Source organism: Ursus americanus, chromosome 18, assembly GCF_024610735.1.
Source record: "Ursus americanus isolate L20-20 chromosome 18, mUrsAme1.1.p, whole genome shotgun sequence".
NCBI lineage: Eukaryota > Metazoa > Chordata > Mammalia > Carnivora > Ursidae > Ursus > Ursus americanus.
Window position 1 is genome coordinate 46,003,174 of NC_142144.1, and position 55,428 is coordinate 46,058,601.

At 45.0% G+C, this 55,428-nt stretch overlaps 7 protein-coding genes across 7 annotated transcripts; all 7 read right to left on the bottom strand.

Moving 5' to 3' along the window:
• Nucleotides 1-13,870: 13,870 nt before the first annotated feature.
• LOC148108603 (interferon alpha-1/2-like) lies at nt 13,871-14,553 on the bottom strand. The gene has a single exon (XM_087869693.1). It carries the CDS (start codon nt 14,432-14,434, stop codon nt 13,871-13,873), a length of 564 nt encoding a protein of 187 aa, XP_087725819.1. The 5' UTR covers nt 14,435-14,553.
• Nucleotides 14,554-19,747: 5,194 nt separating this feature from the next.
• Nucleotides 19,748-20,440, bottom strand: LOC148108604 (interferon alpha-1/2-like). Its single transcript, XM_087869694.1, has one exon. It carries the CDS (start codon nt 20,309-20,311, stop codon nt 19,748-19,750), a length of 564 nt encoding a protein of 187 aa, XP_087725820.1. The 5' UTR covers nt 20,312-20,440.
• Nucleotides 20,441-25,624: 5,184 nt separating this feature from the next.
• Nucleotides 25,625-26,237, bottom strand: LOC123781241 (interferon alpha-1/2-like). The gene has a single exon (XM_045780636.2). It carries the CDS (start codon nt 26,186-26,188, stop codon nt 25,625-25,627), a length of 564 nt encoding a protein of 187 aa, XP_045636592.2. The 5' UTR covers nt 26,189-26,237.
• A 5,265-nt stretch (nt 26,238-31,502) lies between these two features.
• On the bottom strand, nt 31,503-32,195 carry LOC123781283 (interferon alpha-1/2-like). The gene has a single exon (XM_045780698.2). It carries the CDS (start codon nt 32,064-32,066, stop codon nt 31,503-31,505), a length of 564 nt encoding a protein of 187 aa, XP_045636654.2. The 5' UTR covers nt 32,067-32,195.
• A 5,184-nt stretch (nt 32,196-37,379) lies between these two features.
• Nucleotides 37,380-37,992, bottom strand: LOC123781256 (interferon alpha-1/2-like). Its single transcript, XM_045780656.2, has one exon. The coding sequence runs from the start codon at nt 37,941-37,943 to the stop codon at nt 37,380-37,382; it is 564 nt and encodes a 187-aa protein (XP_045636612.2). The 5' UTR covers nt 37,944-37,992.
• A 5,264-nt stretch (nt 37,993-43,256) lies between these two features.
• On the bottom strand, nt 43,257-43,835 carry LOC123781255 (interferon alpha-1/2-like). Its single transcript, XM_045780655.2, has one exon. It carries the CDS (start codon nt 43,818-43,820, stop codon nt 43,257-43,259), a length of 564 nt encoding a protein of 187 aa, XP_045636611.2. The 5' UTR covers nt 43,821-43,835.
• A 9,632-nt stretch (nt 43,836-53,467) lies between these two features.
• Nucleotides 53,468-54,160, bottom strand: LOC123781252 (interferon alpha-1/2-like). Its single transcript, XM_045780651.2, has one exon. The coding sequence runs from the start codon at nt 54,029-54,031 to the stop codon at nt 53,468-53,470; it is 564 nt and encodes a 187-aa protein (XP_045636607.2). The 5' UTR covers nt 54,032-54,160.
• Between the last annotated feature and the right edge of the window lie 1,268 nt (nt 54,161-55,428).

A 55,428-nucleotide genomic window follows, 5' to 3' on the forward strand; every position in this document is an offset into this window, starting at 1 on the left:
AAGGAGTCTTGCTGGCAAAAGGAAGTGTTAGATGAAGATTAGAAGAAACAGGACTGTACCAGCCTTCCCTTGGCGGGGAGGGGAGTGGCCAGGAGGAAGAGAGCTGGACAGAAGGGCACCCATGGCAACCAAGGGAGAGGGTTTCCACTCGTCAGAACTGTGGGTGATGAAGGGACTCCAGCTCTTCCAGCCAGGAGCTCTCAGAAATCATCGTGGAACACATGTGGGGCCAGAGAAACTAGACGTTCACTGAGACTTGGTGGCTTTCCCACAGTCACAGTGACTTTCGCCCCATGTAAGAAGCAGAGCCACGGCCCAAAAGTCTGGGGCTAGTTCTACTACTTGACGTCATGTTCTGCTTTCGAGTCATCGCATCGAGATGAACTTGATCACTGAATGTGAAAACTCGCTGAAGAGCAAAACATATTTCGTCCCAGTTTAATCAGTGTAAGTGTTTTAGCTGTTGGTCCATACTTTCAGATTTGGCTTCAAAGGGAGGAGGACCAGCTGAATTGGCTCCTGGGTTGGAGGCAGGATCAGCTGCCCTAGAGGAAAGGGACAGAGAAGCAGAGGCTGGGCAGTCAGGAGGAAGTCTGTCACATTTCAGCCCAGGCACTGACCTGTTCACCTTCAAGTTTACCCAGAGACAGGGAAGTGGAGAGAGGAGAGGTATTTGCCACACTTGACTGCAAATACAGGTCATGCGCTTCACATGATCAGTAGAATTTGTGTTTTCTTTAAACCAGGAAGTTTTCAGAACAAAATCCTTCGTTTAACACATTATTCAATTCTCTCATTAACCTAGCAAAGTAGATTCTGTTATTACACGCTTTTCTCAGGTGAGAATGACAAGACTCTTACAGTGAAATAACTTGGTCAAAGTAATGTAACAAGCCATGGAGCCGGCCAACGCCAGCACAAAGATTCTCAACCCATCTGCTGACTTGGGAGCCTGCGCCGTGTTCCAGACCCCACCAACCCCAACGGCACTATGCAACATCGCTGCGAAATAATAATGGTAACAAGAGGGATGATAATTTGCTCTGGCGTTCCTTATTCAAGTTCACACCCTGTCTGCAGCCTTGAATTAAAGGAAGAACATTTTCTCCTCCCTGGACATTTCTTTCCTGAGAATTGAGGAAAACAGAATGGAGGAAGTGCCAAGTAGAAATTCATAGCAGATAATATGTACTCACATTTAGAAGCTAAAACCAATACTTTATATGCTAATGTGTCCCCAACCATTTAGCTTTATTAAGTTGACATCCTGCTTGTACAACTGTTGTCACTGCCTAATACAAAATAAAAATTGCTTGCTTTTAAATATATGTGCTGTCTTAAAACTTTAAAACCAGAGTTCTAAATTTGGAGATATTGAGGAAGATAAATACTTTAAAGAGACTAGATGAAAAAATAAATAAATAAATAAACAAACAAATAAATAAATAAATAAAGAGACTAGCTGCCCTGCTGGTAGTGTGATTCTGGGCTCAGAGTAAAGGTCAGGTCATTTGTACTCACAGGCTCGGTCATCTGAGTTATCCTTGTTACATCTACATGTACTGAGCTAAATAGATTATTAAATGAAAAAGCAGGTTACATGGGGTGCCTGGGTGGTGCAGTCGTTAAGCGTCTGCCTTCGGCTCAGGGCGTGATCCTGGCGTTCTGGGATCGAGCCCCACGTCAGGCTCCTCTGCTGGGAGCCTGCTTCTCCCTCACCCACTCCCCCTGCTTGTGTTCCCCCTCTCACTGGCTGTCTCTCTCTGTCAAATAAATAAATAAAATCTTTAAAAAAAAAAAAAGAAAAGAAAAAGCAGGTTACAAAATAACAAGTATAGTATCATCATATTTTCTACAAATAAAAATGCATGTGAAATGTCTGAAACGAAATGCACTAAAATGTTCAAAGTAGTGCTACTGGGTGATAGAATTTTCATTCTCTTATACTTTTTGAATTTTAAATATTTCTCCCATCAATATAAATTTATTTTAGAATCAGGAAAAAAATTAAATTATTTTATTTTTGAAATTTTAAAAAAAAGAACAATAAATATGGCTCCTTGTAGAGAGTTGGCTTAGGATACTTAACCACCTGCAGTAAATTAAGCCCCACCTCCAGTATGTATCAGAATCATCTAGAGGGCTTGTTAAAACACAGATAGCATGGCTTCACCCCCAATGTTTCTGATCCAATAAGTCTGTAGTGGGGCCCAAGTATTTGCATTTCTAACAATTTCTAGATGATGCTGATGCTGTTGGTCCTAAGACTCCACATTACAAACCATGCCTCTATTTCTTGATAGCCTTGGTGGACTTTTCACAGTTAAAGGCCTGGTCTCCTTGAGGTTACTGATCTCATATTTTCCCACAATACCATCCTAGGTGGGAGATAGCTGATAAGGAGAGTTTTGTCTTTTTCTATCACTGCCTTTTCACAGCAGCAGTTTTGATGGTCTTTCTCCTTCTTAAAGAAGCTGGATATAGAGACTATAATACCCCAGGTGCACCCCATGACAGTAACTGTCTTCTCAGGAAAATGACCCGAACCAAGTTTTTGTCTGGGTTTCTGTTCCTCATGCCTGTTGTGGTGTCACATCCAACCTGGAACCATAACATGACTGGATGAGGAATATGATGTGAACACAAAAGAAATCAAAGGATTCCAAGGTAAAAGATGGCAAACTGGTTCAGTAATCGAGAATTATAGATGTTTGGGAAATACAGAGGTTTGGGGGCATTCTTGGAATTGCCTTCGACTGGAATGAGTCATTTAGCCCAAGTTTTCTCCCCGTATCCAGTGATTGGATGTCATTGGGGGATAAAGGCTCAGATCCCTCACTCCACCTCTGAAGGGTCATTGCCGCTTCAGAGCCCTCCCCCCACACCCAGCTTTTGACTGAAGCCACGTTGTGACTGGCCTGCAACTCAGCTTTTCCTCTCTTCCACGTCCTGCCTTCTCTTCTCACACGTGTTGAGCCCATAGCCCTCCCTAATCAACTCTTTGCATGGCAATTTTGTCTCAGAGCCTGCTTTCTCAGCACCTGACTTCCAAAAGCATAACCCACAGACCTTCCATTTGGGGCCATAGAAAACCCAAATTCACATATTGTCTTGGTCAAGTACATATTAGCTTCCTAATATGTGTTATTATCTCATTCTTGCTATTTATGACTCCTTAAAATTTTTCACTTCACAGAAAACCCTTAGAGTCTGATTTGTCAAAATCTGTTTGCCCCTCCAGAGCAGAACTCCTATCAGGTCACAAACCACGCTGTACGAGGATGGACTACTTCTCTCTCAACAAAAGTATGACCTACTTCAGGGTGGGGAAATGACTTCTTACCTTTTTGCCTAGCACATTCTTGAACACATAATGGGACAATCTAAATACTGAATGAATAAAGACATTTAAAAGGCAGTGTCAACAGAAAGAAGAGATATATAGGGGCACCTGGGTGGCTCAGTAGGTTAAGCATCTGCCTTCGGCTCAGGTCATGATCTCAGGGTCCTGGGATTGAGCCCTGAGTCAGACTCCTTGCTCAGCAGGGAGTCTGCTTCTCCCTCTACCCCTCTCTTCTGCTCATGCTCTCTCTCATGCTCTCCTCTCTCTCAAATAAATAAATGAAATCTTAAGAAAAAAAAAGGAATGAACTTTTATAGAGAAAAGTGGTGGAGGGCATCGGGGTGTAGAGCTATTATAAACAAAAAGTCCTTTGGAAAAAACTAGGAGCTCAAAGTATAGTGGCTTCTCATTGGCTGAATTGTGATTTATCTCTCATTGGCTGGGCTTTTGCCAGGGGAGGTCCTCCTACTGGAATAGTAAAGTAGTATTCGCTTGCAAGGTCCATCTTTTCCTGTTGATTTGCAATTGTCTTTGAGTAGTAGCGATGGTAAGGCATGAGAGTTCCCCGTGTCCAACCTCTCAACTCCACTTTATTAAGTTTCACATGTTGTATAGAAAATCCATGGGGAGGGGGGTGGGGGAATGGGATAGGCTGATGATGGGTAGTAAGGAGGGCATGTATTGCATGGTGCACTGGGTGTTATACACAACTAATGAAAACTAATGAATCATCGAACTTTATATCAAAAACCAGGGATGTACTGTATGGTGACTAACATAATAAAAAAATATTATTATAAAAAAAAGAAAGAAAATCCATGTTACTGATCACATTATTGATTGTGATTACTGGCTTAGAAACAATATGTACAAAAATGTTCTGTCTTTTTATTTAAACAGCAAACATATTTATGGGAATCTAGAAAAAGTACATAATGCAAAATAAAGGGGAAAGGCAGGCTTTAAAATGGTGATGTCAGTCTAATACCAGTTCTGTGTTGTTATTTACTATCTAATCTGACCACATCACACCATCCAATATAATTGGTTTTTAAGGGAATTTGGGGAGATTTTTGTTTCCATCCCAACTTTAATAACTTTGTTCTCTGGTGTGTCTTTGCTGAGAAGCAGATTGGAATGGCTTAGTGCTGGTTAAAAAGGGGGGGGGAGGCTTTGGCTGTCTTCATTAAGGATGAACAGAACATGGTGCTATGTTAATTAACCAGATGCAATAAGGCATAGGAATACCTGGAGTTACTTTATTTCTAGAGGTTGACACACTGAGCAAACCATTCTAGTGACTGATGTTATTCTGCCCTCTAGTGGTTCAAATTAAAAATCCCTGTTTGACTACATTCCAGGAAAAGCTTTAAGGCAGGATTTTTATGAAATTTTCCCCTTAAAAGGACAACAAGCCAAAAATGAAAAACAGCATGGAAAACTTGATGTATATACATCATCAAATAATCGGAGCAGAAATATTTTGATCTCATCGAATTTCAGGTTTGCAGTTTTGCCCATTACGTCATTCAAAAGTTTTCAAAAACTGCAACATTTCAACTCGATTTAAGCATTCACAACAAACAGTGGAGTACTACAGACGCTTCCCCATGCCATTTTCTGAACAGAGTACCATATCTTCAAGCCTTAAGAGTGTAAGATTTTTCAAAGGCAGAAAAAAGGGACCATGCAATATATCCAAACACAAAGCTGACCAAGTCTTAGTATTCTAAGTGCTTTTTATACACTATTTCCTTGAAGGCACTAGGATCTTTGCTACTTTAGTTCAATAGCTTTCATCCAGTTCAGGCAAACACACACACACACGTATGAATGACACAGAATGGCTTCTGGACCAGCTAACCCAGACTCTCCCGGTGCTCACACATGTTTCAACCAAGGTGATTTATTGAACTTCTCATAGTCAAGTGGCACTGACTATGTCCCCCATTCTCCAGCCCATTCTCTCAAGATTATGTTCTCCTCTACTGAGCATTGCCTCACTCAGGACGGATGTGCTATTTCATGGTGCTTCCTAAACCTCAGCTTGCCTGGACATATTGCCATCTTTCTTTTGTAGATATGATGGAAAGAATAGTTTAAGAAGCAGTATTAGAATGAGATTGATATACAACAGTTGAGAGCTCCCCAGACCTGTGAGTCAAGCTGTGCAGTTTTATTATGCACAGTCTCCTTCTAATTCTTGTCTATAAAAGCATGTCCAGCTCTTTCCTGGTCCATGTTCCCAAACTGTTACAATAAAAATGGGGGCTTATCATTCTTTGACTTACTTCAGCCAAGGGCCAGTCAACGGCTTTGGGGATAAGGACGAGGAGGCTGGGGGAGGGAGATTATACTTACTATTGACTCATCTACTTATCTTAGTAAGTGGGGAAAGCATAATACTCAGAAATCAAAATATTCCTTAAGTCAAAATTTAGCCATCAATAGGAAATTTTCTCTCAGTGTGAATTTTAATTAAAAAAAATCAGTATCAACTCATAATACACAATCCTTATAAATCTTGCTTCTTCCACCAGGCTTAACGTTTGCTCCATTTTTTTCTGCCATCCCCTCTGCCCACATACATACATACACCTTCCTCAAGACAATAATTACAAACTTTACTTTAAGAAATATCCCATATTTTGTATATATCAACACAAACCTGGGGAGGTCACCTTGTTTTGGTTCCAAGAAAAAGACAGACATAGGGTTCTTCACCTGTGGGGGCTGGGTCTCCTGCCCAGGGCACAGGTGAGCACACCCAGCATACCCTTGCTCTTTTGGATCCATTCTTCCTACCTCTTCGGCCAAAATATTCCCTCCTGTCCAACATAAAAATCCCACTGGCTTGTTTTAGCTTCTTTCCAGTTCTGCTTTTCTTTCTAGGCAATGCATAATCCTGAACACACAGGATAAAGAATCAATCAGACAAATTCAGGATTTTCTTTAGAGAAAGTCCCTAAGATAAGAGAGTGAATGCATTTCCCCATGTTAGTAATTTCTGTGTCTGTTGCTACCTAATAAGCTTTTTTCCCTTTTGTATTTTTATGTACGACACATAACGATTATGTGTTGTTTGAATGAATGAATGAATGAATGAATGAATGAATGAATGAATGAATACAAATAAATGAGGAGTATCAGGATCTTGGCAGGAGTGGTGGTGATTAAGCACTGCACATGAACTGACATACCTTTGAAGATGCTGAAGATACTCGGGGGAGATTTTTCTTGTTCTCAGGCCATGTTCTCCAAGATTTCAGGGTGTCAGGGGAGGCCAGTCTGTGCTACAGCAGCTCTGGTATGGGGGAAGCCTCTCGGTGCTGGTACCATTCTTGGAGTCGTCAAAATAAACCATCTATTTTTGCCTTTAAGTGAGTTCAATCTTCATCTTCAAATAGACTTAGAGCTCCCTTAAAGCTAGAATATTTTGTTACAGCGTTTACGTCAAGTGTCTAGAGGCTCTCCCTCATCCTAAGGACTTAATGTGTCCATTGGTCCTGAACAAAAATGCTTCACTGAGATTCCACGCCGTAATCAGTCTGGGAAATACAGGTATTCCCGGTTTCTCATGTAGGTCTCTCCTGAAAAAGACATCACCTTTCTTGCACTTTATCTTTGCATTGACTTAGATGTTAAAAATTGAACACATGAACACATAACTTTTGAGAAATTGCATGCATTGTTACAAAATAAAGTTGTTATACATTGTAGTGAAAACATTGTTCTATGAAATATAAATACCATGTGCAAAATAAAATACAAAATTAAACCCGTCAGATAATTCATATGTCTCTGCTTCTAAGGTCACTATTGTTGATTCGAGGCTTTAGTTTTCGGTTGGTAGAGCACCTTCCAAAATGCGTGACCGCCTGGACTTTATGTGAATCATTTGTCACTGTTTTGTGAGAGACTAGTTCTCTTCCGTTTCTCTTCGGTTTTCTTTTTTCTTTTTTTTCCAAATAAAGGACAGTTTTTGTTTTTGTTTTTTTTTTTGAAGATCCTATTTATCCATCTGAGAGAGAGACAGCACAAGTGGGGGTGGGGGAGCAGACTCTCCTCGGAGCAGGGGGCCCACTGTGGAGCTCGATCCCAGGACCTGAGATCATGACCCAAGCCGAAGGCAGACACCCAACCAACTGAACCACCCAGGTGCCCTTTCCTTTCTTTACAGCTTTGTTAATAAGAGAAAGCACCTGCTGATTTTCACTGTGACAGTTGCTTAAACACAGAGATGTTAACCCACGTTTTCCTGGAAGTAACACCTTATTCTCTCTTCCACTTCACAAACAAGCTTACAGAGATAATCTCCTACACACAGTATCCCTAATTCTCATTCTTGTGTTTCCTCTTCAACCTACACCCATCTGGTTTCTGCCCCATTAATTCCACTAAACCAGAACCATGCCAAAGTCACCAGCGGCATCTGCTTGCAGGCCTACTGGGACAGTTCATCCACACCTGTCCTGCAAGCACCACTCTGAGACATATTCCCTTCGAGAGTCTAGTCCCCATGTGACCTTCCAACTGCACTGGCCCCTCCACCTCAGTGCCCTTGCAGGTTCTCCTCTGTCTGACCGTTAAATGTTGCGGGTCTGCAGGACTACCTTTGGGTCTCTTCTCATTGTCCACTCTACTTAGAAAATGACCACACCCACTGCCCTGCCCTCATTCCCAGATACTCAATAAAGAATCCCAAATTGACACCTTCCTCATGGCATTTTTGTAAATTCTAGACACACATTCCCAACTGCCCGTAAGACTTCTGCATTTATAGGTCTCCCAGGCACCTTAGAAAGGACATCTAATATTATTTTTCCTTTCCAGCATCATTTGTATCTAAAGCTTCTTGTGTAGGGGCTTCTGGGGTGGGGGGCACAGTCAGTTAGGCATCTGACTCTTGATTTCTGCTCAGGTCATGATCTCAGGATTGTGAGATGGAGCCCTGGGTCAGGCTCTGCACCAGGCCTGGAGCCTGCTTGAGATTCTCTCTCTCCCTCTCCCTCTGCCTCTACCCTTGTCTGCCTCTCTAAAAAGATAAACAAATAAATAAAAATAAATAAAGTTGCTTGTGTAAGAACATCATTTTCCTTTGCTTCTCTTTGTAGTTTTTAAGAGAATTGAAATAGGGATGCCTGGGTGGCTCAGTTGGTTAAGCGTCTGCCTTTGGCTCAGGTCATCATCCCAGGGTCCTGGGATCCAGTCCCACATCCTGCTCCTTGCTCAGCAGGGAGCCTGCTTCTCCCTCTGCCGGCAGCTCTCCCTGCTTGTGCTCTCTCTCTAACAAATAAGTAAATAAATAAAATCTTTTAAAAAATAACATAATTGAAGTAAAATAAACATTAGTAGCATTTTCATGTTTCCTTCCCTAGGAGACTAAGTTTCAACGCAGCAGGAACTACATGTGCTTTATTTACCTCTAGGTTGGTTTTCTTTTTTTTTCCCATTAAAAAAAAAAAGATTTATTAATTCATTCATGCATTCATTCATTTGAGGGGGGTGCACAGGGAGAGGGAGGAATCTCAAGCAGACTCTCTGCTGAGCATGGAGCTTGACCTGGGGCTTGATCTCAGGACCCTGAGATCATGACCTGAGCCAAAATGAAGAGTCTGACGCTTACTGACCAAGCCACCCAGATGCCCCTTTTTTCCTTTTTTTTTTAAGATTTTATTTTTAAGTAATCTCCACACCCACCGTGGGGATTGAACTCACAACCCTGAGATCAAGAGTTGCCATTCTACTGACTGAACCAGCCAGGTGCCTCAGTTCACCTGTAGTTCTTGACCACAATTACACATTTGTCATTTAGATACTCTATTTTGACATATACTTTGAATGGAATGAAAGAGTAAATAAAATTCTACTATCTGTTCTTCAATAACATTTACAAAACAATTTGGATTTTGATTTTGGAGTAAACAATCCAAGAAGATTCCTCTGACAAGTATTTAATATATAAATCAAAGTGCAAATTTAATAATATGAAAAGGTAAACACGTTTTGTAAATTTTAATGCAGCGAAAAGATAAACAATTTGTTATATATAATTTCTGAATTCTATAAATATCATAAGTGCAAGAAGAAATGAATAAATAAATTAAATAAGTAAATAAATACATAAGCAGGAAAGCATCAGGGCAGTCATCTCTTAGGCATTAATGATCCTGAAGCTGGATTTTTTAATATTCTTGTGTCATACTATTCACGAAATATTTGCTGAGTTAAATTCCATAAGTTCTCTACTAAAGCAGGAATGAGAGAGCCCCTTGCAGTGACCAGACATAGGTGCGTGGGTGATAGGGCACATTCGTCCCTGAGAAGCATTTCGAGGTGACCCCAGGTCTGCATCCCTAATCCCTAACCTATCTGCACGTGGGCGGAGGAAGACAACGATCCCCTGATTGCCGCTCTGACAACTTCCCAGGCGCAGTCGCTGTACTTCTTCTCTTCCAGGTGCGGACGGATTTCCCGGAAGTCCCTCTTCAGGGCGGGTGTCGGGCGGTCGGTTCCAGAGCGGATTCCTCCCGTCCCACCGCCCGCAGCTCCCAGGGGTCCGGGTCTGGCAGCGGCCGACGGAGGCCAGAGCGCAGCTGGTCCGGCAGGGGGCGCTCCAGGCAGCCGAGGAGCGCCGTGTGCGGCGGGGGCTGAAGGTCCGCGGGAGCCGCTCGCGGAGGACGGACGCGGCCTGAGGCTTGTGCAGCCGCCCGCCCTCCGCCATCTCCCGCGGGGATCCGAAGGCTCTTCCGTCCTGCAGACAGAAGAGAGCGGACAGTCGGCTCCCTTGCCCCGCAGCACGAAGTGCTCCCTGCTCACCCGCGCGTGGCTCTGAGGCCGGGCACAGCCCGAGAGCCCCCGGGCCGCAGGGGAGCACCCCGAGGGCGCGGAGCAGAGGGCGCAGGACGGCCGCGGGGAAGACGAGGCTGCTGCAGGCCTGGCCGGGCTGGGCGCCCGGAGAACCCCGAGCCGCGGTTCTCTGAAGACAGGCTTGGCCAGCAGGGCTCTTCAGTGGGCAACGCCGAAATGTTCCTTTTCTGAGCAGTCCTCTCTGCTTTTACTGCCTAGTTTTAGTTTTCACTGAGGTCTTGCCCGCATTATCTAGGAAGCTGGCACCAACCTAGACCATGACTTGCACAACAGAAGCTCATTCTCCCAGTGAACTTCCGATGGGTCCATCCACGTGGGTTCTTAGCAGTCAAACGAGAGCCATCTTTACCCTGAAACGGAAGTGGTGTAGGAACGTGAGGCCTCACACACACACCTACACACGCACCAGTTTTACTCTAGAAACGTTGCTCCTCTTTGTGTGAGGAACAAAATGGGGCCTTGATTCTGGACTAGGTTTTTACCCTCCTTTCCTCACGCGGGGAGACGGGCTCCTTCGTCTCGACGGATTTGTATCTTGTTGGGTACTGACCAGACCAGCTATGGTAAGACGCTCTCTAGAACCAGGACTGGGCTTTATTCAGTGTTATAGTCACAACAGAGGCTTATGGTTATGAGTGCAGGAGTTCTCCGATGTTCCTCTTCATTCTAGAAGTAACTGATGCAGGTCCCTGCAGTGATGGGTCCCTTGGGACTCAGGGTCAGGACTAGTACAGACGCTGTCCTTTCTCTGGGTCATTTTGTAACCGGTCTACACTGCTCCTCAGGCTGTGCCCCTGCCCCCAGCAGGTGTCCTGGTTCTCGTCTGGGACGTGGACGGGTGAAGATTGTGTTCTGCCAGGCACACCTCACTCACAAGGTAGTTACCACCTCTAGGAACATTTTCCTCTGGAGTGACTGAGTGTCTTCCACCCGGGCTCTCTGGGACTCACTCCCTGAGGGCGGGCTCACCATGTCCTGAGGACTTTAGGTTCCCCAACTGTGCAGGGGCTGGTTTCCTTGTGAGCAAAGCCATTACTGCCGCTAGATCCTTGCCCTCGCCCCTGGAGTGTTTGTGCGGGGATGCGAGCTCTCAGTGCTGACCTCCTCCTCCTCTCCTGACCAGGCATCAAAAGTGTCAGCAGCCCTCAGATGCTGAGGTGAACGTTTGTGTTGTCGACCTAGAGGAAAGACCCAATTGTAATCATTTCACCTTGAGTTGTGAATATATTTATTTTGCCACCACAGCTTTTACTTTTCAATTTTTTCATTTTTTAAGTAGGCTCCACACACAGGGTGGAGCCCAACGTGGGGCTTGAACTCACAGTCTGAGATCAAGACCTGAGCTGAGATCAAGAGTCGGATGCTCAACCAATTGGCCACACAGGTGTCCCTATTGTTCAGTTTCTTCTTAAACTCCTGAACAATTGTTAGTCTCCCCTTTGGAATTCAGTTACTGAAGCGTAGGACACAGAGTTCTGCATAATTTTGTAGAAAGAGACAAACAATATTCTCATATATAGCTGTAGAAGCAAAATAAGATGATACCTACCACAATTTAAGTCATTCCTCTATGGAACCTGTGATGCTAGGTGCCTTAAAGGGCATGAGTTCACTGAATATTCACGATATTTAACAAATATGTTAAATCTGTTTTTACTCCTGAAGAACACACAACACACTCTTGCTCTATGGATTTCCATGATTCATGTTATATTTTCAGCTGATTTTGACCAATGTTTTTCTTTGTTCTGAATATTAAGAAAGGGAATGCCTGACCCAGTTTCCCCCGGTCATTTTTTAAGAAAATCTCTCAGTCTTTATGTGCATGAGAATTTTGTTATCTGGGGATCCCCCAAAGATTGTGATATTCATAAACTTAGGTAACATTACCAGTGAGTAACAGAAAAGAATTCTTATCATAGCAAACTTCCTAGGAAACGAAATGTGGCATAAAGCTTCTGTAGTAAATTATGGTCGCAATGACAGGAGGTAACCAAATTAATAAATCCAGACATTCCAGGAACATTTTTAATCAGTAGTAATAGAAAATTTCATGAAGGTTGAATGAGTTATCTATTCCTGCCCAGTGAATTCTTAAAGCTGAACAGCTCGCTGATGCAGAAGGTAGTAAGAACCAAGGCAGGATACACCATCGTAAGTAGTTAAGTCACAATTCAGTCTGAATATAATATTAAAAACATTAACGTGATTTGCCAGAACATCAATTCCATGGGTCACCCAGGAAGAGAGAAATGACATAAAAGGGCAAATTATGCGCAGCAAAACTGACCCACATTATTCCCAGATCCCATGCTGTATTCTTCTCCACTTCAGAGGCACTGATTTCCCTTATTTCTGCTCCCACCTGCTCCAGTGTGGTCTCTGCTTATGCATTCCACCAAACCAACCCTCATGAAGGGCAGCAAAGGCATCTATTCTTCTGACATAGCAGGCAGTTTCAATCCACATCTTCCAGGAATCCACTGATGGTCACCAAACACACTTATTTCCTTAAATACACTAATCAGCATCCTCTCTCCTTACCCCTGTACTGTATGGCCACGAGTCCAGTGTCTCCTCTGTGGCTCTTCTGTCCCGTCCATTTAATGGTCGGAAGCACTCAGAATCAATTTTTTCAAAAGATTTTCTTTATTCATTTGAAAGAGAGAGAGACAACCAGCGAGAGAAGGAACACAGGCAAGGGGAGTGGGAGAGGAAGAAGCAAGCTCCCAGAGGAGAGGCCTGATGTGGGGCTCAATCCCAGGAATCCAGGATCACACGCTGAGCCACAGACAGAGGCTTAACGACTGAGGCACCCAGGCGCCCCTCAGAATCAAGTTTATATGTTTCTCACGCTGCACGATTTCACGGCATGACCACCTCTGTTTCTGGATTTCCCTGCTAGATATGGACCTCAGCCATGGCCTTTCTTGTCAAATGCCGGCTCACCTCTCCCCTGACACTGGACATTTGTGCCTCCACGACTACCAGTCACCTGTCGAGGGTTCCACAGCTTTCATGTGTACTTGCTGACCTTCTCCATTCTAGCTGCAGGTGAGAGAATTCACTTCCTTCCCTTCTTCGCAATAACACTAAGTATGGTGATTGTTTATAAATTCCTATGCCTACAACAACCAAAGATATAGATACCTGGAACTGTATTTCTTACGTCCTAGAGCCTAAGGACAACAAGCAAGTTGTCTTAGAGGAAGTCCGTCGTTATTTCCGATGTTAATGTAGTATGATAGGTGAATGTATTCTGCCGTCCGATTTCCAATGGAGTTGCACAATTGGACTTGCTGTTACCCTATCAAAACACATTCTGAAGTAAAAATTCATTAAGAAAAGAATAGTAAACTCATAAATATAAAAAATATACTTTATTCTGCAATGTAAAGACGCACATAATATTGTATGAAAAAATCTAATCTTATAAGTATTTACATACATAAATATTTAAATAGATAAATAAACATGAGCATGGTCATCCGGACGCGACTACTGCTTGTGGGGTTGACATGTTCTAGAAACACTGGAAAAATCGACTCTGTTCATGTCACCAGGACAGCAGAAATGAGAGTCTTTGACACGGCCCACTCCGTCGGGAAAGGGTGATATTCTCAGTCAGAGAGATTCATTTCCGTGTTGAAAAGGGTCTCATTTCTTGCGCCTTAGTCCTTCTTGCAAGATCGTTGATGAAAACAAGGAGCTCGTGATTTCTGCTCTGACAGTCTCCCAGGCACAAGGGCTGTATTGCTTCTCTTGCAGGTAGAGGGAGATTCTTTGGAAGTAGTTCCTCAGGATGGAGTCCACATTCATGCCGGGAGTCTCTCCCACTCCCGCCGCCTGCATGGGACAGGCTTCCAGGGCGCTCAGCTGCTCAGAAAGTCCCGAGCAGAATTCCTCTAGGAGGGTCGTGTTCCAAGCAGCAGATGAGGCCTCTGTGCAGAAGACGTGGAAGATCTTCTGGTTCATCACATGCACGACCGAGAGGGCTTGAGCCTTCTGCAACTGCTTACCATCAACCACCTCCTTGGGGAAGGCAAAGTCACGTGTGTACCCGTCACAAGAGCTAGCAGACATTCTCTTCATTTGTCCCAGGAGCGTCAAGGCCCTCCAGGCAAACAGGCCATGGTTCTGAGGCAGGTCACAGCCCAGAGAGCAGAGGGAGTTGCCGCTGAGCACCACCAGGGCCACCAAGAAGGAGAAGGGCAGGGCCATTGGGGATCCTGCAGAGGCTGCTGGCCTGGCTGGGGTGGGCAAGTCTGGGAACCGTGGCTCTAGGTTCTCTGAGCATCTTGCCTTGTGCGTGTGCCTTAAGTAGGGGACTTAGGAGTTTTCAATTTCTGAACGTTTCCCTTACTTTCTACTTCTCTTTTTGCTTTCCTTAGGCACTTTCTACTTGGGTTTAGAGCATGGGTTTCTCAACCATGTATTATTTTTTTCGTCATTGTGTCTTGTCTCCAGAGTCTTTCTGGATGCTTTTAATTCAACCTTCCAAGAAAACTTAAGAGCATGGATACACAATTTATAGAGAGAGAGAGTTGTGTATTGTATTTCTATCTGTGCTTTATAGATTCAAGGAAAGTGTCAAGTTTATCCAATTCAGGGTTAAGATTGACTAAACACTTTAAGCTAAAAGTTCAATTTTAAAGCTATTGATGCTGAAGTAATAAGGAAATTTGATAAGTGACTTATAACTTCTTTACAGATATAAGTTATAACATAGAAAGTACATATGCAAAGTAACAACTTCTGAAAAGACAGAACGATTTCAGTGGACTTAAACATTTAAAATCATTCCAGATCACTAGAATCACGTGAAAACTTAAATGATTTACTTAACATCTGGTTTTAGTGTACTGAATTTCAGTGTTGCCTCATAGGACAAAATCATTTTTCACTTCACCTGCTACTAGACACTCTTGAAGGTATTGTCAAAATATTTTTTCTGTGTACCACTAGACAATTACTGATGTGTTGGACAAGTTTTGTAGAACTAAAGAGTAAAATATAATTGGTATTTTGTTGCCAAAGCCCACATCACATCAAAGCTCTGACAAGCAACCACCACAAGACAGCCAATGGCAGCTCAAAAGTAAGCAAGGATCACCTCTCCAGGTAAGACATTGAGATCCAGGAAATGATGGAGAGAAACTCTTTCAATCCTCAGTGATTGGTCTTATTCCTGGTTTGTTGCAAGGATCTTGCAGACAGTTTGTGTGTCATCCAAGCATTCTATGTCATTGTTTCTTGTATAAGACCCAAGAAAACCCAATGAGAGACGATAAATACTAAGGTTGTGTTAGACCGCTCCAAGGCTGTGCCACGGCCCCTAGCAGGTGGCCTGGTTCTCGTCTGGGACGTGGACGGGTGAAGATTGTGTTTTGCCAGGCACACCTCACTCACAAGGTAGTTACCACCTCTAGGAACATTTTTCCTCCGGAGTGGCTGAGTGTCTTCCACCCGGGCTCTCCGGGACTCACTCCCTGAGGGCGGGATCACCGTGTCCTGAGGACTTTCCGTTCCCCAACTGTGCAGGGGCTGGTTTCCTTGTGAGCAAAGCCATTACTGCCGCTAGATCCTTGCCCTCGCCCCTGGAGTGTTTGTGCGGGGACGCGAGCTCTCGGTGCTGACCTCCTCCTCCTCTCCTGACCAGGCATCAAAAGTGTCAGCAGCCCTCAGATGCTGAGGGTGAACGATTGTGTTGTCGACCTAGAGGAAAGACCCAATAGGATACGTTTCACCTTGAGTTTGGGAATGTGTTTATTTTGTCACGACAGCTCTTACTTTTCCATTTTTTCATTTTTTTTAGTAGGCTCCACACACAGGGTGGAGCCCAACGTGGGGCTTGAACTCACAGTCTGAGATCAAGGCCTGAGGTGAGAGTAAGAATCAGATCCTTAAGGGACTGAGCCCCCCAGGCGCCCCTATTGTTCCAATTTTACTGAAACTACTGAACACTCGTTAGGCTCGTAATTGCTGAGCGGGGCACGGGGAACCCGCTGATTCTGTCTCTCTGGTGAAACTTCCAACAAAAAAACAATGACTTGGAGTAGTTCCTTCAGTCTGCGTCCTTCTGTGAGGCATCTCAGTGTGGTCATCTGCCTGGTGTTCAGAATGCAGGGGCCGAGGCCCAGGCTGTGACGTCAGGGAGAAACAGCCTTCTTGCCTCTCCTTAGTCATGCTATTGCATTTTCAATTTCAGTAACCACACCGAGAAGATCTGCATGACTTAATCTGTCCACAGTGCTTTACTGGACACACCCCGACTTGCTGCGCCTGCCTCCTCTTCTACGTCATCGCGAGGATCATACGAAAGGAAGTGAAAGAAAGGCCAAGGGGCTGCACCGGTTTTCTCTATCACTTTCAAGACATCCGTTTCTCTGTTTCTCATTTCAACTTTCCTAGAGAGCCAAACATGACAGTGGTGTGTGGGGGAGGGGGCAAGACAGATGTTCCGTCTGAACGTCACAGAAGTGAAAAGAGTGGCCTCTCTGCTGAGGAAATGCCAGAGTGTGCGTTAGCAAAATTGGATGCGGCAACACTGGGGAGGGTCAGCTCTGGCAGAGGGGGAGCATGAAGGCTGCACCGAGTTACCCCAAGTCAGGAAAGTGGCTGCCTCGACCAGAGGCTCACACGAGACCAGCTCCTGGGGCCCCGGGCAGCCCTCAGCTTGGCAAGACCAGCCACCTGAGTTTTCTTTCATTCAATCCACATGTGCTCAGCAGTGAGGAGAGATGAGAGGAGTCACACCAACCAGCTCACAAGAGGCTGGCGACCAGCACCCCAGCTGCTCACCCTCCGTGGAAGGAGAGAGGATACTCGCCCTGCCTGAGCGCTCGACCTACTTGAGAAATCCACTCAGGCCAGGAAGCTTGCCTTGATACACCTAATATTAAGGCCAAGGGAACGGAATGATCCTGAATGATCTGCTCTTCCTCTGGATAAGAACAGTGATGATGACGTTTTATGATGATAACACTAAAGCTGATTGCAGGCTAACTCTTCTGAGATCCTTGAAATCCGTAACTCTATCTTCTCAACATCTCCGTTTGGATCCGGCGTATTTATACAGCTGTTTGGAGAGAAGTTGAAACCCAGAGGAGTGAATTATTCTGAAGGTAACGAGGTCGAACGTTAAGGAGTTGTGAGATAATGGCTTGTCTGGAAGCACCTGTTAGAAAGTGCGATGGATGGAAATGGACAGAGGATTGAAGAGCCAGGAGAGGAAATGGCATGAAATCGGTCGGGAGGGGAGTGTGAGGGATCAAGGATTCCAGATTCCACTTCAGAGGCCAGAGGGTTGTCGTCTCTTGTTGTGTGTGGTCCCAGGGGGTGTGGTGTGAGTCAACTGAACGACTGACTTGAAGTTCTAAGGAAAAGTTGACAGAATCCCTTCTAAATACTCATAAGGCACTAGACTTTTCTGCCAGTTGAAACAGAAGTTTGCAGCTGGCACTGGAGTAACCTTACTTCCTTCCGCTACCCCGCCGGCTGGTGTCGTGTCGGTGTCACCCCTGCTGGGGACACTGCTATGGGCCACGTCCGCATAGGAGACCTCTGTGCTCCCAGCGTCCACTTGAATTGTCTCAGTCTCGGGAAGAAAAATAAGACTTACGGACCATATATAAATCATTCCTTGGTGAAAGACGCAATGCTAGGTGTCTTTAAAGTGCACGAGGTCAGGTAATATTCACAATATTCTGCCATAATCGTTCAATCTGTTTTTACTCCTGAATTTTACTCAACTCACTCTTACTCTATGGATTCCCATGATCCATGTATTTTCATCTGATTTTGACCAATGTGTTTTCTTTGCTCTGGATATTAAGAAAGAGAATGCCTGACCCAGTTTCCCACGCTCATTGTTGAAGAACATCTGTCAGTCTTTATGTGCATGAGAATTTTGTTATTTGGGGATCCACCAAAGATTATGGTATTCCTAAATGTGGAAACATTGCCAGTGAGTAGCAGAAAAGAATTCTTATCGTATCCGACTCTTTAGAAAACGAAATGTGGCGTAGAGCTGCTGTAGTAAACAGGGTCCCGATGAGGAGTTAAGGAACCTATTTAATAAAGCCAATAATCAAAGGAACCGTTATTTTATCAATAGGAATAGATAATTTGATGAAGGATTGAATGAGTTATCTATTCCTGCCCAGTGAGTTCTTAAAGCTGAACAGTTCACCGATAATGCAAGGTAGTAAGAATCAGGACAGGATACACCGTTGAATGTAGTTAAGTCACGATTCGGTCTGAATACAATATTAAAGACATTAACATGATTTGCCAGAACATCAATTCCATGGATGACCCAGGAAGAAGGCAATGACATGAAAGGGCAAATTACGCACACAAAAACCGACCCACATTATTCCCAGATCCCATGCTGTATTCTTCTCCACTTCAGAGGTGCTGACTTCTCTTATTCTTGCTCCCACCTGCTCCATGGCGGTCTCTGCTTCTGCGTTCCACCAGACCGACTCTCAGGAAAGGCAGCAAAGGCACCTATTCTGACTTAGCAGGCAGTTGCAATCCACATCTTCCAGGAATCCACTGATGCTCCCCAAAGCACATTTATTTCCTTAGATACGCTCATCAGCATCCTCTCTTGTGACCCGTGTACTGTATGGCCAGAAGTCCACTGTCTCCCCTGTGGCTCTTCTGTCCCCTCCCTTTCACGGTTGGAGAGCCTCAGAATCAAGTTTATGTCTGTTTCTCACACTACACGGTCTCCCCGCAGGACCACCTCTGTTTCTGGCTTTCCCTGCTAGATATGGACCTCAGCCGTGGTGTTTCTTGTCAAATGCCGGCTCACCTCTCCCCTGACACTGGACATTTGTGCCTCCACGTCTACCAGTCCCCTGTCAAGGGATCCACCGCTTTCATGTGTACTGGCTGACCTTCTCCGTTCTAGCTGCAGGTGAGAGAATTTACTTCCTTCCCTTCTTCATTATAACACTAAGTATGCTGATTGTTTATAAATTCCTATGCCTACAACCACCAACGATATAGATACCTGGAACTGTATTTATTTTGTCCTAAAGCCTAAGGGCTATGAGGAAGTTGCCTTAGCGGACGTCCGTTGGTATTTCCGATGTTAATGTAGTATGATAGGTAAATGCATTCTGCCGTCCGATTTCCAATGGAGTTGCACAATTGGACTTGGTGTTACCCTTTCAAAAAACTCCCATAAAAAGTTCAATAAGAAAAAATTGATGAGCTGGTTAAATATCAAAAATAGATTTTATTATATTCTGCAACGTAAAGGTGCACATAATATCTGAATAAAATAATCTGAATCTTAAAAGTATTTACATACATAAATATTTAAATAGATAAATAAACATGAGCATGGTCATCCGGAAGCAACTACTGCTTGTGGGGTTGACATGTTCTAGAAACACTGGAAAAATCGACTCTGTTCATGTCACCAGGACAGCAGAAATGAGAGTCTTTGACACGGCCCACTCCGTCGGGAAAGTGTGATATTCTCAGTCAGAGAGATTCATTCCCGTGTTGAAATGGGTCTCATTTCTTGCGCCTTAGTCCTTCTTGCAAGATCGTTGAAGAAAACAAGGAGCTCGTGATTTCTGCTCTGACAGTCTCCCAGGCACAAGGGCTGTATTGCTTCTCTTGCAGGTAGAGGGAGATTCTTTGGAAGTAGTTCCTCAGGATGGAGTCCACATTCATGGCGGGAGTCTCTCCCACTCCCGCCGCCTGCATGGGACAGGCTTCCAGGACGCTCAGCTGCTCAGAAAGTCCCGAGCAGAATTCCTCTAGGAGGGTCGTGTTCCAAGCAGCAGATGAGGCCTCTGTGCAGAAGACGTGGAAGATCTTCTGGTTCATCACATGCACGACCGAGAGGGCTTGAGCCTTCTGCAACTGCTTACCATCAACCACCTCCTTGGGGAAGGCAAAGTCACGTGTGTACCCGTCACAAGAGCTAGCAGACATTCTCTTCATTTGTCCCAGGAGCGTCAAGGCCCTCCAGGCAAACAGGCCATGGTTCTGAGGCAGGTCACAGCCCAGAGAGCAGAGGGAGTTGCCGCTGAGCACCACCAGGGCCACCAAGAAGGAGAAGGGCAGGGCCATTGGGGATCCTGCAGAGGCTGCTGGCCTGGCTGGGGTGGGCAAGTCTGGGAACCGTGGCTCTAGGTTCTCTGAGCATCTTGCCTTGTGCGTGTGCCTTAAGTAGGGGACTTAGGAGTTTTCAATTTCTGAACGTTTCCCTTACTTTCTACTTCTCTTTTTGCTTTCCTTAGGCACTTTCTACTTGGGTTTAGAGCATGGGTTTCTCAACCATGTATTATTTTTTTCATCATTGTGTCTTGTCCCCAGAGTCTTTCTGGATGCTTTTAATTCAACCTTCCAAGAAAACTTAAGAGCATGGATACACAATTTATAGAGAGAGAGAGTTGTGTATTGTATTTCTATCTGTGCTTTATAGATTCAAGGAAAGTGTCAAGTTTATCCAATTCAGGGTTAAGATTGACTAAACACTTTAAGCTAAAAGTTCAATTTTAAAGCTATTGATGCCGAAGTGATAAGGAAATTTGATAAGTGACTCATAACTTCTTTACAGATATAAGTTATAACATAGGAAGTACATATGCAAAGTAACAACTTCTGAAAAGACAGAACGATTTCTGTGGACGTAAACATTTAAAATCATTCCAAATCACTAGAATCACGTGAAAACTTAAATGATTTACTTAACATCTGGTTTTAGTGTACTGAATTTCAGTGTTGCCTCATAGGACAAAATCATTTTTCACTTCACCTGCTACTAGACACTCTTGAAGGTATTGTCAAAATATTTTTTCTGTGTAGCACTAGACAATTACTGATGTGTTGGACAAGTTTTGTAGAACTAAAGAGTAAAATATAATTGGTATTTTATTGCCAAAGCCCACATCACATCAAAGCTCTGACAAGCAACCACCACAAGACAGCCAATGGCAGCTCAAAAGTAAGCAAGGATCACCTCTCCAGGTAAGACATTGAGATCCAGGAAATGATGGAGAGAAACTCTTTCAATCCTAAGTGATTGGTCTGATTCCTGGTTTGTCGGAAGGATCTTGCAGACAGTTTGTGTGTCATCCAAGCATTCTATGTCATTGTTTCTTGTATAAGACCCAAGAAAACCCAATGCGAGACGATAAATACTAAGGTTGTGTTAGACCGCTCCAAGGCTGTGCCACGGCCCCTAGCAGGTGGCCTGGTTCTCGTCTGCGACGTGGACGGGTGAAGATTGTGTTCTGCCAGGCACACCTCACTCACAAGGTAGTTACCACCTCTCGGAACATCTTTCCTCTGGAGTGGCTGAGTGTCTTCCACCCGGGCTCTCCGGGACTCACTCCCTGAGGGCGGGCTCACCATGTCCTGAGGACTTTAGGTTCCCCAACTGTGCAGGGGCTGGTTTCCTTGTGAGCAAAGCCATTACTGCCGCTAGGTCCTTGCCCTCACCCCTGGAGTGTTTGTGCGGGGACGCGAGCTCTCGGTGCTGACCTCCTCCTCCTCTCCTGACCAGGCATCAAAAGTGTCAGCAGCCCTCAGATGCTGAGGGTGAACGATTGTGTTGTCGACCTAGAGGAAAGACCCAATTGGAATCGTTTCACCTTGAGTTTGGGAATGTGTTTATTTTGTCACGACAGCTCTTACTTTTCCATTTTTTCATTTTTTTTAGTAGGCTCCACACACAGGGTGGAGCCCAACGTGGGGCTTGAACTCACAGTCTGAGATCAAGGCCTGAGGTGAGAGTAAGAATCAGATCCTTAAGGGACTGAGCCCCCCAGGCGCCCCTATTGTTCCAATTTTACTGAAACTACTGAACACTCGTTAGGCTCGTAATTGCTGAGCGGGGCACGGGGAACCCGCTGATTCTGTCTCTCTGGTGAAACTTCCAACAAAAAAACAATGACTTGGAGTAGTTCCTTCAGTCTGCGTCCTTCTGTGAGGCATCTCAGTGTGGTCATCTGCCTGGTGTTCAGAATGCAGGGGCCGAGGCCCAGGCTGTGACGTCAGGGAGAAACAGCCTTCTTGCCTCTCCTTAGTCATGCTATTGCATTTTCAATTTCAGTAACCACACCGAGAAGATCTGCATGACTTAATCTGTCCACAGTGCTTTACTGGACACACCCCGACTTGCTGCGCCTGCCTCCTCTTCTACGTCATCGCGAGGATCATACGAAAGGAAGTGAAAGAAAGGCCAAGGGGCTGCACCGGTTTTCTCTATCACTTTCAAGACATCCGTTTCTCTGTTTCTCATTTCAACTTTCCTAGAGAGCCAAACATGACAGTGGTGTGTGGGGGAGGGGGCAAGACAGATGTTCCGTCTGAACGTCACAGAAGTGAAAAGAGTGGCCTCTCTGCTGAGGAAATGCCAGAGTGTGCGTTAGCAAAATTGGATGCGGCAACACTGGGGAGGGTCAGCTCTGGCAGAGGGGGAGCATGAAGGCTGCACCGAGTTACCCCAAGTCAGGAAAGTGGCTGCCTCGGCCAGAGGCTCACACGAGACCAGCTCCTGGGGCCCCGGGCAGCCCTCAGCTTGGCAAGACCAGCCACCTGAGTTTTCTTTCATTCAATCCACATGTGCTCAGCAGTGAGGAGAGATGAGAGGAGTCACACCAACCAGCTCACAAGAGGCTGGCGACCAGCACCCCAGCTGCTCACCCTCCGTGGAAGGAGAGAGGATACTCGCCCTGCCTGAGCGCTCGACCTACTTGAGAAATCCACTCAGGCCAGGAAGCTTGCCTTGATACACCTAATATTAAGGCCAAGGGAACGGAATGATCCTGAATGATCTGCTCTTCCTCTGGATAAGAACAGTGATGATGACGTTTTATGATGATAACACTAAAGCTGATTGCAGGCTAACTCTTCTGAGATCCTTGAAATCCGTAACTCTATCTTCTCAACATCTCCGTTTGGATCCGGCGTATTTATACAGCTGTTTGGAGAGAAGTCGAAACCCAGAGGAGTGAATTATTCTGAAGGTACCGAGGTCGAACGTTAAGGAGTTGTGAGATAATGGCTTGTCTGGAAGCACCTGTTAGAAAGTGCGATGGATAGAAATGGACAGAGGATTGAAGAGCCAGGAGAGGAAATGGCATGAAATCGGTCGGGAGGGGAGTGTGAGGGATCAAGGATTCCAGATTCCACTTCAGAGGCCAGAGGGTTGTCGTCTCTTGTTGTGTGTGGTCCCAGGGGGTGTGGTGTGAGTCAACTGAACGACTGACTTGAAGTTCTAAGGAAAAGTTGACAGAATCCCTTCTAAATACTCATAAGGCACTAGACTTTTCTGCCAGTTGAAACAGAAGTTTGCAGCTGGCACTGGAGTAACCTTACTTCCTTCCGCTACCCCGCCGGCTGGTGTCGTGTCGGTGTCACCCCTGCTGGGGACACTGCTATGGGCCACGTCCGCATAGGAGACCTCTGTGCTCCCAGCGTCCACTTGAATTGTCTCAGTCTCGGGAAGAAAAATAAGACTTACGGACCATATATAAATCATTCCTTGGTGAAAGACGCAATGCTAGGTGTCTTTAAAGTGCACGAGGTCAGGTAATATTCACAGTATTCTGCCATAATCGTTCAATCTGTTTTTACTCCTGAATTTTACTCAACTCACTCTTACTCTATGGATTCCCATGATCCATGTATTTTCATCTGATTTTGACCAATGTGTTTTCTTTGCTCTGGATATTAAGAAAGAGAATGCCTGACCCAGTTTCCCACGCTCATTGTTGAAGAACATCTGTCAGTCTTTATGTGCATGAGAATTTTGTTATTTGGGGATCCACCAAAGATTATGGTATTCCTAAATGTGGAAACATTGCCAGTGAGTAGCAGAAAAGAATTCTTATCGTATCCAACTCTTTAGAAAACGAAATGTGGCGTAGAGCTGCTGTAGTAAACAGGGTCCCGATGAGGAGTTAAGGAACCTATTTAATAAAGCCAATAATCAAAGGAACCGTTATTTTATCAATAGGAATAGATAATTTGATGAAGGATTGAATGAGTTATCTATTCCTGCCCAGTGAGTTCTTAAAGCTGAACAGTTCACCGATAATGCAAGGTAGTAAGAATCAGGACAGGATACACCGTTGAACGTAGTTAAGTCACGATTCGGTCTGAATACAATATTAAAGACATTAACATGATTTGCCAGAACATCAATTCCATGGATGACCCAGGAAGAAGGCAATGACATGAAAGGGCAAATTATGCACACAAAAACCGACCCACATTATTCCCAGATCCCATGCTGTATTCTTCTCCACTTCAGAGGTGCTGACTTCTCTTATTCTTGCTCCCACCTGCTCCATGGCGGTCTCTGCTTCTGCGTTCCACCAGACCGACTCTCAGGAAAGGCAGCAAAGGCACCTATTCTGACTTAGCAGGCAGTTGCAATCCACATCTTCCAGGAATCCACTGATGCTCCCCAAAGCACATTTATTTCCTTAGATACGCTCATCAGCATCCTCTCTTGTGACCCGTGTACTGTATGGCCAGAAGTCCACTGTCTCCCCTGTGGCTCTTCTGTCCCCTCCCTTTCACGGTTGGAGAGCCTCAGAATCAAGTTTATGTCTGTTTCTCACACTACACGGTCTCCCCGCAGGACCACCTCTGTTTCTGGCTTTCCCTGCTAGATATGGACCTCAGCCGTGGTGTTTCTTGTCAAATGCCGGCTCACCTCTCCCCTGACACTGGACATTTGTGCCTCCACGTCTACCAGTCCCCTGTCAAGGGATCCACCGCTTTCATGTGTACTGGCTGACCTTCTCCGTTCTAGCTGCAGGTGAGAGAATTTACTTCCTTCCCTTCTTCATTATAACACTAAGTATGCTGATTGTTTATAAATTCCTATGCCTACAACCACCAACGATATAGATACCTGGAACTGTATTTATTTTGTCCTAAAGCCTAAGGGCTATGAGGAAGTTGCCTTAGCGGACGTCCGTTGGTATTTCCGATGTTAATGTAGTATGATAGGTAAATGCATTCTGCCGTCCGATTTCCAATGGAGTTGCACAATTGGACTTGGTGTTACCCTTTCAAAAAACTCCCATAAAAAGTTCAATAAGAAAAAATTGATGAGCTGGTTAAATATCAAAAATAGATTTTATTATATTCTGCAACGTAAAGGTGCACATAATATCTGAATAAAATAATCTGAATCTTAAAAGTATTTACATACATAAATATTTAAATAGATAAATAAACATGAGCATGGTCATCCGGAAGCAACTACTGCTTGTGGGGTTGACATGTTCTAGAAACACTGGAAAAATCGACTCTGTTCATGTCACCAGGACAGCAGAAATGAGAGTCTTTGACACGGCCCACTCCGTCGGGAAAGTGTGATATTCTCAGTCAGAGAGATTCATTCCCGTGTTGAAATGGGTCTCATTTCTTGCGCCTTAGTCCTTCTTGCAAGATCGTTGAAGAAAACAAGGAGCTCGTGATTTCTGCTCTGACAGTCTCCCAGGCACAAGGGCTGTATTGCTTCTCTTGCAGGTAGAGGGAGATTCTTTGGAAGTAGTTCCTCAGGATGGAGTCCACATTCATGGCGGGAGTCTCTCCCACTCCCGCCGCCTGCATGGGACAGGCTTCCAGGACGCTCAGCTGCTCAGAAAGTCCCGAGCAGAATTCCTCTAGGAGGGTCGTGTTCCAAGCAGCAGATGAGGCCTCTGTGCAGAAGACGTGGAAGATCTTCTGGTTCATCACATGCACGACCGAGAGGGCTTGAGCCTTCTGCAACTGCTTACCATCAACCACCTCCTTGGGGAAGGCAAAGTCACGTGTGTACCCGTCACAAGAGCTAGCAGACATTCTCTTCATTTGTCCCAGGAGCGTCAAGGCCCTCCAGGCAAACAGGCCATGGTTCTGAGGCAGGTCACAGCCCAGAGAGCAGAGGGAGTTGCCGCTGAGCACCACCAGGGCCACCAAGAAGGAGAAGGGCAGGGCCATTGGGGATCCTGCAGAGGCTGCTGGCCTGGCTGGGGTGGGCAAGTCTGGGAACCGTGGCTCTAGGTTCTCTGAGCATCTTGCCTTGTGCGTGTGCCTTAAGTAAGGGACTTAGGAGTTTTCAATTTCTGAACGTTTCCCTTACTTTCTACTTCTCTTTTTGCTTTCCTTAGGCACTTTCTACTTGGGTTTAGAGCATGGGTTTCTCAACCATGTATTATTTTTTTCATCATTGTGTCTTGTCCCCAGAGTCTTTCTGGATGCTTTTAATTCAACCTTCCAAGAAAACTTAAGAGCATGGATACACAATTTATATAGAGAGAGAGTTGTGTATTGTATTTCTATCTGTGCTTTATAGATTCAAGGAAAGTGTCAAGTTTATCCAATTCAGGGTTAAGATTGACTAAACACTTTAAGCTAAAAGTTCAATTTTAAAGCTATTGATGCTGAAGTAATAAGGAAATTTGATAAGTGACTCATAACTTCTTTACAGATATAAGTTATAACATAGGAAGTACATATGCAAAGTAACAACTTCTGAAAAGACAGAACGATTTCTGTGGACGTAAACATTTAAAATCATTCCAAATCACTAGAATCACGTGAAAACTTAAATGATTTACTTAACATCTGGTTTTAGTGTGCTGAATTTCAGTGTTGCCTCATAGGACAAAATCATTTTTCACTTCACCTGCTACTAGACACTCTTGAAGGTATTGTCAAAATATTTTTTCTGTGTAGCACTAGACAATTACTGATGTGTTGGACAAGTTTTGTAGAACTAAAGAGTAAAATATAATTGGTATTTTATTGCCAAAGCCCACATCACATCAAAGCTCTGACAAGCAACCACCACAAGACAGCCAATGGCAGCTCAAAAGTAAGCAAGGATCACCTCTCCAGGTAAGACATTGAGATCCAGGAAATGATGGAGAGAAACTCTTTCAATCCTAAGTGATTGGTCTGATTCCTGGTTTGTCGGAAGGATCTTGCAGACAGTTTGTGTGTCATCCAAGCATTCTATGTCATTGTTTCTTGTATAAGACCCAAGAAAACCCAATGCGAGACGATAAATACTAAGGTTGTGTTAGACCGCTCCAAGGCTGTGCCACGGCCCCTAGCAGGTGGCCTGGTTCTCGTCTGCGACGTGGACGGGTGAAGATTGTGTTCTGCCAGGCACACCTCACTCACAAGGTAGTTACCACCTCTCGGAACATCTTTCCTCTGGAGTGGCTGAGTGTCTTCCACCCGGGCTCTCCGGGACTCACTCCCTGAGGGCGGGCTCACCATGTCCTGAGGACTTTAGGTTCCCCAACTGTGCAGGGGCTGGTTTCCTTGTGAGCAAAGCCATTACTGCCGCTAGGTCCTTGCCCTCACCCCTGGAGTGTTTGTGCGGGGACGCGAGCTCTCGGTGCTGACCTCCTCCTCCTCTCCTGACCAGGCATCAAAAGTGTCAGCAGCCCTCAGATGCTGAGGGTGAACGATTGTGTTGTCGACCTAGAGGAAAGACCCAATTGGAATCGTTTCACCTTGAGTTTGGGAATGTGTTTATTTTGTCACGACAGCTCTTACTTTTCCATTTTTTCATTTTTTTTAGTAGGCTCCACACACAGGGTGGAGCCCAACGTGGGGCTTGAACTCACAGTCTGAGATCAAGGCCTGAGGTGAGAGTAAGAATCAGATCCTTAAGGGACTGAGCCCCCCAGGCGCCCCTATTGTTCCAATTTTACTGAAACTACTGAACACTCGTTAGGCTCGTAATTGCTGAGCGGGGCACGGGGAACCCGCTGATTCTGTCTCTCTGGTGAAACTTCCAACAAAAAAACAATGACTTGGAGTAGTTCCTTCAGTCTGCGTCCTTCTGTGAGGCATCTCAGTGTGGTCATCTGCCTGGTGTTCAGAATGCAGGGGCCGAGGCCCAGGCTGTGACGTCAGGGAGAAACAGCCTTCTTGCCTCTCCTTAGTCATGCTATTGCATTTTCAATTTCAGTAACCACACCGAGAAGATCTGCATGACTTAATCTGTCCACAGTGCTTTACTGGACACACCCCGACTTGCTGCGCCTGCCTCCTCTTCTACGTCATCGCGAGGATCATACGAAAGGAAGTGAAAGAAAGGCCAAGGGGCTGCACCGGTTTTCTCTATCACTTTCAAGACATCCGTTTCTCTGTTTCTCATTTCAACTTTCCTAGAGAGCCAAACATGACAGTGGTGTGTGGGGGAGGGGGCAAGACAGATGTTCCGTCTGAACGTCACAGAAGTGAAAAGAGTGGCCTCTCTGCTGAGGAAATGCCAGAGTGTGCGTTAGCAAAATTGGATGCGGCAACACTGGGGAGGGTCAGCTCTGGCAGAGGGGGAGCATGAAGGCTGCACCGAGTTACCCCAAGTCAGGAAAGTGGCTGCCTCGGCCAGAGGCTCACACGAGACCAGCTCCTGGGGCCCCGGGCAGCCCTCAGCTTGGCAAGACCAGCCACCTGAGTTTTCTTTCATTCAATCCACATGTGCTCAGCAGTGAGGAGAGATGAGAGGAGTCACACCAACCAGCTCACAAGAGGCTGGCGACCAGCACCCCAGCTGCTCACCCTCCGTGGAAGGAGAGAGGATACTCGCCCTGCCTGAGCGCTCGACCTACTTGAGAAATCCACTCAGGCCAGGAAGCTTGCCTTGATACACCTAATATTAAGGCCAAGGGAACGGAATGATCCTGAATGATCTGCTCTTCCTCTGGATAAGAACAGTGATGATGACGTTTTATGATGATAACACTAAAGCTGATTGCAGGCTAACTCTTCTGAGATCCTTGAAATCCGTAACTCTATCTTCTCAACATCTCCGTTTGGATCCGGCGTATTTATACAGCTGTTTGGAGAGAAGTCGAAACCCAGAGGAGTGAATTATTCTGAAGGTACCGAGGTCGAACGTTAAGGAGTTGTGAGATAATGGCTTGTCTGGAAGCACCTGTTAGAAAGTGCGATGGATAGAAATGGACAGAGGATTGAAGAGCCAGGAGAGGAAATGGCATGAAATCGGTCGGGAGGGGAGTGTGAGGGATCAAGGATTCCAGATTCCACTTCAGAGGCCAGAGGGTTGTCGTCTCTTGTTGTGTGTGGTCCCAGGGGGTGTGGTGTGAGTCAACTGAACGACTGACTTGAAGTTCTAAGGAAAAGTTGACAGAATCCCTTCTAAATACTCATAAGGCACTAGACTTTTCTGCCAGTTGAAACAGAAGTTTGCAGCTGGCACTGGAGTAACCTTACTTCCTTCCGCTACCCCCGCCGGCTGGTGTCGTGTCGGTGTCACCCCTGCTGGGGACACTGCTATGGGCCACGTCCGCATAGGAGACCTCTGTGCTCCCAGCGTCCACTTGAATTGTCTCAGTCTCGGGAAGAAAAATAAGACTTACGGACCATATATAAATCATTCCTTGGTGAAAGACGCAATGCTAGGTGTCTTTAAAGTGCACGAGGTCAGGTAATATTCACAGTATTCTGCCATAATCGTTCAATCTGTTTTTACTCCTGAATTTTACTCAACTCACTCTTACTCTATGGATTCCCATGATCCATGTATTTTCATCTGATTTTGACCAATGTGTTTTCTTTGCTCTGGATATTAAGAAAGAGAATGCCTGACCCAGTTTCCCACGCTCATTGTTGAAGAACATCTGTCAGTCTTTATGTGCATGAGAATTTTGTTATTTGGGGATCCACCAAAGATTATGGTATTCCTAAATGTGGAAACATTGCCAGTGAGTAGCAGAAAAGAATTCTTATCGTATCCAACTCTTTAGAAAACGAAATGTGGCGTAGAGCTGCTGTAGTAAACAGGGTCCCGATGAGGAGTTAAGGAACCTATTTAATAAAGCCAATAATCAAAGGAACCGTTATTTTATCAATAGGAATAGATAATTTGATGAAGGATTGAATGAGTTATCTATTCCTGCCCAGTGAGTTCTTAAAGCTGAACAGTTCACCGATAATGCAAGGTAGTAAGAATCAGGACAGGATACACCGTTGAACGTAGTTAAGTCACGATTCGGTCTGAATACAATATTAAAGACATTAACATGATTTGCCAGAACATCAATTCCATGGATGACCCAGGAAGAAGGCAATGACATGAAAGGGCAAATTATGCACACAAAAACCGACCCACATTATTCCCAGATCCCATGCTGTATTCTTCTCCACTTCAGAGGTGCTGACTTCTCTTATTCTTGCTCCCACCTGCTCCATGGCGGTCTCTGCTTCTGCGTTCCACCAGACCGACTCTCAGGAAAGGCAGCAAAGGCACCTATTCTGACTTAGCAGGCAGTTGCAATCCACATCTTCCAGGAATCCACTGATGCTCCCCAAAGCACATTTATTTCCTTAGATACGCTCATCAGCATCCTCTCTTGTGACCCGTGTACTGTATGGCCAGAAGTCCACTGTCTCCCCTGTGGCTCTTCTGTCCCCTCCCTTTCACGGTTGGAGAGCCTCAGAATCAAGTTTATGTCTGTTTCTCACACTACACGGTCTCCCCGCAGGACCACCTCTGTTTCTGGCTTTCCCTGCTAGATATGGACCTCAGCCGTGGTGTTTCTTGTCAAATGCCGGCTCACCTCTCCCCTGACACTGGACATTTGTGCCTCCACGTCTACCAGTCCCCTGTCAAGGGATCCACCGCTTTCATGTGTACTGGCTGACCTTCTCCGTTCTAGCTGCAGGTGAGAGAATTTACTTCCTTCCCTTCTTCATTATAACACTAAGTATGCTGATTGTTTATAAATTCCTATGCCTACAACCACCAACGATATAGATACCTGGAACTGTATTTATTTTGTCCTAAAGCCTAAGGGCTATGAGGAAGTTGCCTTAGCGGACGTCCGTTGGTATTTCCGATGTTAATGTAGTATGATAGGTAAATGCATTCTGCCGTCCGATTTCCAATGGAGTTGCACAATTGGACTTGGTGTTACCCTTTCAAAAAACTCCCATAAAAAGTTCAATAAGAAAAAATTGATGAGCTGGTTAAATATCAAAAATAGATTTTATTATATTCTGCAACGTAAAGGTGCACATAATATCTGAATAAAATAATCTGAATCTTAAAAGTATTTACATACATAAATATTTAAATAGATAAATAAACATGAGCATGGTCATCCGGAAGCAACTACTGCTTGTGGGGTTGACATGTTCTAGAAACACTGGAAAAATCGACTCTGTTCATGTCACCAGGACAGCAGAAATGAGAGTCTTTGACACGGCCCACTCCGTCGGGAAAGTGTGATATTCTCAGTCAGAGAGATTCATTCCCGTGTTGAAATGGGTCTCATTTCTTGCGCCTTAGTCCTTCTTGCAAGATCGTTGAAGAAAACAAGGAGCTCGTGATTTCTGCTCTGACAGTCTCCCAGGCACAAGGGCTGTATTGCTTCTCTTGCAGGTAGAGGGAGATTCTTTGGAAGTAGTTCCTCAGGATGGAGTCCACATTCATGGCGGGAGTCTCTCCCACTCCCGCCGCCTGCATGGGACAGGCTTCCAGGACGCTCAGCTGCTCAGAAAGTCCCGAGCAGAATTCCTCTAGGAGGGTCGTGTTCCAAGCAGCAGATGAGGCCTCTGTGCAGAAGACGTGGAAGATCTTCTGGTTCATCACATGCACGACCGAGAGGGCTTGAGCCTTCTGCAACTGCTTACCATCAACCACCTCCTTGGGGAAGGCAAAGTCACGTGTGTACCCGTCACAAGAGCTAGCAGACATTCTCTTCATTTGTCCCAGGAGCGTCAAGGCCCTCCAGGCAAACAGGCCATGGTTCTGAGGCAGGTCACAGCCCAGAGAGCAGAGGGAGTTGCCGCTGAGCACCACCAGGGCCACCAAGAAGGAGAAGGGCAGGGCCATTGGGGATCCTGCAGAGGCTGCTGGCCTGGCTGGGGTGGGCAAGTCTGGGAACCGTGGCTCTAGGTTCTCTGAGCATCTTGCCTTGTGCGTGTGCCTTAAGTAGGGGACTTAGGAGTTTTCAATTTCTGAACGTTTCCCTTACTTTCTACTTCTCTTTTTGCTTTCCTTAGGCACTTTCTACTTGGGTTTAGAGCATGGGTTTCTCAACCATGTATTATTTTTTTCATCATTGTGTCTTGTCCCCAGAGTCTTTCTGGATGCTTTTAATTCAACCTTCCAAGAAAACTTAAGAGCATGGATACACAATTTATATAGAGAGAGAGTTGTGTATTGTATTTCTATCTGTGCTTTATAGATTCAAGGAAAGTGTCAAGTTTATCCAATTCAGGGTTAAGATTGACTAAACACTTTAAGCTAAAAGTTCAATTTTAAAGCTATTGATGCTGAAGTAATAAGGAAATTTGATAAGTGACTCATAACTTCTTTACAGATATAAGTTATAACATAGGAAGTACATATGCAAAGTAACAACTTCTGAAAAGACAGAACGATTTCTGTGGACGTAAACATTTAAAATCATTCCAAATCACTAGAATCACGTGAAAACTTAAATGATTTACTTAACATCTGGTTTTAGTGTACTGAATTTCAGTGTTGCCTCATAGGACAAAATCATTTTTCACTTCACCTGCTACTAGACACTCTTGAAGGTATTGTCAAAATATTTTTTCTGTGTAGCACTAGACAATTACTGATGTGTTGGACAAGTTTTGTAGAACTAAAGAGTAAAATATAATTGGTATTTTATTGCCAAAGCCCACATCACATCAAAGCTCTGACAAGCAACCACCACAAGACAGCCAATGGCAGCTCAAAAGTAAGCAAGGATCACCTCTCCAGGTAAGACATTGAGATCCAGGAAATGATGGAGAGAAACTCTTTCAATCCTAAGTGATTGGTCTGATTCCTGGTTTGTCGGAAGGATCTTGCAGACAGTTTGTGTGTCATCCAAGCATTCTATGTCATTGTTTCTTGTATAAGACCCAAGAAAACCCAATGCGAGACGATAAATACTAAGGTTGTGTTAGACCGCTCCAAGGCTGTGCCACGGCCCCTAGCAGGTGGCCTGGTTCTCGTCTGCGACGTGGACGGGTGAAGATTGTGTTCTGCCAGGCACACCTCACTCACAAGGTAGTTACCACCTCTCGGAACATCTTTCCTCTGGAGTGGCTGAGTGTCTTCCACCCGGGCTCTCCGGGACTCACTCCCTGAGGGCGGGCTCACCATGTCCTGAGGACTTTAGGTTCCCCAACTGTGCAGGGGCTGGTTTCCTTGTGAGCAAAGCCATTACTGCCGCTAGGTCCTTGCCCTCACCCCTGGAGTGTTTGTGCGGGGACGCGAGCTCTCGGTGCTGACCTCCTCCTCCTCTCCTGACCAGGCATCAAAAGTGTCAGCAGCCCTCAGATGCTGAGGGTGAACGATTGTGTTGTCGACCTAGAGGAAAGACCCAATTGGAATCGTTTCACCTTGAGTTTGGGAATGTGTTTATTTTGTCACGACAGCTCTTACTTTTCCATTTTTTCATTTTTTTTAGTAGGCTCCACACACAGGGTGGAGCCCAACGTGGGGCTTGAACTCACAGTCTGAGATCAAGGCCTGAGGTGAGAGTAAGAATCAGATCCTTAAGGGACTGAGCCCCCCAGGCGCCCCTATTGTTCCAATTTTACTGAAACTACTGAACACTCGTTAGGCTCGTAATTGCTGAGCGGGGCACGGGGAACCCGCTGATTCTGTCTCTCTGGTGAAACTTCCAACAAAAAAACAATGACTTGGAGTAGTTCCTTCAGTCTGCGTCCTTCTGTGAGGCATCTCAGTGTGGTCATCTGCCTGGTGTTCAGAATGCAGGGGCCGAGGCCCAGGCTGTGACGTCAGGGAGAAACAGCCTTCTTGCCTCTCCTTAGTCATGCTATTGCATTTTCAATTTCAGTAACCACACCGAGAAGATCTGCATGACTTAATCTGTCCACAGTGCTTTACTGGACACACCCCGACTTGCTGCGCCTGCCTCCTCTTCTACGTCATCGCGAGGATCATACGAAAGGAAGTGAAAGAAAGGCCAAGGGGCTGCACCGGTTTTCTCTATCACTTTCAAGACATCCGTTTCTCTGTTTCTCATTTCAACTTTCCTAGAGAGCCAAACATGACAGTGGTGTGTGGGGGAGGGGGCAAGACAGATGTTCCGTCTGAACGTCACAGAAGTGAAAAGAGTGGCCTCTCTGCTGAGGAAATGCCAGAGTGTGCGTTAGCAAAATTGGATGCGGCAACACTGGGGAGGGTCAGCTCTGGCAGAGGGGGAGCATGAAGGCTGCACCGAGTTACCCCAAGTCAGGAAAGTGGCTGCCTCGACCAGAGGCTCACACGAGACCAGCTCCTGGGGCCCCGGGCAGCCCTCAGCTTGGCAAGACCAGCCACCTGAGTTTTCTTTCATTCAATCCACATGTGCTCAGCAGTGAGGAGAGATGAGAGGAGTCACACCAACCAGCTCACAAGAGGCTGGCGACCAGCACCCCAGCTGCTCACCCTCCGTGGAAGGAGAGAGGATACTCGCCCTGCCTGAGCGCTCGACCTACTTGAGAAATCCACTCAGGCCAGGAAGCTTGCCTTGATACACCTAATATTAAGGCCAAGGGAACGGAATGATCCTGAATGATCTGCTCTTCCTCTGGATAAGAACAGTGATGATGACGTTTTATGATGATAACACTAAAGCTGATTGCAGGCTAACTCTTCTGAGATCCTTGAAATCCGTAACTCTATCTTCTCAACATCTCCGTTTGGATCCGGCGTATTTATACAGCTGTTTGGAGAGAAGTCGAAACCCAGAGGAGTGAATTATTCTGAAGGTACCGAGGTCGAACGTTAAGGAGTTGTGAGATAATGGCTTGTCTGGAAGCACCTGTTAGAAAGTGCGATGGATAGAAATGGACAGAGGATTGAAGAGCCAGGAGAGGAAATGGCATGAAATCGGTCGGGAGGGGAGTGTGAGGGATCAAGGATTCCAGATTCCACTTCAGAGGCCAGAGGGTTGTCGTCTCTTGTTGTGTGTGGTCCCAGGGGGTGTGGTGTGAGTCAACTGAACGACTGACTTGAAGTTCTAAGGAAAAGTTGACAGAATCCCTTCTAAATACTCATAAGGCACTAGACTTTTCTGCCAGTTGAAACAGAAGTTTGCAGCTGGCACTGGAGTAACCTTACTTCCTTCCGCTACCCCACCGGCTGGTGTCGTGTCGGTGTCACCCCTGCTGGGGACACTGCTATGGGCCACGTCCGCATAGGAGACCTCTGTGCTCCCAGCGTCCACTTGAATTGTCTCAGTCTCGGGAAGAAAAATAAGACTTACGGACCATATATAAATCATTCCTTGGTGAAAGACGCAATGCTAGGTGTCTTTAAAGTGCACGAGGTCAGGTAATATTCACAATATTCTGCCATAATCGTTCAATCTGTTTTTACTCCTGAATTTTACTCAACTCACTCTTACTCTATGGATTCCCATGATCCATGTATTTTCATCTGATTTTGACCAATGTGTTTTCTTTGCTCTGGATATTAAGAAAGAGAATGCCTGACCCAGTTTCCCACGCTCATTGTTGAAGAACATCTGTCAGTCTTTATGTGCATGAGAATTTTGTTATTTGGGGATCCACCAAAGATTATGGTATTCCTAAATGTGGAAACATTGCCAGTGAGTAGCAGAAAAGAATTCTTATCGTATCCAACTCTTTAGAAAACGAAATGTGGCGTAGAGCTGCTGTAGTAAACAGGGTCCCGATGAGGAGTTAAGGAACCTATTTAATAAAGCCAATAATCAAAGGAACCGTTATTTTATCAATAGGAATAGATAATTTGATGAAGGATTGAATGAGTTATCTATTCCTGCCCAGTGAGTTCTTAAAGCTGAACAGTTCACCGATAATGCAAGGTAGTAAGAATCAGGACAGGATACACCGTTGAACGTAGTTAAGTCACGATTCGGTCTGAATACAATATTAAAGACATTAACATGATTTGCCAGAACATCAATTCCATGGATGACCCAGGAAGAAGGCAATGACATGAAAGGGCAAATTATGCACACAAAAACCGACCCACATTATTCCCAGATCCCATGCTGTATTCTTCTCCACTTCAGAGGTGCTGACTTCTCTTATTCTTGCTCCCACCTGCTCCATGGCGGTCTCTGCTTCTGCGTTCCACCAGACCGACTCTCAGGAAAGGCAGCAAAGGCACCTATTCTGACTTAGCAGGCAGTTGCAATCCACATCTTCCAGGAATCCACTGATGCTCCCCAAAGCACATTTATTTCCTTAGATACGCTCATCAGCATCCTCTCTTGTGACCCGTGTACTGTATGGCCAGAAGTCCACTGTCTCCCCTGTGGCTCTTCTGTCCCCTCCCTTTCACGGTTGGAGAGCCTCAGAATCAAGTTTATGTCTGTTTCTCACACTACACGGTCTCCCCGCAGGACCACCTCTGTTTCTGGCTTTCCCTGCTAGATATGGACCTCAGCCGTGGTGTTTCTTGTCAAATGCCGGCTCACCTCTCCCCTGACACTGGACATTTGTGCCTCCACGTCTACCAGTCCCCTGTCAAGGGATCCACCGCTTTCATGTGTACTGGCTGACCTTCTCCGTTCTAGCTGCAGGTGAGAGAATTTACTTCCTTCCCTTCTTCATTATAACACTAAGTATGCTGATTGTTTATAAATTCCTATGCCTACAACCACCAACGATATAGATACCTGGAACTGTATTTATTTTGTCCTAAAGCCTAAGGGCTATGAGGAAGTTGCCTTAGCGGACGTCCGTTGGTATTTCCGATGTTAATGTAGTATGATAGGTAAATGCATTCTGCCGTCCGATTTCCAATGGAGTTGCACAATTGGACTTGGTGTTACCCTTTCAAAAAACTCCCATAAAAAGTTCAATAAGAAAAAATTGATGAGCTGGTTAAATATCAAAAATAGATTTTATTATATTCTGCAACGTAAAGGTGCACATAATATCTGAATAAAATAATCTGAATCTTAAAAGTATTTACATACATAAATATTTAAATAGATAAATAAACATGAGCATGGTCATCCGGAAGCAACTACTGCTTGTGGGGTTGACATGTTCTAGAAACACTGGAAAAATCGACTCTGTTCATGTCACCAGGACAGCAGAAATGAGAGTCTTTGACACGGCCCACTCCGTCGGGAAAGTGTGATATTCTCAGTCAGAGAGATTCATTCCCGTGTTGAAATGGGTCTCATTTCTTGCGCCTTAGTCCTTCTTGCAAGATCGTTGAAGAAAACAAGGAGCTCGTGATTTCTGCTCTGACAGTCTCCCAGGCACAAGGGCTGTATTGCTTCTCTTGCAGGTAGAGGGAGATTCTTTGGAAGTAGTTCCTCAGGATGGAGTCCACATTCATGGCGGGAGTCTCTCCCACTCCCGCCGCCTGCATGGGACAGGCTTCCAGGACGCTCAGCTGCTCAGAAAGTCCCGAGCAGAATTCCTCTAGGAGGGTCGTGTTCCAAGCAGCAGATGAGGCCTCTGTGCAGAAGACGTGGAAGATCTTCTGGTTCATCACATGCACGACCGAGAGGGCTTGAGCCTTCTGCAACTGCTTACCATCAACCACCTCCTTGGGGAAGGCAAAGTCACGTGTGTACCCGTCACAAGAGCTAGCAGACATTCTCTTCATTTGTCCCAGGAGCGTCAAGGCCCTCCAGGCAAACAGGCCATGGTTCTGAGGCAGGTCACAGCCCAGAGAGCAGAGGGAGTTGCCGCTGAGCACCACCAGGGCCACCAAGAAGGAGAAGGGCAGGGCCATTGGGGATCCTGCAGAGGCTGCTGGCCTGGCTGGGGTGGGCAAGTCTGGGAACTGTGGCTCTAGGTTCTCTGAGCATCTTGCCTTGTGCGTGTGCCTTAAGTAGGGGACTTAGGAGTTTTCAATTTCTGAACGTTTCCCTTACTTTCTACTTCTCTTTTTGCTTTCCTTAGGCACTTTCTACTTGGGTTTAGAGCATGGGTTTCTCAACCATGTATTATTTTTTTCATCATTGTGTCTTGTCCCCAGAGTCTTTCTGGATGCTTTTAATTCAACCTTCCAAGAAAACTTAAGAGCATGGATACACAATTTATATATAGAGAGAGTTGTGTATTGTATTTCTATCTGTGCTTTATAGATTCAAGGAAAGTGTCAAGTTTATCCAATTCAGGGTTAAGATTGACTAAACACTTTAAGCTAAAAGTTCAATTTTAAAGCTATTGATGCTGAAGTAATAAGGAAATTTGATAAGTGACTCATAACTTCTTTACAGATATAAGTTATAACATAGGAAGTACATATGCAAAGTAACAACTTCTGAAAAGACAGAACGATTTCTGTGGACGTAAACATTTAAAATCATTCCAAATCACTAGAATCACGTGAAAACTTAAATGATTTACTTAACATCTGGTTTTAGTGTACTGAATTTCAGTGTTGCCTCATAGGACAAAATCATTTTTCACTTCACCTGCTACTAGACACTCTTGAAGGTATTGTCAAAATATTTTTTCTGTGTAGCACTAGACAATTACTGATGTGTTGGACAAGTTTTGTAGAACTAAAGAGTAAAATATAATTGGTATTTTATTGCCAAAGCCCACATCACATCAAAGCTCTGACAAGCAACCACCACAAGACAGCCAATGGCAGCTCAAAAGTAAGCAAGGATCACCTCTCCAGGTAAGACATTGAGATCCAGGAAATGATGGAGAGAAACTCTTTCAATCCTAAGTGATTGGTCTGATTCCTGGTTTGTCGGAAGGATCTTGCAGACAGTTTGTGTGTCATCCAAGCATTCTATGTCATTGTTTCTTGTATAAGACCCAAGAAAACCCAATGCGAGACGATAAATACTAAGGTTGTGTTAGACCGCTCCAAGGCTGTGCCACGGCCCCTAGCAGGTGGCCTGGTTCTCGTCTGCGACGTGGACGGGTGAAGATTGTGTTCTGCCAGGCACACCTCACTCACAAGGTAGTTACCACCTCTCGGAACATCTTTCCTCTGGAGTGGCTGAGTGTCTTCCACCCGGGCTCTCCGGGACTCACTCCCTGAGGGCGGGCTCACCATGTCCTGAGGACTTTAGGTTCCCCAACTGTGCAGGGGCTGGTTTCCTTGTGAGCAAAGCCATTACTGCCGCTAGGTCCTTGCCCTCACCCCTGGAGTGTTTGTGCGGGGACGCGAGCTCTCGGTGCTGACCTCCTCCTCCTCTCCTGACCAGGCATCAAAAGTGTCAGCAGCCCTCAGATGCTGAGGGTGAACGATTGTGTTGTCGACCTAGAGGAAAGACCCAATTGGAATCGTTTCACCTTGAGTTTGGGAATGTGTTTATTTTGTCACGACAGCTCTTACTTTTCCATTTTTTCATTTTTTTTAGTAGGCTCCACACACAGGGTGGAGCCCAACGTGGGGCTTGAACTCACAGTCTGAGATCAAGGCCTGAGGTGAGAGTAAGAATCAGATCCTTAAGGGACTGAGCCCCCCAGGCGCCCCTATTGTTCCAATTTTACTGAAACTACTGAACACTCGTTAGGCTTGTAATTGCTGAGCGGGGCACGGGGAACCCGCTGATTCTGTCTCTCTGGTGAAACTTCCAACAAAAAAACAATGACTTGGAGTAGTTCCTTCAGTCTGCGTCCTTCTGTGAGGCATCTCAGTGTGGTCATCTGCCTGGTGTTCAGAATGCAGGGGCCGAGGCCCAGGCTGTGACGTCAGGGAGAAACAGCCTTCTTGCCTCTCCTTAGTCATGCTATTGCATTTTCAATTTCAGTAACCACACCGAGAAGATCTGCATGACTTAATCTGTCCACAGTGCTTTACTGGACACACCCCGACTTGCTGCGCCTGCCTCCTCTTCTACGTCATCGCGAGGATCATACGAAAGGAAGTGAAAGAAAGGCCAAGGGGCTGCACCGGTTTTCTCTATCACTTTCAAGACATCCGTTTCTCTGTTTCTCATTTCAACTTTCCTAGAGAGCCAAACATGACAGTGGTGTGTGGGGGAGGGGGCAAGACAGATGTTCCGTCTGAACGTCACAGAAGTGAAAAGAGTGGCCTCTCTGCTGAGGAAATGCCAGAGTGTGCGTTAGCAAAATTGGATGCGGCAACACTGGGGAGGGTCAGCTCTGGCAGAGGGGGAGCATGAAGGCTGCACCGAGTTACCCCAAGTCAGGAAAGTGGCTGCCTCGACCAGAGGCTCACACGAGACCAGCTCCTGGGGCCCCGGGCAGCCCTCAGCTTGGCAAGACCAGCCACCTGAGTTTTCTTTCATTCAATCCACATGTGCTCAGCAGTGAGGAGAGATGAGAGGAGTCACACCAACCAGCTCACAAGAGGCTGGCGACCAGCACCCCAGCTGCTCACCCTCCGTGGAAGGAGAGAGGATACTCGCCCTGCCTGAGCGCTCGACCTACTTGAGAAATCCACTCAGGCCAGGAAGCTTGCCTTGATACACCTAATATTAAGGCCAAGGGAACGGAATGATCCTGAATGATCTGCTCTTCCTCTGGATAAGAACAGTGATGATGACGTTTTATGATGATAACACTAAAGCTGATTGCAGGCTAACTCTTCTGAGATCCTTGAAATCCGTAACTCTATCTTCTCAACATCTCCGTTTGGATCCGGCGTATTTATACAGCTGTTTGGAGAGAAGTCGAAACCCAGAGGAGTGAATTATTCTGAAGGTACCGAGGTCGAACGTTAAGGAGTTGTGAGATAATGGCTTGTCTGGAAGCACCTGTTAGAAAGTGCGATGGATAGAAATGGACAGAGGATTGAAGAGCCAGGAGAGGAAATGGCATGAAATCGGTCGGGAGGGGAGTGTGAGGGATCAAGGATTCCAGATTCCACTTCAGAGGCCAGAGGGTTGTCGTCTCTTGTTGTGTGTGGTCCCAGGGGGTGTGGTGTGAGTCAACTGAACGACTGACTTGAAGTTCTAAGGAAAAGTTGACAGAATCCCTTCTAAATACTCATAAGGCACTAGACTTTTCTGCCAGTTGAAACAGAAGTTTGCAGCTGGCACTGGAGTAACCTTACTTCCTTCCGCTACCCCGCCGGCTGGTGTCGTGTCGGTGTCACCCCTGCTGGGGACACTGGTATGGGCCACGTCCGCATAGGAGACCTCTGTGCTCCCAGCGTCCACTTGAATTGTCTCAGTCTCGGGAAGAAAAATAAGACTTACGGACCATATATAAATCATTCCTTGGTGAAAGACGCAATGCTAGGTGTCTTTAAAGTGCACGAGGTCAGGTAATATTCACAATATTCTGCCATAATCGTTCAATCTGTTTTTACTCCTGAATTTTACTCAACCCACTCTTACTCTATGGATTCCCATGATCCATGTATTTTCATCTGATTTTGACCAATGTGTTTTCTTTGCTCTGGATATTAAGAAAGAGAATGCCTGACCCAGTTTCCCACGCTCATTGTTGAAGAACATCTGTCAGTCTTTATGTGCATGAGAATTTTGTTATTTGGGGATCCACCAAAGATTATGGTATTCCTAAATGTGGAAACATTGCCAGTGAGTAGCAGAAAAGAATTCTTATCGTATCCGACTCTTTAGAAAACGAAATGTGGCGTAGAGCTGCTGTAGTAAACAGGGTCCCGATGAGGAGTTAAGGAACCTATTTAATAAAGCCAATAATCAAAGGAACCGTTATTTTATCAATAGGAATAGATAATTTGATGAAGGATTGAATGAGTTATCTATTCCTGCCCAGTGAGTTCTTAAAGCTGAACAGTTCACCGATAATGCAAGGTAGTAAGAATCAGGACAGGATACACCGTTGAACGTAGTTAAGTCACGATTCGGTCTGAATACAATATTAAAGACATTAACATGATTTGCCAGAACATCAGTTCCATGGATGACCCAGGAAGAAGGCAATGACATGAAAGGGCAAATTATGCACACAAAAACCCACCCACATTATTCCCAGATCCCATGCTGTATTCTTCTCCACTTCAGAGGTGCTGACTTCTCTTATTCCTGCTCCCACCTGCTCCATGGCGGTCTCTGCTTCTGCGTTCCACCAGACCGACTCTCAGGAAAGGCAGCAAAGGCATCTATTCTGACTTAGCAGGCAGTTGCAATCCACATCTTCCAGGAATCCACTGATGCTCCCCAAAGCACATTTATTTCCTTAGATACGCTCATCAGCATCCTCTCTTGTGACCCGTGTACTGTATGGCCAGAAGTCCACTGTCTCCCCTGTGGCTCTTCTGTCCCCTCCCTTTCACGGTTGGAGAGCCTCAGAATCAAGTTTATGTCTGTTTCTCACACTACACGGTCTCCCCGCAGGACCACCTCTGTCTCTGGCTTTCCCTGCTAGATATGGACCTCAGCCGTGGTGTTTCTTGTCAAATGCCGGCTCACCTCTCCCCTGACACTGGACATTTGTGCCTCCACGTCTACCAGTCCCCTGTCGAGGGATCCACCGCTTTCATGTGTACTGGCTGACCTTCTCCGTTCTAGCTGCAGGTGAGAGAATTTACTTCCTTCCCTTCTTCATTATAACACTAAGTATGCTGATTGTTTATAAATTCCTATGCCTACAACCACCAACGATATAGATACCTGGAACTGTATTTATTTTGTCCTAAAGCCTAAGGGCTATGAGCAAGTTGCCTTAGCGGACGTCCGTTGGTATTTCCGATGTTAATGTAGTATGATAGGTAAATGCATTCTGCCGTCCGATTTCCAATGGAGTTGCACAATTGGACTTGGTGTTACCCTTTCAAAAAACTCCCATAAAAAGTTCAATAAGAAAAAATTGATGAGCTGGTTAAATATCAAAAATAGATTTTATTATATTCTGCAATGTAAAGGTGCACATAATATCTGAATAAAATAATCTGAATCTTAAAAGTATTTACATACATAAATATTTAAATAGATAAATAAACATGAGCATGGTCATCCGGAAGCAACTACTGCTTGTGGGGTTGACATGTTCTAGAAACACTGGAAAAATCGACTCTGTTCATGTCACCAGGACAGCAGAAATGAGAGTCTTTGACACGGCCCACTCGGTCGGGAAAGTGTGATATTCTCAGTCAGAGAGATTCATTTCCGTGTTGAAATGGGTCTCATTTCTTGCGCCTTAGTCCTTCTTGCAAGATCGTTGAAGAAAACAAGGAGCTCGTGATTTCTGCTCTGACAGTCTCCCAGGCACAAGGGCTGTATTGCTTCGCTTGCAGGTAGAGGGAGATTCTTTGGAAGTAGTTCCTCAGGATGGAGTCCACATTCATGCCGGGAGTCTCTCCCAATCCCGCCGCCTGCATGGGACAGGCTTCCAGGACGCTCAGCTGCTCAGAAAGTCCCGAGCAGAATTCCTCTAGGAGGGTCGTGTTCCAAGCAGCAGATGAGGCCTCTGTGCAGAAGACGTGGAAGATCTTCTGGTTCATCACATAAACGACCGAGAAGGCTTGAGCCTTCTGCAACTGCTTACCATCAACCACCTCCTTGGGGAAGGCAAAGTCACGTGTGTACCCGTCACAAGAGCTAGCAGACATTCTCTTCATTTGTCCCAGGAGCGTCAAGGCCCTCCAGGCAAACAGGCCATGGTTCTGAGGCAGGTCACAGCCCAGAGAGCAGAGGGAGTTGCCGCTGAGCACCACCAGGGCCACCAAGAAGGAGAAGGGCAGGGCCATTGGGGATCCTGCAGAGGCTGCTGGCCTGGCTGGGGTGGGCAAGTCTGGGAACCGTGGCTCTAGGTTCTCTGAGCATCTTGCCTTGTGCGTGTGCCTTAAGTAGGGGACTTAGGAGTTTTCAATTTCTGAACGTTTCCCTTACTTTCTACTTCTCTTTTTGCTTTCCTTAGGCACTTTCTACTTGGGTTTAGAGCATGGGTTTCTCAACCATGTATTATTTTTTCATCATTGTGTCTTGTCTCCAGAGTCTTTCTGGATGCTTTTAATTCAACCTTCCAAGAAAACTTAAGAGCATGGATACACAATTTATATAGAGAGAGAGTTGTGCATTGTATTTCTATCTGTGCTTTATAGATTCAAGGAAAGTGTCAAGTTTATCCAATTCAGGGTTAAGATCGACTAAACACTTTAAGCTAAAACTTCAATTTTAAAGCTATTGATGCTGAAGTAATAAGGAAATTTGATAAGTGACTTATAACTTCTTTACAGATATAAGTTATAACATAGGAAGTACATATGCAAAGTAACAACTTCTGAAAAGACAGAACGATTTCAGTGGACTTAAACATTTAAAATCATTCCAAATCACTAGAATCACGTGAAAACTTAAATGATTTACTTAACATCTGGTTTTAGTGTACTGAATTTCAGTGTTGCCTCCTAGGACAAAATCATTTTTCACTTCACCTGCTACTAGACACTCTTGAAGGTATTGTCAAAATATTTTTTCTGTGTAGCACTAGACAATTACTGATGTGTTGGACAAGTTTTGTAGAACTAAAGAGTAAAATATAATTGGTATTTTATTGCCAAAGCCCACATCACATCAAAGCTCTGACAAGCAACCACCACAAGACAGCCAATGGCAGCTCAAAAGTAAGCAAGGATCACCTCTCCAGGTAAGACATTGAGATCCAGGAAGTGATGGAGAGAAACTCTGTCAATCCTAAGTGATTGGTCTTATTCCTGGTTTGTCGCAAGGATCTTGCAGACAGTTTGTGTGTCATCCAAGAATTCTATGTCATTGTTTCTTGTATAAGACCCAAGAAAACCCAATGAGAGACGATAAATAAGGTTGTGTTAGACCGCTCCAAGGCTGTGCCACGGCCCCTAGCAGGTGGCCTGGTTCTCGTCTGGGACGTGGACGGGTGAAGATTGTGTTCTGCCAGGCACACCTCACTCACAAGGTAGTTACCACCTCTAGGAACATTTTTCCTCTGGAGTGACTGAGTGTCTTCCACCCGAGCTCTCCGGGACTCACTCCCTGAGGGCGGGCTCACCATGTCCTGAGGACAGTTCCCCAACTGTGCAGGGGCTGGTTTCCTTGTGAGCAAAGCCATTACTGCCGCTAGGTCCTTGCCCTCGCCCCTGGAGTGTTTGTGCGGGGACGCGAGCTCTCGGTGCTGACCTCCTCCTCCTCTCCTGACCAGGCATCAAAAGTGTCAGCAGCCCTCAGATGCTGAGGGTGAACGATTGTGTTGTCGACCTAGAGGAAAGACCCAATTGGAATCGTTTCACCTTGAGTTTGGGAATGTGTTTATTTTGTCACGACAGCTCTTACTTTTCCATTTTTTCATTTTTTTTAGTAGGCTCCACACACAGGGTGGAGCCCAACGTGGGGCTTGAACTCACAGTCTGAGATCAAGGCCTGAGGTGAGAGTAAGAATCAGATCCTTAAGGGACTGAGCCCCCCAGGCGCCCCTATTGTTCCAATTTTACTGAAACTACTGAACACTCGTTAGGCTCGTAATTGCTGAGCGGGGCACGGGGAACCCGCTGATTCTGTCTCTCTGGTGAAACTTCCAACAAAAAACCAATGACTTGGAGTAGTTCCTTCAGTCTGCGTCCTTCTGTGAGGCATCTCAGTGTGGTCATCTGCCTGGTGTTCAGAATGCGGGGGCCGAGGCCCAGGCTGTGACGTCAGGGAGAAACAGCCTTCTTGCCTCTCCTTAGTCATGCTATTGCATTTTCAATTTCAGTAACCACACCAAGAAGATCTGCATGACTTAATCTGTCCACAGTGCTTTACTGGACACACCCCGACTTGCTGCGCCTGCCTCCTCTTCTACGTCATCGCGAGGATCATACGAAAGGAAGTGAAAGAAAGGCCAAGGGGCTGCACCGGTTTTCTCTATCACTTTCAAAACATCCGTTTCTCTGTTTCTCATTTCAACTTTCCTAGAGAGCCAAACATGACAGTGGTGTGTGGGGGAGGGGGCAAGACAGATGTTCCGTCTGAACGTCACAGAAGTGAAAAGAGTGGCCTCTCTGCTGAGGAAATGCCAGAGTGTGCGTTAGCAAAATTGGATGCGGCAACACTGGGGAGGGTCAGCTCTGGCAGAGGGGGAGCATGAAGGCTGCACCGAGTTACCCCAAGTCAGGAAAGTGGCTGCCTCGACCAGAGGCTCACACGAGACCAGCTCCTGGGGCCCCGGGCAGCCCTCAGCTTGGCAAGACCAGCCACCTGAGTTTTCTTTCATTCAATCCACATGTGCTCAGCGGTGAGGAGAGATGAGAGGAGTCACACCAACCAGCTCACAAGAGGCTGGCGACCAGCACCCCAGCTGCTCACCCTCCGTGGAAGGAGAGAGGATACTCGCCCTGCCTGAGCGCTCGACCTACTTGAGAAATCGACTCAGGCCAGGGAGCTTGCCTTGATACATCTAATATTAAGGCCAAGGGAACGGAATGATCCTGAATGATCTGCTCTTCATCTGGATAAGAACAGTTATGATGATGTTTTATGATGATAACACTAAAGCTGATTGCAGGCTAACTCTTCTGAGATCCTTGAAATCCGTAACTCTATCTTCTCAACATCTCCGTTTGGATCCGGCGTATTTATACAGCTGTTTCGAGAGACGTCGATACCCAGAGGGGTGAATTATTCTGAAGGTACCGAGGTCGAACGTTAAGGAGTTGTGAGATAATGGCTTGTCTGGAAGCACCTGTTAGAAAGGGCGATGGATAGAAATGGACAGAGGATTGAAGAGCCAGGAGAGGAAATGGCATGAAATCAGTCGGGAGGGGAGGGTGAGGGATCTTGGATTCCAGATTCTTCTTCAGATGCCAAAGGTTTGTTGTCTATTGTTGTGTGTGGCCACAGGGAGTGTGTTGTGAGTCAACTGAATGACTGACTTGAAATTCTTTAGCCTTTTTCAAAAGACCTGTATCTTTATTTATTCAAGTTTTTATTTAAATTCCAGTTAGTTAATGATGTGGGAAACAAAGGCAAAGCAAAAATTAAATGTCCTTATTACCGATAGCCCACTCACAAGTCCTCTAAACAGGCCAAGTGACATTCCTCTAGAAACTCAGCTCCCTCTTTGTTAATACTTTGCTAAGGGCAAAGGCAATCTTGGCTCAACCCCCAGCATCCTGTAAGTCTGTTTTAACAGATAAAATTCCTTTGAAAAATTCCTTTATCTCCACCCCACAAGATATATGTTGTCCATCATCCCCCACGCATATGACCCACTGATATACATCTGCAGGGTCTCATGACTGAGTTTCTACTGACCTAAAAGACTTTTCCCAACAAATCTAGCACCCTCAACATCCTGGAAACCTTGTTTCCAAAATACCTGGGTGGTGTGTGGTATCCCTAACCCCTTCCCAACTGTAAAGTATATAATTGCCATTCCTCATGACCCCAGGGCAGCTCTTTCTGCCCACAGATCCTGTTCCTGTGCTTTAATAAAACCACCTTTTTGCACAGAAGATGTCTCAAGAATTCTTTCTTGGTTGTAGGCTCCGGACCACAACATCTTTCCTAGGTAAGTTAACATACAGTATAATATTCATTTCTGATGTAGAATTTAATGATTCATCTCTTACATATGACACCCAGTGCTCATCACTTCAAGTGCCTCTGTAATCTTCATTCCTTTAACTGATCCTCCCGTCCACCTCCCCCCCAGTCACCTTCAGTTTGTTCTCTATAGGTAAGAGTCTATTTTCCAGTTCGAGACTTACTTTTTCTTTTCCTTTTTTTTTTTCATGTGTTCATCTGTTTTGTTTCTGAAATTCCACATATGAGTGAAGGAAATCATATGGTATTTGTCTTTCTCTGACTTATTTTGCTTAGCGTAACACTTTTTAGTTCCATGAACTGACTGACTATAGGTTCTACATAAAAGTTGGGAAAATCCCTTTTAAAGAATCACAAGGGAGTAGATTTTTCTCCCAATGGAAATAGACATTTGCACTTAGCATTGGAGTAACCCTCCTCCTTCCAATACCCTGCAGGCTGCTATCACGTCAGTGTTACCCGTGGTGGGGACACTGCTACGGGTCACATCTGCATTGGAGAACTCTGTGCTCCCAGCATCCACTTAAATCTTCTGAGTCTCGGGAAGGATGTGGAGAGACAGTTGACTCAATGCTGCCCTTTCCTACTGTTCCACCTCCTGAGGACAAGTCACTGATTCACATTTCTGTTCTCCTTCCAGGTTCCCAAGTTGCTGTTGACTTTCAACACTTTCGTGTTTCCAGACATGCAACTGTGGTGTTCTGAGCAAATAAGCGTCCCATGCCCTTGTTAATCAGAACATAGTGATGTAGGAAATGTTGAAGTTCAGAGCCGACAGCCGAGAAAGAATTCTTGAGACATCTTTCGTGCAAAAAGGTGGTTTTATAAAAGCATGGAGACAGGACCTTTGGGCAGAAAGAGCTGTACTGGGGTTGTGAGGAATGGCTGATTATATACTTTAGTTGGGGGAAGTAAAGATAAAGGGACGTTTCCAAAAGGACTTTCATATGCCAAGGAAGACTCACAGGATCCTGGAAGCCTAGTATTGTCAAGCTAAGGTTGTCTTCCCCTCTAGCAAGGCAATAACATTAAGACAGTTGGGAGTTTCTTGGAGGAAGTATTTGTCAATGGGCTGGAGCTTATAAGGAAATTTAATTTTATCTACATTTCCTTTTTTGCCTTTGTTCCCCACATCAATAGAAATGCCCAAACACTGGCAGAGATGAGCCTCTGTGATTGTTCAGGTGTACATGTGTGAGCTGCGTTCCCTGTACTTACTTTGTTTTCTGTGCGGGACTGGACATCTGGGAGCCTTCAGCTCTGCAGCAGGAATCAGCTGGCGGGGAGGGTGGAGGGAGGGCAAGTGCACACTCTGGCTCTTGAAGCTGACAAAGCTTGGCTGCTTGTGGCCCATGCTGCCCAGTGATCTCTCACAGCCCATTGGTGGGCATCCGGTCACCAAACCCTCCACTGCCGACTCACCTGTCATGTTGACCAGAAGCTCCTGGGGATGGAAAGTTGTACGGGCGATGCCCCGTCGCCCCTGCCTCTGGCCCTGCTGATTGGTTCTCCAAAACTTTCCAGTATTTAATATTCAGTAACACTGGGATTGAAACCAAATGTGGCTATAGGGATTTTCAGGACAAGACTTACTCTTTCTCACAGACAGAATAAGGAAACAGGTTTATGACAGCATTAGAATCTCTGGTTGTCAACAAGTAGCCTTTTTGTAGCTTGAAGGGACATCCTCAGGAAGAGGTCCCATTTCTGCATGGATCCCAAGCATGGCCTTGAGTCTTGGTCTGTGCCCTTATTGTACATGGCCACCAGCGGGGGGCGGTCTTCCCAGAGACGAGCTTCAGTAGCCCACCATTCAACCTGATCCTGCTTTCTGGTTCCTTTTAGCCACAGCTGCTCTTACATCACATTGGGTGGAAATCAAAACAAAGCCTGTCTTGCAGGTGGTTCTGCAAAACCTAGAGATTTCATTTCATTTTTGCTTTCTATTTGCTTTCTTGAGATGTGCTGCTCTTTAGGGAAACCTTGAAGCTGAGACCACAACAGAACAGAAAGCTGTTGTGTAAGTTGGTACAGCCACTCTGGAAAACAGTGTGGAGGTCCCTTAAAAAGTTAAAAATTGAGCTACCCTATGACCCAGCCATTGCACTACTGGGTGTTTACCCCAAAGATACAGACGTAGTGAAGAGAAGGGCCATATGCACCCCAATGTTCATAGCAGCATTGTCCACAATAGCTAAATCGTGGAAGGAGCCGAGATGCCCTTCAACAGATGACTGGATTAAGAAGTTGTGGTCCATATATACAATGGAATATTACTCAGCTATCAGAAAGAACAAGGTCTCAACATTTGCTGCAACATGGACGGCACTGGAGGAAATAATGCTAAGTGAAATAAGTCAAGCAGAGAAAGACAAATATCATATGATTTCTCTCATCTATGGAACATAAGAACTAGGATGATTGGTAGGGGAAGAAAGGGATAAAGAAAGGGGGGGTAATCAGAAGGGGGAATGAAACATGAGAGACTATGGACTATGAGAAACAAACTGAGGGCCTCAGAGGGGAGGGGGGTGGGGGAATGGGATAGACTGGTGATGGGTAGTAAGGAGGGCACGTATTGTATGGTGCACTGGGTGTTATACGCAACTAATGAATCATCGAACTTTATATCGGAAACCAGGGATGTACTGTATGGTGACTAACATAATATAATAAAAAACCATTTAAAAAAATAAAATAAAATAAAAAAGAAAGCTGTTGTGTGAATAGGCTTAGAGGTCAAGAGAGTGAATGCCAAGGATGCTGTGGGGACTTCAGCCTTTGTGAGGAAGGAAACTGTTAGGACAGGGGAATGTGTCCTGGAGTGTGGAGGCGAGGGCAGGTGCCAGATGATTAAAGAAATAGCATGGTCTTGTGCACTTCTACCTAGATATTTATTCTCAACTCTCAGATGTTCATATAAGCCACCATTTCATCACTGAATATAAATAAGACTCTTCTTTGCAATGGAGAGTGAATTGGTCAGCCTTCTCTAGAAATATCAGCAGAATTCTGGTTTTGGAGGCTGCCTCCTTTGGAAGTCAGTTACTAAAGTGTAGAACACGCAGGGTCCCAAGAATTTTGTAGAAAGAGACAAACAATATTCTCATGTATAGCCGTCTGAAGAAAAATAAGAGAATACATACCATATTTTAAGTGGTTTTGATGTAGCAAAGACATTGAGGTTCGAAGCTGATGGCCAAGAGAGAATTCTTGAGATGTCTTTGGTGCAAAAAAGGTGGTTTTATTAAAGCAAGGGGACAGGACCCGTGAGCAGACAAAACTGCACGAGGGTCATGAGGAGTGGCTGATTATATATTTTCAAGTTGGGAGGTGGTGAGGATAGCATAAGTCTCTAAGGAATTCTGGAAGCAAGTTTTCCCGGACCTTGAAGGGGCTGGCTGTTGGGAAAAAATCATTTATTACTATCGAATAAAACCTTAGTCAGGAGACTCTCCAGATGTATATTGGTGGGCCGTATGTTTCGGGGATGATTGCCAATATGTATCTTGGGGGTTGGAGATAAAGGAAGTTTCCAAAGGAATTTTTATATGTTAAAGTAGGCTTATAGGATCCTGAGGTTGGGCTAAGATTGCCTTTTGCCCTTAGCGAAGCTTTAACATGGAGGCAGCTGAGTTCCTAGAGCAATGTCACTCTGCGTGTTTGGAGGACTTGTCAATGGGCTGTAGGTAGTAAGGAAATGTAATTTTTCTTTTCCTTTGTTTCCCACATCAGTTATTCTATGGAACATGTGATGCTAGGTGCCTTTAAAGTGCATGAGTTGGGTTAATATTCACAATATTCTGTTATAATTATTAAGTCTGTTTTTACTCCTGAATTATACACAAAGTGCTCGATCTCCATGGATTTCCATGATTCCTGTATTTTCAACTGATTTTAACCAATTTTTTCTTTGCCTTAAATATTAAGAAAGAGATTGCTAGACCCACTCAAATTGTGAAGAAATTCAGTCAGTCTTTATGTCCATGATAATTTTGTAATTTTGGAATCCATGGAAGTTTCTGATACTCAGAAAATGAGGAAAAATTTCCAGCAAGTAACATAAAAGAATTCTTATCATATCGAACTCTCCTAGGAAATGACATGCACTATAAAGCCGCTGTAAACCAGTGTCACAATGATAAAAGTTAAGTAGCTTAATTAGTGAAGCCAATAATTCCAGGAAACATTATTTTATCAGTAGTGATAGATATTTTGATAAAGCGATGAAGCGTTGAAGAGGTTATCTATTCCCATCTAGTGATTCTTAAACCTGAGCAGCTCGCTGATACACAAGGTAGTAAGAACCAAGACAGGATACACCATTGTACGTAGTTAAGTCACGATTCAGTCTGAATACAATATTAAAAACATTAACATGATTTTCCAGAACATCAATTCCATGGATCACCCAGGAAGAGAGAAATGACATAAAATGACAGAAAAACTGACCCACATTATTCCCAGATCTCACGCTGTATTCTTCTTCACTTCAGAGGCACTGACTTCTCTTATTTCTGCCCCCACCTGCTCCAGTGTGGTCTCTGCTTATGCGTTCCACCAGACCGACTCTCATGAAGGGCAGTAAAGGCATCTATTCTTCTGACATAGCAGGCAGTTTCAATCCACATCTTCCAGGAATCCAATGACGTCACCAAACACACTTATTTCCTTAAATACACTCATCAGCATCCTCTCTCATTACCCGTGTACTGTATGGCCATGAGTCCACTGTCTCCTCTGGGGCTCGTCTGTCCCCTCCCTTTAATGGTTGGAGAGCCTCAGAATCAAGTTTATGTCTGTTTCTCACACTACACGGTCTCCCCGCAGGACCACCTCTGTTTCTGGCTTTCCCTGCTAGATATGGACCTCAGCCGTGGTGTTTCTTGTCAAATGCCGGCTCACCTCTCCCCTGACACTGGACATTTGTGCCTCCACGACTACCAGTCACCTGTCGAGGGGTCCATAGCTTTCATGTGTACTGGCTGACCTTCTCCGTTCTAGCTGCAGGTGAGAGAATTTACTTCCTTCCCTTCTTCATTATAACACTAAGTATGAGGATTGTTTTTAGATTCTTATGCCTACAAAAGCCAAAGATATAGATATCAGGACCATATTTGTCATGTCCTATAACCTAAGGGCAACGTACAACTTGCGTTAGAGGAAGTCAGTTGTTCCTTCTGATGTTAATATAGTATGAGAGGGAAATGCATTCTGCCATCCATTTTTCAATCAAACTGCACAATTAGAATTAGTGTTACTCTTTAAAAAGAACGCCAGTAGTAAAAGTTCAATAAAGAGGGGTGCCTGGGTGTCTCAGTCGATTAGGTGTCTGCCTTCAGATCATGTCATGATCTCAGGGTCCTGAGATGGAGCCCCGCCTTGGGCTCCCTGCTCCAGGAGGAGTCTGCTCTTCCCTCTCTCTCTTCCCCTCACCCCTGCTTCTGCTCTCTCTCTCTCTCTCTCACTCTCTCTTTCTCAAATGAACAAAATCCTTTTTAAAAGTTCAATAAAGAAACAAATTATAAACTGATTAAATATTTATTATATTTGTATTTATTGTATTCTGGAACATAAGGGGTACATAATCATATATAAAAATCTGAATCTTATAAATATTTACATAAATAAGTATTTAAATAGATAAATAAACATGAGCATGGTCATCCGGAAGCGACTACTGCTTGTAGAGTTGACATGTTTTAGAAACACTTGAGAAATTGACTCTGTTCATGTCACCAGGACAGCAGAAATGAGAGTCTTTGACACGGCCCACTCGGTCAGGAAAGTGTGATAATCTCAGTCAGAGAGATTCATTTACGTGTTGAAATGGGTCTCATTTCTTGCGCCTTAGTCCTTCTTGCAAGATCGTTGAAGAAAACAAGGAGCTCGTGATTTCTGCTCTGACAGTCTCCCAGGCACAAGGGCTGTATTGCTTCTCTTGCAGGTAGAGGGAGATTCTTTGGAAGTAGTTCCTCAGGATGGAGTCCACATTCATGCCGGGAGTCTCTCCCACTCGCGCCGCCTGCATGGGACAGGCTTCCAGGGCGCTCAGCTGCTCAGAAAGTCCCGAGCAGAATTCCTCTAGGAGGGTCGTGTTCCAAGCAGCAGATGAGGCCTCTGTGCAGAAGACGTGGAAGATCTTCTGGTTCATCACATGCACGACCAAGAGGGCTTGAGCCTTCTGCAACTGCTTGCCATCAACCACCTCCTTGGGGAAGGCAAAGTCATGTGTGTACCCGTCACAAGAGCTAGCAGACATTCTCTTCATTTGTCCCAGGAGCGTCAAGGCCCTCCAGGCAAACAGGCCATGGTTCTGAGGCAGGTCACAGCCCAGAGAGCAGAGGGAGTTGCCGCTGAGCACCACCAGGGCCACCAAGAAGGAGAAGGGCAGGGCCATTGGGGATCCTGCAGAGGCTGCTGGCCTGGCTGGGGTGGGCAAGTCTGGGAACCGTGGCTCTAGGTTCTCTGAGCATCTTGCCTTGTGCGTGTGCCTTAAGTAGGGGACTTAGGAGTTTTCAATTTCTGAACGTTTCCCTTACTGTCCACTTCTCTTTTTGCTTTCCTTAGGCACTTTCTACTTGGGTTTAGAGCATGGGTTCCTCATCCATTTCTTTTTCTTATTGCCTCCTTCCTTCAGATTCTCTTCAATATTTATGTAATTGAACTTTCCAAGAAAATTTAGTTACAGGGATCTATGTACAGTGTGTGTGTGTGTATATATATATATATATATATATATATATATATATATATATATATATATATATATAGTTGTATTTATAGCTCTGCTTTATAGAGAAAAAATATTGTACATTTTACTCTGTTCATTCAATTCAGGGTTAAGAATGAGTAAAAAAAATTTAGAGTTTCACTGATTTATTTTAGAAAGAGAGAGAGAGACAGAGGGAGTGCTAGTGAGGGGCAAAGGGTGAGGATCTTGAAGCTGACTCCCTATGGAGCAGGAAGGTCAATGGAGGGCTTGATGCCTAGGTGGACCCCAAGACACATGAGACCATGACCTAAGCTGAAAACAAGAGCCAGATGCTTAACCGACTGAGCCACCCAGGTGACCCAAATGACTAAAAATTTTAGCTGGAAGTAAAATTTTAAAGCTATTCCTCCCTCACTGAATAACTAAATTTGATCAGCTACTTCTAATTTTTTACTTATACAAATTGAAGTATATAAAATTCATAGGCAAAATAACAATTTCTAGAAAGACATAATAATGACATCAATGTACTTAAATATTTAGAATCATCCCAAATTGTTAACAGCAATTGAAAAATTAATTTACCTACTTAACATTTGTTTTTAGTATACTGAATTTTAATGTGACCCAATGGGAAAATAATGTCTAAGTTCACTTCCAACAATATATACTCATCAAGTTATTATCACAATATTTTTTTCTGTTTTGCTGTACATAGAATTATTGATGTATTGAATAGGCTTTCCAGAACTCAAATATATATGTAATATATATTTCTGTATATTTATATATGTATGTATATATACATATGTATATGTATATATATTGTATATATATGCAAATATATAATATAAAATATAATCTATTAGTATTAAATTTCCAAAGCCCGCATCACAACAAGGCTCAAACATTAGCCATGTCCACAAGACAGCCAATGGCAGCTCACAAGTCAGCAAAGATCACCTCTCTAGGTAAGACTTTGAGATCCAGGAAATGATGGAGAAAAATTCCTCCAATCCTGATATTCCCATTATTCCTAGGTGTGGCGTTATCTTGCAGACATTTTGTGTATCTTCCACAAA

Excerpts from the sequence above, each read along its gene's own strand:
- LOC148108603 (XM_087869693.1), bottom strand. The coding sequence starts at position 14,434 with ATGGCCCTGCCCTTCTCCTTCTTGGTGGCCCTGGTGGTGCTCAGCGGC.
- LOC148108604 (XM_087869694.1), bottom strand. The coding sequence starts at position 20,311 with ATGGCCCTGCCCTTCTCCTTCTTGGTGGCCCTGGTGGTGCTCAGCGGC.
- LOC123781241 (XM_045780636.2), bottom strand. The coding sequence starts at position 26,188 with ATGGCCCTGCCCTTCTCCTTCTTGGTGGCCCTGGTGGTGCTCAGCGGC.
- LOC123781283 (XM_045780698.2), bottom strand. The coding sequence starts at position 32,066 with ATGGCCCTGCCCTTCTCCTTCTTGGTGGCCCTGGTGGTGCTCAGCGGC.
- LOC123781256 (XM_045780656.2), bottom strand. The coding sequence starts at position 37,943 with ATGGCCCTGCCCTTCTCCTTCTTGGTGGCCCTGGTGGTGCTCAGCGGC.
- LOC123781255 (XM_045780655.2), bottom strand. The coding sequence starts at position 43,820 with ATGGCCCTGCCCTTCTCCTTCTTGGTGGCCCTGGTGGTGCTCAGCGGC.
- LOC123781252 (XM_045780651.2), bottom strand. The coding sequence starts at position 54,031 with ATGGCCCTGCCCTTCTCCTTCTTGGTGGCCCTGGTGGTGCTCAGCGGC.